The sequence below is a fragment of the Ips typographus genome, unplaced genomic scaffold (assembly GCF_016097725.1).
Source record: "Ips typographus isolate SLU unplaced genomic scaffold, UJ_Ityp_2.0 IpsContig44, whole genome shotgun sequence".
Lineage (NCBI taxonomy): Eukaryota > Metazoa > Arthropoda > Insecta > Coleoptera > Curculionidae > Ips > Ips typographus.
In genome coordinates, this window is record NW_028098575.1 from 786,165 (window position 1) to 858,253 (window position 72,089).

General features: G+C 33.7%; 1 protein-coding gene and 1 long non-coding RNA gene across 2 annotated transcripts; both read left to right on the forward strand.

Annotated features, from left to right (window-relative positions):
- Positions 1-8,570: 8,570 nt before the first annotated feature.
- LOC145739786 (uncharacterized) lies at positions 8,571-9,777 on the forward strand. The gene is made up of 2 exons (XR_014181213.1): positions 8,571-9,356; positions 9,417-9,777. It is a non-coding gene; the product is annotated as an uncharacterized LOC145739786 (long non-coding RNA).
- A 1,713-nt stretch (positions 9,778-11,490) lies between these two features.
- Positions 11,491-54,579, forward strand: LOC145739777 (segmentation protein cap'n'collar-like). Its single transcript, XM_081995152.1, has 10 exons — positions 11,491-12,428; positions 29,969-30,166; positions 30,528-30,603; positions 42,404-42,543; positions 42,609-42,783; positions 45,229-45,495; positions 45,548-45,675; positions 47,180-47,282; positions 50,426-51,354; positions 53,626-54,579. The coding sequence occupies exons 1-10, from the start codon at positions 12,000-12,002 to the stop codon at positions 53,779-53,781; spliced, it is 2,601 nt and encodes an 866-aa protein (XP_081851278.1). The 5' UTR covers positions 11,491-11,999; the 3' UTR covers positions 53,782-54,579.
- Positions 54,580-72,089: the final 17,510 nt, after the last annotated feature.

A 72,089-nucleotide genomic window follows, 5' to 3' on the forward strand; every position in this document is an offset into this window, starting at 1 on the left:
AGACTTTAGAAATCGCTTAAAACAGGTATGAATTTAAGAAAACTTTAAAACATTTTACTAAAAATACCTTTAGAAACTGAAAATGCAACAAAATGAAATGTGTTTGCCCACACTATGGATAGAAAATAAAAATTATTACAGTTTAAATTAAATTAACCGCAAACGGTTACCTGTTGCTCGATAAGTCTCTATCTCATAAACGCAACTAAACTGGGTACCAATCTGTATCAGCTCGTAACGCCAAAAATCGATCGTGACATCCTTTATAAAAGATACCAATATTTTTCATTGGCAATTCAATAATTATTTCATTTAATTATGAATCTTGAGCTGGACATCTTCGTATAGATGCACCAAAAATAGTTCAACTGCATGTAAGTCGAAACTTTAATACTCATAAGACTCATTACCATGGGTCGGTTAAAGAAACAAACTCTATGTGTCGCTTACATAAGAAGGTATTACGCTCAGCTAGCGTTTTTCACCTTAATTATTTAACGTAATAAAATTCAGCTGAAATAAATTAAAAGTAAAGTTACATTATCATGATGTGTGGGTCTTATCGTCTCATTCGAGTAGTATGTGTGTTGAATGTGTTAAATATCACTTCAGGAATACTTTATTACACATGTATCATTTACCATTCGTATTCAAAAAAAAAACTTGTGTCACTTTTTAAATCAGTTGTCATTTTTTCCATAGTAAAATCAAATTTAATTATGCTTAGCCAATACAATATTTCGACTTGTTATTCCATGTAGGTAAATTATCATGTGCATTTAAACAAAATAAATATTATAACATTAAAATGTATCAATCAGCAGTTTCTTTATCGACACTTCGAGTGCAACGAGACGAGTGCAATAAAGCAAGTCTGTCACACCGGCACGCGGCGTCAAGTATAACTAATTAGTCTGCTTTACTTTATTTTCCACTAATGTCGCGATTTTTGCAAGCAACCAAATAATAACCTTCGATTTTTTATGTACTGTTTGTTTTGAACGGTGGAAACATATCGAAATCCTCTTTTAATTTCTTCACTGTGCTTTTTTTTTTAAAGCGGATAAATACACATAATAAGTAAAAAATTATTTGTCGAGAATTAGAAGTTTCTTTTAGCGCATCGGCACATTTTTTGTCGTTATCGGGAATGCTTGACCTCGACATCGAAATAACATAATCCGCTGTTTTACAGTGTGGATTTAATTTTTTTAAGTTCCGATTTAGAAGACATGAGTTAAGTCACCCTAAAGTGCCGACTATATATTTCTAAGTGCTTAGTATACATTTATAAATGTTTAGCTTGTTGTTTTCTCCTAGATAGTTGCGCTTCCAGTTTGGTTAGAGTTAGTCAGTTGAAGTTAGTTGTAAGATACACTTATTTGTAATTTTTAGTAATTAAATAATTTTAAAAAAAAGCAATCTCGGCTTTTGACTAGTTAACTGGCGCAGTCAGTAGGATAATTTTCGGGCTCGTTATCGAATCGACGGTATCGAACTAACCGAGAAATAAAGAACTTACGTTTAAGTGTCTGTTGTGGAGTGTTACAAAACCTCTTCAATAAGGAGATTGGACCAACTTTGCCCATTTCTCGCGAGGACCAGCATTTTTGGAAGGACCACATTGCCAACCGAGGTGCCAGCCCTTATAGATGATGATTAAGTCCATAATCGTTTTTATGTAAGTGTAATTGACAATTTTTCATGTCTGAAGTTGACGACCTAAGAGTATTTTTTGATAATTTGCGTTTATCTGCACCTTCAACTGGCTCTGCTTCTAGTTTACATTCTCAAGAAGTACAAGAAATTCAAACTATTAGTAATAAAACATTAAAAACTAATCAAGTCAAAATGCCTGAATTCAAAGCTGAATACTTGAACTGCATTCCTACTTTTGATGGCAAACCTAATGATCTCCAAAGATATCTAGCAGTTTGTCAAAGTGTGATTGATGCATTCTATAAACCTAATCAACCCAATGATTTTCAAAATATTTACCTACTAAATTGTATTATTGGTAAATTAACAGGAAATGCAAAATTAGTATTAGGAACCCAAAATGTGACAACATGGGACGAACTTAAACATATTTTGAATAGGAATTTTGCGGACCAAAGGGATGAAGCCTGTTTAAATCGAGATTTAGTCATGCTTCGTCAACAAAATAATGAAAAACCAAGTCTGTTTTATGACAGAATTTTGCATATCCTTAATTTACTTTGCTGTTATATTAATGTACATGAGGATAGTGATGCTGCAAAACAATTAAAATTTAACCTTTATAACGAACTAGCTTTAAAAACATTTCTCTCGGGACTTAAAGAACCGTTAGGAACCACAATACGTTGTATGCATCCAAGAGATCTACCACAAGCTCTTCAATTCGTAACTGAAGAATATAACACCCACTATTTCCAAAACACTAATAAACTACCTACACAATCGGCAGTAAGACAACAATCACCAACACAAAATTTTAAACCATTTCAAAATCAATTTATGCCTCAAATGCCCCAATACAGACCAAACTTTAGTAATTCATATAATCCTCAAACACCTAATAATTTCTTTAGGCAAGGACCTCAGTTTCCTTCACAACCGATTCCAATTAGACCTGACTACTCTAAACTTAGACAACATTTTCCAACTAATTCGCAAGTTTTTAAACCTAGACAGGGTAACAACGTTTTCCGCCCTAATCAAAATAAGTCCCTTCCAAATCCAACTCCGATGAATGCTGACGCAAATTTTCAGGTACCAGGCCCCAGCAACCAAGAAACATAATACCTGAACCTGAAATAATACCCTTTAATAACGTTAACACAAGTGAACTCTCATATATTTATCTTCCCAGAGCATAACTTAAAATTCTTAATAGATTCGGGTTCCACAAAATCATTCATTGATCCCTATGTAGCCAAAAAGTATTTTTCAAGTTGCATATCATTTGACCCTTTTGTAGTTTCAACTGTATTCCAACAATCATCTCATCAGCATAGTCCAGTCATACCCGCTTCCAAAATTTTCAAATTACCTAATCCCCAATTTCTCAATTTATATCTCTTTAAATTTCACAATGTTTTTAACGGTTTGATAGGCATTGATAATTTGAAATCTTTACAAGCAATCATCGATTATAAAACGGGATTCTTAAATACACCTTATGCCAATATCAAATTACAGTTTCATGAAACAAAAATGCAAGTAAACAATATTACTGTTGCTCCTCGTGCACAACAAGTTGTTCGAATTAAAACAAGTGTTCAAGATGGTGAAATAATAATACCATATCAAAAACTGGATAATTGTGAAATTTCAAACTGTATTAAAGTAGCTAACAACGGTTATGCGATAACCACGATAACACATAACACTTGTAACCCTGTAACTCTAGATCTTTCAGAGCCTTTGATGTTGAAAAATATGACACCAAATATGACCAACTAATTGATAGTAATTTGCATAATTTTGAGAATGGCAGCGACATACAGAAACAATTCGACCCCTCACAGAACCGATCATCTTAATTCGGAAGAAAAACAAAAAATTTTAAACTTGTGCAAAGAATTTTCCGATATTTTCTACTATGAGGGAATGCCACTAACTTTTACAAGCAAAATTAAGCATGCAATTAATACGAGTGATGAACTACCTGTGTATGCAAAGTCATATAGGTATACATTTATACATAAAGCAGAAGTAGAAAGTCAAATAAACAAGATGTTAAAACAAAATATAATTCGCCCAAGTAATTCACCTTGGTCAGCACCTATCTGGGTTGTACCCAAAAAGGCTGATGCATCGGGAAAACAAAAATGGCGTGTTTGTGTTGACTTTCGGAAGCTAAATGAAAAAACAGTGGACGATAAATACCCCCTTCCGAATATTACTGATTTACTTGATAAACTTGGCAAGTGTCAATATTTCACTACTCTAGACCTAGACTTGCAAGTGGTTTCCACCAAATTGAGATGGAGGAAAGGGATATTCCAAAAACAGCATTTAGTACTGAACAAGGACATTTCGAGTACACGCGAATGCCGTTTGGACTAAAAAACGCTCCGGCGACATTTCAAAGAGTCATGGATAACATCCTCCGAGGAATCCAAAATGAAAAATGTTTAGTTTACTTAGACGATATCATTATATTTTCCACTTCTCTACAAGAACACCTAGAGCGACTTAGATCAGTATTTCAGAGACTTCGTGAATCTAATTTTAAAATCCAGTTAGATAAGAGCGAGTTCTTGCGTCGCGAAGTGGCATATCTAGGACATGTAGTAACACCCGATGGCGTTAAACCTAATCCCGATAAGATACAAGCGATTAGAAACTACCCCCTACCTACGACAACAAAACAAATCAAAGGATTTTTAGGCTTGCTTGGATATTATAGGAAATTTATCAATAATTTCGCCAAACTAACAAAACCACTTACTAAATGCCTAAAAAAGGGTGCAAAAATAGAACACAATCAAGAATTTGTTGACTGTTTTGAAACATGCAAAACTTTGCTTATGAACGAACCAATTCTCCAGTACCCAGACTTTACAAAATCTTTTAATTTGACATGTGACGCAAGCAATGTTTCTTTAGGAGCAGTACTTTCCCAAGGCACTATAGGACAAGATAGACCTGTAGCGTATGCTTCAAGAACACTGAATGAGTCAGAACAAAATTACTCAACGATTGAAAAAGAATGTCTTTGTCTCGTATGGGCTACCAAATATTTCAGACCGTACTTGTTTGGCAGAAAATTCAATATAATTACGGATCATAAACCCCTTCAGTGGTTGTTTAGTTTAAAAGATCCAAATTCAAAATTATTACGCTGGCGCATAAAACTTGATGAATTCGATTATAATATCATATACAAAAAAGGAAAATTGAACACCAATGCCGACGCCCTTAGTCGAATAGAACTACACATTAAAGAAACGGACAACTTTCAAAACTTAGTTGAATATATGAACGAATTCAACAAAAGTCTAGAAAAACCCGACAACAAGGATGCTGATGACCCGAATGACGACCCGGATGAAAACATAGATCAGATGTCAACAGTAGTGCAACCTGACCTAGACCAACACAATTTGCCTGAGGAAACAGCAGAGGACGATGACCAAACAGTACACACTAATAGAGATCAAGATCCGATAGTAGGTGTCCCAATTATAGAATCAGCTGTTAATTACGGCGCCAATCAAATAATAATCACACGAGTACGTCATTCACCAGCAAACACTAAAACAGTTATCATGTTTGAGAAAAAACGTCGATTTCACGTTCAATTATCCGAAGATAATTTCGAAGCTGACATAATGAAATTTATTAAGGAGCATATTGTACCGGGAAAATTGTACTCGATTTATTTTGATGATCCAAATGTGTATGAACCTTTCTGTGACGTAATTAGTAGAAACTTCAGATGGCCCTCCTTAAAGTTTAAGCGATGTACTATAAAACTCATAGACGTAATTAATAATGATGACGTAAAAGCAGTGATCAAAAATTATCATGAAGGCAAAACCAACCACAGAGGTATCGACGAAACAGAACAACGAATAAAAATGAGATACTACTGGCCCAACCTAAAAAATTCTATTCAGTCTTACATCAACGAATGTGAAGTATGTCAAAAAAGTAAGTACGAACGTCACCCAATTAAAATGGAAATAAATATCACTCCCACAGCATCCAAACCATTTGAAATCATTCATCTAGATACATACACACTAGACAAAACTAAATTTCTAACTATCATTTAGCTTTTTAGCTTTTCTAAATACGCTCAAGCGTATCCGTTGCATTCACTAGCAGCCACAGAAATAGCTGAAAACTTAATCACATTTTTCTCCCATCATGGAATTCCATCTAAAGTAATTGTAGACAGTGGTACTGAATTTAAAAACATAACTGTTACCGAACTTTTACAACTACACAAAATTCAGATACATTTTTGCTCACCAAACCACCCCCAATCAAACGGAGTCATCGAACGTTTTCATTCGACATTGACTGAACATATTCGACTCTTAAATAATCAAGGATTTGACAAAACACCTATCATACAAAAAATTAAATATGCTATACTGGCATATAATCACTCGATCCATTCATGTACCAACTTCAAACCTATTGACATTTTAAGTGGTCATATTAACAACGACGACCCTTTTAATATACAATTAGATCAAATGTTAATGAGTAATTATGTTTCAGAACATAAAGACAGAGTCAAAATATTATATTCAAATATTAATGAAAATTTAATTAATAAAAAGGAGAAAGTTATTGGTAAACTCAATGAAGATAGAGGCCCACCGACCTTGTTTACACCAGAAACTCAAACTTATATAAAAAAACATCAACGACAAAAATTAGGCAATACATTTCACCCGCCTACTAATATCGAATTAATCGACCCTATTCGAAAAACTGTGACTACAGTTGCTCAAGGAAAGACCCATATGGACAACCTTAAACGTCCTTTTAGACATAAATATAGTTTTAATAATTAAAATTTAACTATAAGTATTTAATATAAGAAATTAGTTTAAACTCTCGCACTACATGCTTTGTAATACTAAGCTATTATATTTCAGCGCTTTAGGTTACGTGTTCGGAACGCAAGAACAAATTGTGTTATGACAATTAGACGACAACATTGGACTTATACCCGTTAAATTAGGAACTGCAAAAATCACTGACGTAAACACCGTGCATATAAGTAATGATGTAGATGGAAAAACTAGTGAACAACCAATCTTATTTCCTGATTTTGCTGACACTGCTGCATCTCTGCCTGTTCTCAACCTTAGTGTACATCTTAGACAAGTGAAGCTGGATGAACTCCATCAATGGGAAAACGAAATTGTCAATAACCAACCCTCGATGATGTTCTCCGAAGTGTCGACAGTTCCTAGCCTTTGGACAATTCTCATCTACTTCGTTGTTGCCATACTCTATGTGTTCCTGATCCTGAAGAAAGTTCTACCCATCTTACTTTACAAAAAGACCCAGAACACTAACGTAAGGGCCAGGGAATCCATAGATGTTGAACTTCCTCGTCTAGCCTAAAAGTTCATTCTCAACGGGGGAGGAGTTAAGTCACCCTAAAGTGCCGACTATATATTTCTAAGTGCTTAGTATACATTTATAAATGCTTAGCTTGTTGTTTTCTCCTAGATAGTTGCGCTTCCAGTTTGGTTAGAGTTAGTCAGTTGAAGTTAGTTGTAAGATACACTTATTTGTAATTTTTAGTAATTAAATAATTTTTTAAAAAAGCAATCTCGGGTTTTGACTAGTTAACTCATGTAAAAATTAATTTAATAGCATGCTGCATTATGTAAAATTCAATTTTTTCTCCAAACTATTTGATTTCTAGTTTTACCATTATACAACCTTCTACTAAATAGAAATGTTAAAAGCACACATTTTGCTTTGAATATTGTAATCCACAAAATTGGGATACAGGGAATGTTACATTTTGTAATTCGACTTGGTCAGCTGTGTCTCTATTTTGGTGTGAACTTTTACGAGTTGATTTAAACATTGCAACTTTCCTTTGACAATCAATATTATCGATTTCATTTATGTTACTTGTCTGTAAATAAGGATGTAACATTTTCGATTGAATAGGAAAATCGGACTGAAACTTATTAGCAGTTTTTGATTTGCGTTTTTCGGAAACGCAAAACATTGAATCCTTTGTCGTATTTGTATTGATTAATTCATTAACGTCGAATTTACCTGTAACAGAATGCTTTAAAATAGGAACTGTTCTAAATCCCTTATTGACAATTTTAATGTATAAATTGTGCCCATTTTGCAAAAATGGTGTGCCTACACACAGATTTCTTGGACATAAATAACTGTCTCTTTTAATAAAAATGCATTTCGTTAAATCAGGCACATTATTCGCGGTTTTCAATCTTAACATTATTTGCGTATTTGGTTTTACAATATATTTTCGAGCAACTTTTAATTTTATTACAGGTTTTACTGTTTTTTCGACGTCAGAAATTTCTACACCCATTAGAAACTCTTTCTGAACTTGGTTTTTAGATGTAACATCTAAATCAGGTCGATAGAGCTTGACTGTAACTTCATCACCGTTGTTATTCGGGGAAATACTCAAAGTATTTTTATTGTAATCAATCATTGCGTTAAAATTCGATAAAAAATTATGTCCCAGAATTAAAGGTTTAGAAAGGTACTAATGCTTCAATGTCCAACTTTATGTTGTTAATTTTTAGAGTTACTTTTGAAGTACCAACTGGGTTAACAGTATAACCTCCTACTGAAGTTAATTCGATTTTCTCTGATGATAAAGAAATGTTAATTATAAGATTTAAATCAATTAAATTTGGTTCAAATTAAATCAATTAAATTTTTGGTTTTCCTGTGTCTAAAATTACATCAAACAAATTGTCTTCGTTATTTATTGAAGCTTTGATTGACAATAAATTGCTATCTTTACTGTTTGTCGAATTTAGAGCAACTTCATCGACACTTAAGATTGAGTTTTCACATTTACTAGGATTCTGATGTGTAGAAAAATTCTTATTTTGTCCAAAATTGTAAAAATTGTTGCTACCTCGATTAAAATTTTTACATTTTGATTAACAATTATTTCTGGTATTACTATTTCTTATACCTCGATTTTGATCAAACCTAGAATATTTTTGCTTTTCTCGTGACACATTTTGATAATAGAAATCATTTTTGTTTAACTTGGTCCCTTTGTATTTATTATTTCCACAATAATTGTTGGACTGAAATTCACAATTTTTACAATACTTATTTGGCCAAGTACGATTAGCACCGTATTTGTCAAATTTGTTTTTCAACCGATCATTACGAGACCGAAAATTTATTCCGTCCGAAATGTAAAATTTACTTTGCCGATTCATTTGACTAAATAATACACGCTCTTTAATATCACTTATTTTCAAGACTAGTGGGTTTAAATCACTCAAATTTTTATTATTAGAGCTTAGCAAATAATACATTTCAAAACACGACGGATTTAAACCGTTTTTAAAATAATCTCTAAAAGTTTCAAAAGACATGTCTGGGTTAATTTCATTTGCCAAAGTACGTAAGTCACAATAATAAGTTACTGGATGGTAAGTTAAAATGTAAATAAATATACTTATGTACAGATAATATTTTAAAAAGGTTTTCCAAGAACTCTTCCACAAGCAGAAGCTCTTTGGGAGGTACACAAGTTAGATGTTGTCTTGAATCTCATAGTACCATTTCCTGTTATAATTGACAGGGTCAAAGGCCGATGGGTTCACTTATCTAGTGGAAGAGTGTATAATGAAGGATTTAATTCTCCAAACGTACCCGTATGTACATATATAATTCAATTTTTGCTAACTTACTAAGCTAATGTTTTGTACATTCAGGGTAAAGATGACATAACTGGAGAGCCCCTCATTCAAAGGGAGGATGATAAGCCTGAAGTGGTTCTAAAAAGACTTCAACAGTATGAACAACTGACTAGACCTGTCATTGAATATTACAGAAAAAAAAAAATTTACATGAGTTTTCTGGAAATACTTCTAATGAAATTTGGCCTCAGGTTCTTGACTGCTTAGCTACTTACCTTTGCAAATAACAAAAAAGTGAAATTAACTATGAAGTATTTATAAATATTTTAACATAAAATAGTATAGAATTTAGTTATTTTGAAGAGACATATCATGTGGTATAATAAATACAACTTTATAAATATTCTATAAGTAATAAACAATGTTTCCTTATAAATTTAATACATTATTAAAAATTTAGCAATGCCTTTTGTAACCCATAGAGTGTAAATCATTCACAAAAAATGGTTAAATTAAACCTCTTCAAAAGCAATTAGAAAAAAACTGGCAAACAGTCAGCAGACATTTGGGTGACCCTTAATAAATTGTAGTGATTATTTTTATTAGGTGCACTTTACTTATGCTTATGTCTACATTCGAGTTTTATTGACGTAAATTTCAAAACGTCATAGTTATTTATATTAACAATTTATTTCGTCTGACCGTCTGTTAAGGCCAGTATCCATATGTCCAAAGCTGGTTTTTCTGTCAATTTTTTGCAGCCATTTACATTTTTAATAAATGTTTCTTGTCTTAAGGTGGTTTTACATTGAAGCAACTAGGTCAACCTAGGTGCTTGCTGCAAGCAACTATATTGTTGTTCCACATTGTTTCAGTAGCATGCTGCAAACGGGTTTTGTCACAGCATGCGACTAACCTAATTACATAGGTACAGGCAACCGATTGCTTAAATTTTTCAACCAGCTTTCTCCAGGATGGTTGGTGGATGTAATCGCATCTGTGTATTATCACATTCTGCGCAAAAATGCGAATTTTGGCATATAAAACACTCAGGAAGGAAAGGGACGAATTAAACGTCCATTCGGTTTTTGGAGAAGTCCCACTTTTCTGTTTTTTTTTTTAATATTTATGAAAAGTAGTTCTTAAACTTTTCACCTATTCATTTCCTTCACAGAAGTTTATAATTCCTGAGTCAACTTTTCCCACACCGCCAATTTTCTTAAACTAAGCGTTTTTTTCGCAGGCCGCATGCTACTTTGATACTGAACCCATTTGTGATGAAAACGCTTGCAATCTCTGTAAACGCCTTGCAAAAGTGGAAAAATCAGCCGCATGCTGTCAATCAGGTTGCCTCAATATAAAACAGCCTTTAGAATACTTCTCCCACCACAACCCAAGAACCACCTTACTTAAAAAAGGTATTAAGCTAAAATCTTGGTGAGATAGGACATGCATATCCATTATCATATAAAACTTATATAGTACATGGACGTGACTATTTTAGTATACAAGAAAAATCACAGTCGTTCGTTTTGTTTGTGTGGCATTAAAAAGTATAATTTTCAATAGGTATAGATCAAAGGGCACAGTAGTATCGTTTGAATTGAATGGACTTTTTCTGTTAACGTATTAAACTGTATAACGTTCACTTTGTTGATATTCTGAATTTCACTTTTATTGCCCATCTATAGAATCTTAATAATAGATCAACCAGCTAATTACTCCCATAAGTGATGGCATTAATCAAGTTAGAGCCGCAGGTAATTCACTCTAATAACTCATTTAAGTTAGGATATGATTGTTAGTGCTGTAATCGTTTTTGCCACAGTATTATCATTATTATATTGATGTACAATAGTTGTATAAAGGAGTAGAAACACGTTTTAAAAAATAGTTTTACATATATGACAAATGCTTTAGGTATTTGGTTGTCTATACATGGGTTCTTTATAGTCTTTATTATGATTGCGTAATATTGCATATTATTATTTATTATCAACGATGTTTTTATGTACGTAGGTACCAAAAAAGTTAACGTTAATCCGAACAAAAAATTAAAATAAAAACAAAAGTAGAAAGCACCGCGTGTGTCGTGTCGTATGTGTGTTGTTTTTACCCCTCTCCCACATTTACGTGAGAAAGAGAAGTCAAATTTCGTTGCGCACTTTGATATGATCATGATACGCGATACGCGAATAATTGTGAAATGTCTGTGGTGTTGCTCGTCCTTTTCGAATAATTTGAAGTTCACACTTGTGGTTTATAGTCAACGTGTAAGGTAAAAAACACTAAGTGAGTTCTGATTTGTTTTAAGTGACTCAGGTTAAGTGTTCGATAATTACAACGATAATACCTAAATCTTCTTTAAATTGTGTCTCGGTGTATATAACCTTACTTTTGCCGGTTTTTGACCTGTCATCCTATTTAAATATCAGCTGATGAGTTTTTGTTTACAGTGTGTTTACACTGTTAACAGTAACAGTGTACATTCCCTACAATACATAGGGCAAGCAGGAACTTATTCCTCCAAGTGTTCTTAAAATGATTATTAAAAAACGGAGGACCAGACTTTTTGTTCCTTAATTCTAGTAAGGATTATTAGGACTAAAGACATTTTTGTTTGAAACTTTATTTGTGATCATCTGTAAAAAAAAAACAATGTTGTGTATAAAAAAAGTGTACAGAGAGGAGCTTTTACAACTCGCCCTGATTCTTTCTCTCTCTGACAATGTCATACTTAATGGTGTAAATGATTTTGATTTGAACAATGGCACTACTTGGAGAACAGGACTTTCACCTTCTATATTGAGAAGTCATTATGTGCATCCTAAAAGCTTGGATTCAGTGCTTCTCAATTATGAAAGAGAGCTATTTGCAGGCTTGAACTCACTTGGAAGATATAATCGAGGAAACTTCAGGCATCGAGATGTGCATGCCTATCTACTAAACATAGAAAGAAATGCTGCAGGGAATGTTTTAACTAACAGTGAATCTAGATCAGCACCACTGCAAAATGCTACTTCAGATACCTTATCTGATGTTGTTCTCACTAATGAAGTTTCAGATGACCTCCAACTCTCTCAAGAAGTAAGTTACATTTTTCTAGACATTTACATTACACACATCACACTTACATTAATTATTAGTACTAACATTTTGTTGATTTTTATTTGTTTTCTATATTATCCACTCATAAAAAGTACATATAGAAAAAGAAAAATTCTAACAATATCTATAGGTTTGTACAATTATGTGTATGAAGTATATAAAACTGGTAACCAAAAAATAAGCTTGTAGGTAATTTTTTTACTTGTCTCTTAAACAAATATAATTTATATTTTTATAAAATTAGTTTCAACAAGTAATAGCTAATTATCTATCCTCTAGAACATCAAAAGCAAAAGTATTGTGACCATTTTTAAACAAATAGATATATTTTTGCAACTTGTTGTCCAATTAGTTGGCTGGGTGGATGGATGTTGGAAAATTAAACTTGATTTTTGTTATATTTGAATCATAAATCTCCCTGAATTTAATCACCAATGTATTTTTTTGAAAATATTCTTCTCTGCAAATTATGCTGGACACCCTGTATATGTTTTAATGTATAATGGTGCAATAGAGTTTTGCAAATTTTATACAAAATTTTAGTTTCAATTAATTGAGGGGGGCAAGGATTGGTATTAATATAGTATTTGCCAATCCATCATTTTCATAATGATCTTAGCACTAGTTTTATAGATTATTATTTCAGTTAGAATTAAAATTTAAATGTTTGTTCATCTGGTGCAATTACCAGTTTTGCTTTTACTTAAGTTTCATTTATTTGCCATGTTTTTAGCTTGCAGCCAAACACAAATAAACCTTACTGTTTAAGCTGCTCTTGAAATATATAAGAGACATTGCCAAAAATATAGATCATTGTCCTCCATTTGATTGGTTTACTCAAAATCGTTGTATGTTTTACGTGTTTGCAACTTGGAACATCACTCATTGAAGAGCCTAAACTACTTTATCACCTGGCTGACAGGCAGAAACTGAGATGTTACAATTAAAAACTAAATCAAAAGTCCTAGGAAATTTCTTTTTTTGTTGTGGTGAAGCAAATAAAAACTTGTGCCACTTACCCATACTTGATTGTCCTGAATGTACTCAAAAAGTGCAAAAACCACTGTGCTGGCATAGGACCAGATGTGAATAGCATAAATTTAGAATTTTTCTTTGAAGTGTGGATGTCAACATTGAAAATTGATTCACTAAATAAACGTCGGCTTAATTATGTTTTGCATGGACATAAGGTATTGGACTAGAGACCTTGATACAAGGAGAAACCTCTGACTCATATGATTTACAGCTATTGTAAAGTTTTCTTTGTTTGCAATAATGATGGGATGACGAAAATCTACTCCAAAATTTATGTTCTACTGGGCTCTTTTATATTTCTAGTAGGTAATATAGTGAATTGAATATAATTAGCGATTGCCCTTGTAGTCCTGGTACAGGTCTAAAATGGATGTCGTAGCATATGGCCACCTTATTTCGTGGTTGGCAATAAAAAAAGAACGCATTTATTTTTATATTCTGTAGAAGTGCAAGTCTGTTGCACTCAAATGACCAAGATTGTATTTTTAAACTAGTAAGAATACAATAACAGCCTCACACATCCAAAATAAAATAAAGTAAAATTTATATTTTCTCCTTGACCTCAACTTTCAAATTATTCTTGAAGGTGACTAAATAATGCTTTGTTTTGGTCTGTATATATTAATTTTCATCAAAGCAACATGTTTCATCAATTTTCCCATGTTGTAATAAAGAACTTTTAATGTACTACTAAAAATTTGTAAAAATTTGTTAATTACAGTGGAGTAGCTAAATAAAGTTTTCCTTAAATATTTTTATTTCAGTATGAAAAGCATAACACTAAATAGAATATTTTTTTTTACCTATTTGTCAATCTATGCAGTTTTCTAGTAAATTTAGTGTTTAGTTTAAAATAATAACCTGATTTATCAATGTGATCAAAAACTTGTGACAGTCTGGCAGTCTTGAGGGTCTTTTTTTTTTTTTTTTCTTTCTCCATGGGTCTGTCGGCTGTCAGCTCCAGATAGCACGTAAGCCTGATGGCTTATTGTACTGTCCCCATGTTTGTGGTACTTTAGTTACACCAGTCCATTATGCCCGTTTTCCGTACGAGGTGAAGAAGGTCCTTGCTTGGTGCTCTTTGTATCTCTTTCAGTACTAACTTAGTTTTCCCGAAGATTGTTTGTCGCCTTTGACCAAGTGCTTCACATTCACATATGATGTGTTCAAACGTTTCGATTTCCTCCCCGCATGGTCTGCAGTCCAGGTTATCATCGAATAGTTTCATGGTGGACAGGTGTTGTCTCACAGGTCCATGCCCTGTGAGAAGCGCTGTTAGGTCTTTCAGTTCTTTCCTGCTGTACTTTAGCAGTTCTTGAGCCTTATTTTTATTTGGTCCTGCAATAGCTTGCTTCCCATGCTTATTTCCTGGGTACGTCTTCCAGCGTTCCAGGTGTTTTGTGTTGATCCATTCTCCAGTGACCCGTCTTGTTGAGCATCTAGGTATGCCAACAGATGGTTCTGGTCCAATCATGTTTGCATTTGAGCCTTGCCTGGCAAGTTCATCTGCTTTTTCATTTCCAGGAATGCCTGAGTGACCTGGTACCCATACAAGTTTTACCCTGTTATGTTCTGCCAGTTCCGTAATTCTCTGTAGACACTCATCTACCAGTCTTGACGATGTTTTGCACGTAAGCAGTGCTTTCAAGGCCGCCTGGCTATCAGTTATTATTAGAATTTGCTTATTTTTGTAAGTCCTTCTAATGTTTTCTTCTATGCACCATAACAGAGCATATATTTCCGTTTGAAAAACTGTGGCGTGTTTTCCTAGTGGTATGCTGATGCTTACCTTAGGTCTCTCGCCATAAACTTCTGCACCACTTCCCCTTTCCTGTTTAGATCCATCTGTGAACCATATTAGACAGTCCTGGGTCAGTTTTTTCGCATTATTTACCCAGAATTTTTGATCCAGTATTACCTCAAATTTCCTCTGAATGTGATATTTAGGACACATGTAATCCGATCTCATTTCAAGAATTGGATCCCTTACTGTGTTCCAAATTGATGTTGTACCTGTCGTTGTTATGTTCCCCGGCAGGTCAATCAAGTCCCGGAGCCTTTGGTAAGCACATCTTGCCTCCCCTAAAATTATTAGGTCCAGTGGAGGCAGGTCTAATATAGCTTCCATGCTCGCAGTAGGAGTGGTTCTTATTGCACCAGTTATGCCTTAAGGGTCTTAAGGAAGAACATCTCCACAGGATGTCTATTTCTAGCAGGACTAACACACTTAAATAATTACAGAAATACTTAGCATTAACTAAAATTGCACTTGTCAATTCTAAAATCTGTTAATAATCGTACTTCCACATGCATTGCAGTTTCGGAGATCTCCCTGGTGTGTATTTGTTTTTTTTAATCTTGGACTCATGCTATGTTAGGTAAATTCAGTGATCAACCAATGCTTTCTTGTACTGCATTAAGGAATAAATAAAATAATGGTATTAAAAGGATTCTATTTGTATGCAAGATGCAATAAGTTTGACTGCGTCTTAAGGTCGATCAAAACTCAAACGAAACAAAACGGTTGATGAACCTCATTCACAAGCATCATCATAAAAAATATTTATTTTAAACTTAAATTTAGAAGCTGAGGTTGGTGCAATTAGTAACGCCCATGCACTCACTAGAAGCTGGAGGTAACCCAGTTTACTTAATTACGTTTTTAAGGTCAGTTGTTTTGATTTTACACAGTCTGACTCTATATGGTCAAGACGTATTGTATAATTGATTATTTTACAGGCTAGGTCATTTGAGCAAAAATCTTAATTTTTTTGGTTGTCAGAAATGAGTAAATAACGTACACTAAATTTTAACTACTTTAATACGGTTCTTATGAAGTGATAACAATAAATTAGACCTGAAATGTATCAGTATATTAGTATCTCTAATCTACACTCTTGTCAGTTTCTCATGGTTGTGCACTGCTTTGCAGTTTACAAATTGTTTAGCTATTTACCGGATGTTGTTAAAAATCATCGATTACTTGTGTCAGAGGCGTACTTAATTATTTTCAAAGTTAACAAAGCCCTAGAAAGTCAGTAAATATTAATCCAGGAAATAAAAATTCAGAAAACGTATGAGCATTTTTAGTCTCATCCTTGCCAAGATTATATCAATACAATGCAACATAGGTACTGTTTGGCTGCTTTGTGTTGTTGTTTTTTGTTATTACAAACATAACAAAGACTTTTCGACTACGTTTTAGGAAGGTTTTATATATAGATAAGGCTTATCGCTATAGTTCCATTTATATTGAATTTCTTTTAACGTGTACTTAAAAATAATCTAAATGCTGTATCCAACTACGTAATTAACCAATCCAAAGTACGTTAGTATATTTGAATACTTGAACTTCGTAACTGACATACCGCGACGTTTTGTATATTGTATGAAATCAATAATCTGATTGATTTGAGCCGTTGACACTGACCTATTGCGTATATACCTACTTTCTTTTGAGTTCAAGTCCGAGACAAAAGTTGTAAGTTTTGTTTGGATTACACCAGTGTGCAGTGCAATATATAGGCAGTTAAAAATAGGATTAGTAATAAATCCAATCTTTCTTGAATCTGAAATTTTATGTTATTAGGTATTATATATAGTGTGCTTTGGAATGAAAAGACTTTGAAGATGTTTGTCTTGAGTTGGATAGGGGATCGAAACATGATATAAACGTTCTGACCTACACAGTAAACACAATGCCTGCTCCTCTATTGACTATATGTGAAATTATACTCGAACCATTGTCGAACTTAAGGGTACCTGTTACAGCTTTAATGGGTAATGCTAATGTATCTAGTGAGTAAACTGCAAAGTCAATAATAGTGGTTGAAAATTTCACAACGAGATGGCGCCACCATCAAAACCAAATTCGTTTTAGTTTTAGCATTGTTTCAGATTTACGCTCTCGCCTGGTTGCTATGGTTAGCTATATGCATGCAAACTTTTATTTGTTTTTAACGTAAATGAGTTTCTAATTGTGTTTATTTATTCAGTTGTAACTAACAAATCCACGAGCCGTTTCTATCTGAACCTTGACGCTTTGAATAAATTTCGTTAATATAGATAATTCAATATATGGGAGTTGCTTCTTAAACTTATGTTGGCATTTCAGTAGTTTGAACTTTTATCTATATAATTGTTGAGTATTAAGTTCTTATTTAAAGAAAAAATTGACATAAAACTTCTGCTTGTACTCCTATGTTTAACTAACAGGGTATCAAAAGAACATTTTTCTGTTTACTTGTTATACTAAAAGAGCAGAAAATTCAACAAACTGTATTACGTTTTTCCACGTGTTGGCACTTGTTTCTTAAATAGGGATATAATCCAGAATGTATAAAGATAACTTTACACTGGGTTGTAGTACCACTTCTCCTGCATGAATTAGAAGCGCAAATCAAAGAGAATAGACTAACGCAACCTTTGCTGTAATTCGTATTCAAGCGAATTTATAATTTAAATGACGATTGACGTCATTTGAAACCGTCTTGAATCAAGATGGAGGCGACAATCTGCTATCTCGCGCTTCGTTTGAAAATATTTAACAGCGTTTCACCAGAAATTGAGGCAACCATACACATTTCGTAAAAGTATACCAGTCTCGAACATTACACACAAACGATAATTACTAGCAGACCACTCGCTTCTAAATGGAAATGGTACCTTAACCATTATTATTACAAAGTCAAGGATTTGTTATATTGTACTAATAACATACGACAGCGCTTCCTAGCGTGTTGTTTTCTAGTTTTATCAACCTGTTGACATTTAGTGATACTGACTGGTGCGTGTCAGTTCGTTTTTGGTTTTGTGATGATTTTGTGAACGGATTTACTCATCCCCATGGTAAGTGGAAAAATCTTCTCTGTATTAGTGTTCATTATGTATGACCTAAGAGGATTTACCCAATGTTGCTTTGATGTGGTTTTCCTAACATTATTGCGTAATTTAGGTAGTTCAACCGTTCAATAAGCCATATACACACTTATTTCTTTCATAAATATAATAGCCGCTCAAACATTTTAGTTCCTACAACTTACACTTGAACTATGATGATATCGTACATCACTGAGTAGAAATTCGTCACTATTTAATTGGTGTTAGGTATTGTCATCAATTGATAATACAATGAACGTCGCTGACCTCTTCAATATTCAACGCGTTCTAGAATTATTATCAATTAATATTCCTTCACTCAAACTATAAGTTGGTATTTTTATCGTTATTCAACTTGGCTGTTCAATAAAAGCTGTAAGTTTGGTTAAAATTGCGCCAGTGTGCGGAATGGCTATTGTTGACTTTTACTTTAGTTTCTGGTGTCACAAGGTTTTTTTACATTCATAACATAACCTTGTCGTATAATAAGTGCAGGCTGCAGTCTATTATTGTGGTTTTAGGCCATTTTTAGTCTCCTCATTTTCGTAACTTACAAGGTTCCATTCAAAACACTTTTCCTTAGATAAGAGAATTTGGAATTCAACGTGTTTTCACAAACTCCTCGAATAATTGCTTTCAGCACGTGTACACTTTATAATAATAATATGTTTATTTATGAATCCGGATGTGTGATTCTCGGTATGATTGCTGATGGCAATCTCCAAGGTTCACAAGACTGAAATTATTCTTTTTTTTCAGGAATAATTAAGCAATCGTAAATTTTGTTGTTGGGTTATTTTAAGGTTTTTTATAAATATATTACTAACCTTGTTTGTCAACTTTATTGTTTGCTTTACTTTAGATTCTTGACAAATCTGTAGAAAAACCAAGTTCGAATAATTCTCAATTTTCAGTTTCTATTTTATCTAAAAAAGTTGCGAAGACTCCCTAAAAAATGCCTTCTGTTTCAAGGTAAAAACTTAATGGTTTTTAAGTATGACGTCAAGAATAAGATAATTGATGTTCTGTGCTCCCTTTAGAGTCCTCAAAAAGTTTGATCAGTCAAATAAAACTCGCAAACCAGACCAGACCAAATTCGGTTTGCTCGGTATGTGCGTACTCCATCGTATTGGAATTGTAACAATCCTTACAAACTGTATCTATGAATGGTGTCATTGAGGTTTAAGACTGCAATCAACGAGTTTTGACATTTGAAAATGCGCATCTTCTTCTTATCACGCCCTCTACTGCCGAAGGTTGGCGATCCAAATGGCAATTATTATAGCCCTGGAAATTGTACCACGAAGGATTTCTGCAGACGAGCGGTCGAACCATCTCCTTAAATCTTTTAACCATGAGTTCAGGGCCCTAATTCTTGAAACCGGGGAACGGAATTTTCAAGAGGAGTGTTGATGGAATGTAGGAATCCGCAATTGTCAGTGTGTTCTGTCACATTCTACAGACCTTTGTCTCGATAACTCCCTTCCCTCGTTTAAAGAATACGCACCCTGGCGACTTTCTACTGATCTTTTTCCCGCAGTAGAAGTGCTCATGAACACTGCTTATTATTTCGATCACAGTAAAGAAAACGACAAAAATTTGACAGGGCGCGCGTTAGTAATAGAGATAATAAGCGTATTTTAAGTTTAAGCTGTAGTAACATAGGCCGTCTTAGTTGTTGTGCAACATCTGGTGACATCTGTACTCAACTCTATGAGTTAGAACGTACAAATAACACCCCCAAATCTAAAAACATCCCCATTGATGCTGCATCATTCGGTTCACACCGATATGATTGGTTAAAAATGATGTGGTTTTGTTTTTTGTTTATCAATCCCAATCCTTTGACTGGTTTCGCCGTATTACATTATTATTGCAGTGTTAATTGACTGATGCGGCAATGGGGGTGTTCCTAGAGTTGGGAGTATTTGTATGTTCTAACTCATAGAGTTAAGTACAGATGTCACCAGATGTTGCATAACAACTATCATGTCTGGCATCCAGTTCATATAATGGAATGAAGGTTTTGTTCTTTGGTTATCAAGCCCTATAGCCTCTCTGATGACTGATGAACCGTAATACGGCGAAAAGGATCGGGATTGGGATTGATTAAGAAAAATCAAAACCTCACCTATAAAATTGAATTGGTGAGGTCGACACTAGGCGCTTTCTTTCAATCCACGATTTTGTACCCAAAGTATTCCAAACGCGTTATAAACTAGTTATGAACAAAAAATCACATGACACCATTTTTATAAAATCACATGGAGATCACGTGACTTTTGGATCATAACGTGTTTGGATCCGAAATCACAAACCGAAAGAAAACGGCTACTGTAAACACTGACGCCAAAATATGTCTAAAATGTTTTACATAAATATTGCAGTCACGTGGTAACTGTCAACTTTGACCTATGCTTGGCAAAATGCGGAATAACTGAAATAACCACCCGAAAGTCAGATGAGATTAAACATGAATTGTCAATTAGCCGAAAAAAATCTAATTGACATTATACATCGTGTATACATTTAGATAAGGATACCAGCCATTGTAAATCGGTATCATTGACATATCGTGTATTTTTTAAATAATAACAGACATGACAGAAATATTAATAGTATCGAACGGTCGGTCTATGTTGTCCCGATGGTGGTCTACGACGATTACAAAAGGGCCGACAATGTCCGAAGTGTCTTTACATCATTTGTCATTTGGGATATTATGACCACCCCCTAACTTGAAAAAGTCATTTGTCAAATACCGATTGTTTTCTTATCCGTAATCGGTTGACCGCAGTTTATTACCTTTTTACAACCCTTTAGAAAATGTCAATCTTTTTACCTGTATATTTACTATTTAGAAACCTTCAATGTCCAGCGAATAACCAACGAGTTATATAGGGTGAAACATAAGTAATGGGACATAGAGCTACAGTACACTCCTGACATTAAAATAATACGATTTAGCTAAATACCAAAAGTTAAAATTAAGAAACATCCAGGGTGTAAAAGTTAAGAATTTTGTTATGGTTTTTGTGTCATATTTTCAAGCTCTTTTGATATAAATTACTGAAAATTTATATAAGGGGGTTTTGCCAGTCGGTAAATACGATGCTTTCATCTATTTTGCAGTAGCTAATAGGGGACGCTACCTACAACCATTTCAGCTGCTTAAAAAGACTTAGGCAACTTTTGTTTTACGCAACTAAAACGGACATAAGATTTTAAAATATGATTCTAATATGTTTTCTACGTAAAAAGGTATACTAATTCTAAGTCTTAAAAGTAATCGTATTTCCCGCCTAGCAAAACCCCCTTGTACACATTTTTAGTAATTTATATCAAAATACCTTGATAATATGATAAAAATTCAACTTTTACAATCTGTATCTTTCTTAATATTGACTTTTGGTATAGGACAGTAGCTAAATCGTATTATTTTGACGTCACGAATATGCTGTAGCTCTATGTCCCATTACTTATGGTTTACCCTGTATATTGTTTTAGTTTTCGCCTGAATAATGTAGTCATAATACTACAGAATTAATTTTATGCTAACTTGTGTATATTTTGGTGAGTGCGCCGTTGGTTGTGTGTATGTATGTTTTGAATATAAAGTAAACCTAAAATTTTGTTGTAATATATTTTATGGATTGTGCAATCAAGATATTAATTAGAAAGAATTATACTGATCATATTGTAATTTTTGTCCTGAAATGCGATAAAGTGGTTCTGGTTTACACATTTTCCGATAATAGCCTTCTAAATCTAGACATTTCCTACTTTCTATCTAGGATTTCTTACCAAACTCGTGAACGATTTAAATATTAAAAAATGTCCTTTATTGTATGTTGCGTGTTTTTTCATACTATTTTTTTTCTTTACCCAAAGTTTAGATAATGATGTTAATGAAATAAATTAAAAGAATATAACCGCATCAATGTCATGGGTCCTACATGTACTTTTCAAGTAGTTAGATGTGATTCTAAACCTCTAAAATCTTCTAAATCTTCTCTTATCAATTGTCAAGTAGTCACGTATCAGTTTTTTTGTCAGATTTAACGTACCTGATGGTGAACACTGTTATTCGTCTTAGATTTTGCATTAGGTAAATAATACTAATAAATACTATGATATTTGCATAGTGTTTTTAAGTAGTATGATACTGAGTGTCCCAGATAAAAATAACTAACATGGTGACTTCGGAAAGAATGCAATTTTAGTTAAATTGGAAAAAAGTGGCATTATTTTGAGCTAAAAAAAAACAGTGTGTAACCAGTTCTGATCATGTGAGGGGCCGTTCACATTTCAGCAATTTTAGTTTGCCAACTTTAAAAACTACTGCTAGAGTCAGTAGGTAATTGAAAATATGCTTCTTTTTAAGGAGAGCTTATGTACGTAGGCTCCTGTCCTAAATATTTTTGTCTTTGCAGGTCCGTATTACAACATTTCTCTCATGTAAATATAGATTCATATTATATAAAAAAGTTTGTTTAAAGTCTTGTTTTGTCACTAGAAAAAAAAATGTTTTGAAGTTGAGTTCATCTGATCTGTGTCTTTGTAGTGTTGGCGTCTGTGACGTGCATACAAAGTAAGGTTAGATTCGTTTTTTAAAGTTTGTCTTTTGTCTTGGAAAGAGGAGTACCTAAGTATGGTCCAGGGCACTAATGGGAGCGATGCACGTCATCAGTGAGTTTGACGTTTTGAAAATGCATTCGTATTGCTTAGCGATTAGTTGCGACCTGTAGCGCTCTCTTTCTAACACGCGCTTATTAACTGAACGCAATTCTGACACTTCTCGATCTCGACGTTTAACGAGTTGTGTACGTTGTTGCCAGATTGCTAGATGACCGTTTCCTGTTTTTGTTTGAGAGACAAAAAAAATTCAATATTGACTAATATTGTTATTCAAAATTCTCTGTTAAAAAACTGCGTCAACTTCTATATAAGAAGTAGATAAAAACAAAATGTATGTAAAGTTCGTGTTTTAATGAAAAAACTAAACATTTGGCAACGAGGCGCGTTAAACGTCAATGACGTGCATCGGCCGATATATTGCCTTCTACTATAGTAAGGAAAATGATTTAACAAAACTTGTAGGAGTATAAAGCGAAGTACGGACCTGTCTTTAATCCCGGATAAAGGCATGGGGCCGGAGCCTGGAGGTCAGCTAAGGCAGACGGCAACACATGAAGCGTGACTGTTGGAAAAAGAAACGCCGACATAATCAGCCCGGACCAATCAGCGAGCGGTTTTCAACAGCGCGATCTCTACGGGGAACGATGGGGTCCCACTTCAAACGACTGATCCGTGTACGCAGTGGTGGCGCAGTCTGAAATTGTCAAATTAATGACTCAAATTTTCAAACAAGTTTTTTCTTCAAATTCTGGCTCCCTCTTGTAAAGTTTTTATTATTCTAAACTTTTCTTCTAAGTTTAGAATAATCATTACAAATTCAGACATCTCAGAAGTGTGTGTGTGTGCTACAAATTACTTCAACGTAATTTACTTCATAACTTAAGAAGACTAGAAGAAAAGTCATTTAAAATGTAAAAATAAATATAAACTATCTTGTTCTTAAGGCGCAAACGTCAAGTGTCTGCGGAGTTGCCTGTTTTTGTCACATTTGATTGTCTATGGGCGACGTGCCCGTCGAGGTAGACATAGCCAATTAGGATATTAACTAATTAAAATTTAAAAAATGACTGTTTAAAAATGTTTAGACCGTTAAATCACCCGTTAGTCAAAACTGAATTTATCTAAATTTTGCTCATACCTCACACAGACATTGACAGTTTTCCAAATAATTATTATTTACTCGGGATAAAATGATGCATATTACACTCGGTATAACAGGGACATCTTTTGTAAGCATAAAGAATTCACTAGTTAGTATGGACGCAATCGGTTTTTTATTATTTTGTAGGTGTATTGATTATGCAAATTCATTGAAGGTATAACATTTTGCGTGCCAATTTAGATATCTAACAGCGCCAACACCGGTACACGGTTATATAAAATAAAAGATGGCGGTTGTGATAAATTACTTTATTATGCAGATTTTATACGTTTCTTGCCATAGGCCAGAAACAAAGGAATGTTTAAACCAATTTTGATCTGGCCATTTTAATGTAAATTGGTTTCTTGATTGACTTCAGTTCTAACCAGGCGACGCGTAAAGGTTCAGACTATTTACATGCAAAACCGAAAAATAATTAGTATTTTGATGTGTATGTCCAGCTGAAACAGAGAATTTTTCTTTTTTACTCGTTTTAGATTGATTTATTGAACGTATAGTCATTTGTGACTATACAGGGTGTCCGGATTTAGAGTGTTTTGACAGGAAAATCCCATTTCCCAGCTAGATAGGAAAAAACTAATATACATGTCTAGAGGTGGATTTTTGAGAAAGGCTTAATGACAAAAACCGTAGGTATATCGATATCTTGTCAGTTAGCGACGCTAGAGGGCGTTTTTCAAATTTTGCCCATTTTGAAAACTCCTTTACAAAACATAACTTTTTGTTTATTAAAATAACATTCTCAAGGCACTTTTTCGATGTGATTCCAGTGGCGTGCTTGGTTTTTTGTTAATGTCTACCGTTTTCTCAAAAATTTGCCTAACTTTATTATTTTAAATTGAAATGACACTTGGCTATAACTTTAAAAAATGTCCGTTTTATGCCGTTTACTACAATGAAAGTATGCCTATAGTTAATCTTAAAAATCACTGAGAATGCACTTTGACTCAGGTTTTGAAATCATCAGCTATTAAAAGTGACGTTTATTTATTTTTTGTTTCTATGACAACACTTGAATGTTTAAAATTATTGCGTTTTTTAGTTACTTTAATGTGTGTGAAAAAACTGAAAAAGTGATTTGTTATTATAGGTCTATATCTGGTAGCAAAAAACTAAGCGCGCCACTGGAATTACATCGAAACAGGGCCTTAAGAATGTTTTTGCTTCACTTCGATATTTTAATAAACAAAAAAGTTGTGAAGAGTTTTCAAAATGGGCGTAATTCGAAAAACGCCCTCTAGCGCCGCAAACTGACTGAAGTTATTGAAATAGGGTTTGTGCCATTAATCTTTTTTCAAAAATCGAGCTCTAGACATGTATACTAGTTTTTCTCTCTCTATCTAAAACACACTAAATCCGGATACCCTGTACATTCATTAACAGTAGGTATATTTATTATATTTATTAAAAGTAGGTAAATCATCATGTACAAGATGTTATTCAAAGATGTGGCTTGGAAGGTTAAATTAGGGCAAAGTTACGCAATTTGGAATTTGGAATATTTTCGGAGACAACTGAAACAAATTTTCCCAAATCACTGCATGTTATTTTGGCATTTGTTACAATAGGATTTTTTGTTTGGTTAGGTTTGGTTAAAAAACACTTTAACGACGTAAAAATCTAAGCGCTCTAGCGTAGGACTAATACACAACAAAACACTTAATGATGATTGGCCAAAAATTTAGTTAATTTCACTAAATTGCAAACCTGAACCATAACATCTGACACATCATCGTAATCAGAAAAAACTACCCAATTAAAAAAAATCCAAGTTGAGGATGGAATAGTGGCATTTATTTTTTATTAGTGTCGTTTATTTAGTTTTTTAATATTAAGTGTTAATTAGCAAAAAAATTGTTTTTTGGATTTCCGCATGTCGGAATATTTTTAATTTTTTTATTTTATTGAGCTGCAAATATGGAACTTTGCCTCAATTTAATCTACCTTGTAGCTCTTATTGAAATGACCGGGATTCCCATGACGAGGCTTGAAAAATCAGTACGCTGTGTAAGTGTGTATACTTATGTAATTAGTAACCAAAGCGAAAAAGTAGCCTAGTATAATAGAGTTGTAAAATTATTCAGCTGTTCTGGAAAAAGAATCCAACCCTGTGTTCTGTGTTCGAGCCCGTATGTATTATTATTTGTGTAGAGTATCGTGGAGACAGATGATAAATGATAGTTCTTAATAGGAATCCAGATCTCGTCTGAATTGCTTTATCGACCGTCTTCATTGGATAAAAGCCGAAGCGGTACCCTATTTTACTTTAATCAACTGAAAGATCCATTATTTTTAGTAACGGTGGTGATGGGAATTATTGCAACTTGGGAACCCCCACCCAACTTATAAATCCTTTCGTATTGTTCTCGTGGATTCATCCACTATGGTCGCATGCATTCTGATCAATTTATATGTATCGTCAATATTAATGAGCATATCAAAAATGACGAGGGTTATTTTTATTTGTAAAATGACAACAAAAGTATAGAACATATTGTTAAACAATCATAGTACGTTTAACACATTGGCTCTAGACGCACTACCATATAGGAGAATGATTTTGCAAGTTAGACAAATTTTAATGTCATCATGACAATTTTTGGGGTATACCGAAATGAGTCGGAACCTTCCATAAACTTTTAGTCGTCTTCGAAAATGTTAGTAGGCTACACGTGCATTCGAGTTTTTAAGAAAACCGAAATGCAATTATTATTGCAAACGCGTTTTCGTGCAATTATTGATCGTTATGCAAGATTAGTGCCTTTTATGGAACTTCAAATCACGCTCGGTATGTAGTTAATAAGTTTAATATTTTTGTTATAATAGTCGGGTTACCTATTGACAGGTTAATTTTTCGTTTACATGTTTCATGCTATTTATCTAAATTAACTCAATACACGCTTTGACTGTATTTGTCAACAAATAACTACATAAGTTGATTAAATGTACCTAAGTAATATATTTCTAAGACTGATGGGTATACCCCTTTTGAATCAGCACTGTTGTTTATAGGACAAACAATCCTGTACCTAGTGTAAAAAAAACTGTGGTTACTTCCTTTTAACATTCGTTAGACCATTACGTTAATCCATTCTAAACACTTTTTATGTTCTGGCTAAGGACGGAAATTATCTTCTTTCCTTTTTTATTACGGAGATGAGATGATGAGAAAAGTGTACAAATTTTTTCAATGTTAAGTTCAGGAGAAAGTCGTCGAAATAAGCGTTCCTTGTTTGATTCTGATCCTTTTTTAGTTTTAAAGCTTGACTGCCGCGAGAAAAAACATTTAAATGATATTTTTCCTATGAAATAATTTCTTGTAAGATCAGATTATTGTAAAATGATTTATGTACAATTTTCGTGTCATTGTTTCTTCTATTTTTTTTTCTTTTATATGGGCACTAGAAACAAAGGTATTAAATATACATAACCATCATTCCCATTGAGGCCCTAAAGCGAACCTATTTTCTTTTAATAAATATGCATTATCAAAGAGCTCACACAACACGAATAGTTACCGCTTAAAACAAATATTAATTAACAGTGGCGTTGCCTTTTTTAAATGATTAATGGATACATGCATGTGATTTTAACATTTTCTCGGCAGGTCTACGTAGTTGATAGATGAAAGAAGGCGTAGAAAACAACTCCTACTTTTCCATTATGGTTGGTATAGGTAGAAAATTAAAGCTCTGCGTGAATTATATCATGAGCTCATAATAAAAAAAAAAAACGAAAAACCTCTCACAGGTATTGCCGACATTAGCGTGCATGCCGATCTGACCAGTGACGTTCAGATTTAAATATGTTTCAAAATACTTAAATTTTTATTAGTATAGGTACGAGTACATCAAACCGAGCATGTTTATAAATAGTATCTAAATTTAATTTGAGTATTAGGGTTAAGGATGAGTCACTTTGAATTAATGAATTTTAAAAATTATTATTAATGCTTAATTTTTTAATGTCTACACAGATACCTTAATGGTACCTACATCCTACATGCTGGTGATTCTATGAGAGAATTTTAATTTTCACAATTGTCATAAAAGCTATATTATATATTTTTCTATTTCTACAGTGACAGATACATACAGCATTACAAATATAGATCTTGACGAGCTATTTATTTGCTGCCACATTTAAGGTATAAAGTATATGCATCGCCGCCTATGTGTGTATACTGCATAATATATAGGATGTATCGCAGCGGGTCGACAAGATGGCGTCTTTTCGTGACCGCACCGAAACGCGGGTTTCATTTGAACAACCACGCGGGATACGAAGGTGTGGTTCAGAGTAATTCTTACTACCCCACAGCTATCACACCCATTGTTTTCATACATGCTCCTCCCAAAATGGGATCACATTTTTCGATTATTGCAAGCGGCAAAAAGTATACTGACTTTTGAATAACCTCATTCTGAAAATAAGTTGACAAAACCAAAAACTTTCAATTACTCTCTAACTCTGTCAAAGATATTTGCTGTAAACGCAGTGCAATAGAAATGAGTCACATTTGAAACAAAAAAAGTAGCCTAACGACATGAGAAATTAGAAAGCTCCATGCATGTGCGAACGTATTTTTTTGTCTTTTTACAAGATTTTTCCTTTAGATTAATATTGCACTAAATCGCCTGATGATAAGTATGATGCAGTTGTATGTAGTTTCACTGTCGATACATGAAATTCATTATAATTATTATATTATGTTCTCTCAGGACGTATAGGTTTGAATTGGTCGTATTTCTTAACATCATATACATTTATTTTTTGCAAGAGACATATTGATACTGGTATAAGATTTTGGGTTTTAATATATTCATATAGCATCTTAACCTACTTTTTTAAGCTGCTAGTTCTCCATCCAGAAACTCGTCAACGTTCGCTTTTAAAAAAAATCCAAATATTCTTATCTCTCTAGAGAGAGAGAATATCCAATCTCTCTCTCTCTCTATAATCCAAGTATTCTTCTAAAAAGATTAAAATGATAGTACAAGTTCAAGTATTACGGAATTCGTTTTGGATAAAACAAATAATGTTATCTACAGGGGTTTTCAGTTTTTCTCGTAAATATGAAAAACTCTTGGCTGTAATAAGTTTTGTCTAATAGAGTACAACGACTAATATAATCACTTAAATTATTTATTCCTTAGAACTCTATCTGGCTACCGTTAAATATTAATATATTTTATTATTTTATATCTTTAATATGCAATTTTGAACTATTGTTGCTTTAGAATCTCCAATTTTATGCATCAAATATAATCAATATTAGAAAATTTTATTGAGTAAGTTGCAGTAGAATATAGTCGTAACATACGATATCATTATATACCAAACGTCAACAACTTTTCCATATTTAATATTATAGACTTGAAAAGGAAGTTTTTCTCTATTTTATGAAATAGGTAAACAACACAGCTCAAGGTTATTAATTGTATGCCGTAAAATTGAAAGTCTTATCCTTATCGCGTTCGATAATTAGCGTGTGATAGTGTTATCTTTACGCAGTTTTTAGCAACACTTGTATTATTTTGGATCTAAGTTAGTACGGGCATTTATAAAGTCTGACTGAATTTTACTCTGGTTTAATGTTCTTCATTTATTCTCTTTTTGGGGTTATGCGATTGGAACAATGGCTGTAAGTAAAAGGTTAAGTCCCTATAATTTATTGTTTTGTCATTGATGTGGCACAAATTCTCATCAAAATTGTGTTTATATACTTATATCCTCATCTATAATAACTCACTAATTTGATGTTAGTTAATATGTTGTAATTTTTTCTATTATTTCGCATTTACAGGATATGGATCTTATCGAAGTTTTGTGGAAACAGGACGTAGATCTTGGTTTCTCTTTGGAATTAGCCAGACAAGAAAAGCAGCTGAAGGACAAGGCGGCTGATGTAGTTGAGACTTTGAAAAATGATGCTGATGCTTCTACATCGCTGCTTATCGAAAAGGAAGCTGAGGAAGTTAAAGCTAAAAATGAAAAAGTTAAGGTTTGTGATTTTGTTTCATAAACTTCAAACTAGCACCACATTTATCTAATGTAACAAAACTATTCTTCTACCACAGTTTTTACATCAGTCAATTTTAAAGAAGAAAGGAATCCCAAATTTTTTAATACTGGATACTTTTTACGACACCAGTTATGTAGTCGAAAGTATAGAGTTAGTCGCTCTATTGCGTCAAACGCAATGCTTTCAATATAACTCATAGTAACATTACTAACGTCAGTTATGACAATTTTTTTGGAAAACATGCAAAACTGTGGGATTGAAAATAGTAGTAGTAATATTCTATTCACTGAGCTAATTTAGCATCTAGAAATTCTCCTACTGGATTTTTTTAATGTTACAGGAAGAAGAACCAGAAATCGAAACCGCCGAAGAGGATATTTGGGCTGGAGTTAACTACACAGTAGACACAGAAACTGGTGAGTATATAGTTGTTGTTTTTTTATGAACTGTCAGAGAGGTTGAGCCTGTTTAATAAACGACATTAAAAGGGGGTCGTTGTAAACTGAAAGGTTGTTCAAAAAAGTTATTAAACGAAGAACGGTACAACGCGTCGTGTGTGGTATTCATATCAATGTGCATATAATGATACTCATGCATTTGTGAAATGGTTTGTCACATTATGACAGACACCCATCAACGCGATAATTTATTTTAAAATCGATTCTTATCTCGGGAACAAAAGGACACACGAACGTCAGCCACTTAAATAAGCATAAAAAATTGTGGCAAATGTGTAAGTCGCTTTATTGGGTATAGTTAAGTTAATTGTTGTTAAAGTGATGGGAAAGAACACACAGCCTTCTCCACAAAAAATTTATTCAAGCCCCCCAAAATGTTAGAGGGGCCGCTCGACATATGTTTCGGGCACATAAGTACCCATCTTCAGGAGCTAAAAGTTAGAAAGTCTACAATGTATTACCCCTAAATGGTAGAATCAAACATACCCCATATGACAAGGTGAAACGCCGGCTGTCTTTCTTCAAAGGGGAGACAGCAAGACCCAAGTTTAAAAAATTAGTATGCCGTAAGGCCAAACATTACTGTTGTGCTTAAAAAATCTGTAATTAAGACTAGAATGTTATATAAAATAGAGAAAAATACCAAAATGTTTTACCTTATTATGGAGAAAAAAACTAAAACTAAAGTAAAACTAAATAATTCACATTATGTGTTTAGGTCGGGGCGACCCTTAGAATTTAGGATTAAAAGTTCAATTATCTTAAAATTTTAACAAATGTCCGGTTGCACGAAGCTAACAGAACAAAATGGGCGATAAACGTTCTAGAATTTACAAAAAAGTTTTTCGTATCAACATTCGCAAAGCGAAGCCGTTATTTTGATGGCGGGGGGATGGCGCAAAAAATAGTTGCAATGAACAACATAGGCGGCACAGCGACAGCACCCGGCAACACCGCCCGCACAAGTGACAGACGACAAAACGACAGTCGACGACTTAATGTCAAAAGCGTCAACAGCGCAAACTACCGTAGATCAAGGAGGGCACCAAGAGGTATAAACAAACATAAGTGAGGTTAAGGCTATAACCTGGTTGAACACATTGAAAAAATACATTGAAAAAAAAAAATACATTGAAAAAAAACTGTAAAAAAGGCAAATCTGGGAGAAAATTGAACACTAAATAGTGCGTGCAGACCTGGGAGATGAAGCAGGTGAACAAATGTCCAGAGCATGTCAACAAGATGCTCGAGTGTCAACACAATATCCAAAAAAAGAAGAAAAACTGAGTTTAAGGAAGGGGCTATTAGAAGTTCAAAGATTTGAAGAATGGAGCCGAGGTGTGGTTTAGCTGGTCATTGAGGCAGGTATGCCCGCCACTCTGAGAGGCCTTGTTAATCTCGAGGACCTCTAAGAGGTTCAAGAGATTATTCTTATCACAAAAATGTAAAGCCCTGAAACCTTGTTCAATATTAAATGTATGTTGATTGTAATAGAGATGTCTAGCACAATGAGACTTAATGGAGTTTGCATTAAGGTTGGGGTTGTTGGAAAATTTATCTGCCTCTCTAATATGTTCGTGGATACGAGTGCCGAACCTCCTACCAGTTTGGCCAATGTAGAGTGCATTGCAGTTGGGGGTGCAGCAGGAGAGTTCATAAACTCCAGATCTGTGAAGTGTGGGTGTTGTGTCTTTGGAGTTGCAAAGGAATTGGCGTGAAGTGTGTAGGACTTTGAAACAAATAGTGATGTTGAGAGGCTTAAATATGTTTCTTAATTGTAGGAAAACAGGGCCTAGGAAGGGGATAGAATAGTAATTTGATATTTTAGGTTCATCAGTTATGAGTAGATTCTTGTTAATGAACTTGTTAAAATGATTGTAATAAACCTTGTTGAACAGAAAAGCAGGAAAATCATTATTTGTGGCTACGGTCTTAATCCAGGAAAGTTAAGAAACATATTTAAGCCTCTCAACATCACTATTTGTTTCAAAGTCCTACACACTTCACGCCAATTCCTTTGCAACTCCAAAGACACAACACCCACACTTCACAGATCTGGAGTTTATGAACTCTCCTGCTGCACCCCCAACTGCAATGCACTCTACATTGGCCAAACTGGTAGGAGGTTCGCCACTCGTATCCACAAACATAGTAGAGAGGCAGATAAATTTTCCAACAACCCCAACCTTAATGCAAACTCCATTAAGTCTCATTTTGCTAGACATCTCTATTACAATCAACATACATTTAATATTGAACAAGGTTTCAGGGCTTTACATTTTTGTGATAAGAATAATCTCTTGAACCTCTTAGAGGTCCTCGAGATTAACAAGGCCTCTCAGAGTGGCGGGCATACCTGCCTCAATGACCAGCTAAACCACACCTCGGCTCCATTCTTCAGATCTTTGAACTTCTAATAGCCCCTTCCTTAAACTCAGTTTTTCTTCTTTTTTTGGACATTGTGTTGACACTCGAGCATCTTGTTGACATGCTCTGGACATTTGTTCACCTGCTTCATCTCCCAGGTTTGCACGCACTATTTAGTGTTCAATTTTCTCCCAGATTTGCCTTTTTTACAGTTTTTTTTCAATGTATTTTTTTTTTTTTTCAATGTATTTTTTCAATGTGTTCAACCAGCTTATAGCCTTAACCTCACTTATGTTTGTTTATACCTCTTGGTCCCCTCCTTCCTTCCTTCCTTCCTGAATCCCCTATCCAACTAGGGGAATATGGCTTCTGCTCCCTATAAGGGGCAATTTGCCAGGGGTTTTCTTTCTGTCCAGGATTTGTCTGACTCTAGGTCATCCCCAGACGGGCCTCTTGGTGCTGATTTTTCCGCTTTTCGGGTGAACTCGACACGCGGTTGACTATTCCACGCGCTAGCCCAGAACCGAATGTTGTTTATATTTTAACTTCTTTTAAAAGTTCTAAAAAATCGCTTAAAGGCACGATCCGAGCAAAAGATGTAGTCCTTCCTCGTGGAAACTATAACCGTCACTGTCACATCCACGTGGTCTTCTCCTAGGTTTTCACCCTTTCCGCCTTTTGGAAGTGCACCGCACAAGACAAATCCCCGTAGACTTTTAGGAATCGACGTTTCCACTTAGAGCTCCCACTATCTCCACTCGACCGGCTGCGGAGTTCGGTCGTCAACTTCAAATTTCTCTGAGCACCGTTTCAAGAAACGTGGTTTCTTAGCGACAAAAAAATGGCGCCCACGAAACAGACGTGCGATACGTTTCAAGTTGAAAATCGAACTCCTGGTCCCCTCCTTGATCTATGGTAGTTTGCGCTGTTGACGCTTTTGACATTAAGTCGTCGACTGTCATTTTGTCCTCTGTCACTTGTGCGGGCGGTGTTGCCGGGTGCTGTCGCTGTGCCGCCTATGTTGTTCATTGCAACTATTTTCTGCGCCATCCCCCCGCCATCAAAATAACGGCTTCGCTTTGCGAATGTTGATACGAAAAACTTTTTTGTAAATTCTAGAACGTTTATCGCCTATTTTGTTCTGTTAGCTTCGTGCAACCGGACATTTGTTAAAATTTTAAGATGATTGAACTTTTAATCCTAAATTCTAAGGGTCGCCCCGACCTAAACACATAATGTGAATTATTTAGTTTTACTTTAGTTTTAGTTTTTTTCTCCATAATAAGGTAAAACATTTTGGTATTTCTCTCTATTTTATATAACATTCTAGTCTTAATTACAGATTTTTTAAGCACAACAGTAATGTTTGGCCTTACGGCATACTAATTTTTTAAACTTGGGTCTTGCTGTCTCCCCTTTGAAGAAAGACAGCCGGCGTTTCACCTTGTCATATGGGGTATGTTTGATTCTACCATTTAGGGGTAATACATTGTAGACTTTCTAACTTTTAGCTCCTGAAGATGGGTACTTATGTGCCCGAAACATATGTCGAGCGGCCCCTCTAACATTTTTGGGGGGCTTGAATAAATTTTTTGTGGAGAAGGCTGTGTGTTCTTTCCCATCACTTTTACACTTACACCTCCACTTTGAGAAAAATGGACTACTACTTCACATTAATTGTTGTTGTTTTTGCGTTGGTTGAGAGGCAATTTGTCCATTTTGTACAGCATCATATAATAACGGTCTAGGTTAGGAGTTGTGACCATACAAAAAGTTCGGTTTCGTACCTGGGGACAGTTCATACAAGGATACGTCTCTATTCCCGAGGGATCTAAAAAATAGTCGTCAAAAATAAATACAATCATTAATACAGACGGGGAATAATAGAAAAATTTTGCTGATCTCATCGGATGTCAAGGAAGACCATTAGTCATAAACGCCATTGCTACTGTGAAATACCCTAACCCTACAGAAACGGGCCCAGCCACCCTTGCCTTTAATCTAATTGAATAACATAATACCAACAATTGTTATGCTGTTACTATAAATATTCTATTTTTACTGGGCAGAGTGGTCCATAAATAAAAATATTTAGATTTAAGTACAAGCTTCTGATTAGCTAAGGTCGAAAAAACATCATATCTTTATGTGTCAGAGCACTTGCAAAAGTTGTATTTTATACGGGGTGTTCATTTTTCTATCCCGGACTCTGGGTTTCTCGATTATTTCAAGAGATGCAAGAGGTAGGTTAAATTAAGGCACAGAGGCAAAATTTGGTGTACAATAAAATGTCGCATTAAAACATTGCTAATTGCGAGTACTAACTTCTCTTAAAATAATAAAGGTATTCCACGGTAGGGCTCGAAATATGTTTAAATCAAAATCCGCATTTTATTCATTAGGGTTGTGATACTTTTTTGATATATGGCATAGACTTATTTTAGTTGATAACATTTTAAGAAATTATTCTCCATTTGCTTCCAGTATTGATATAAATGGTGGTTCAAATTCAGGGGTGGAATGTACAAAAAAAAATCTAAAGTGTCATATAATTCCTAATCGAAAAAAAGTTACTCATTTTAAACTTTTACTCATGCCAAATAAAATTTGGCATGTGTGTTCACCATTTTAAAATGGTCATTTGAGATTTTTTTTAATTTATAAAAATAATCTGGACAGATGGCGTTTAAAAAGTTTGACAGCTTCAACTTTCTTTAAGCTGTAACTTTAGAGCATTCTGATGTAGCACATGTAATAGCCCATACTTTTTCCTAAGAAAAGTTTATCTGCTCATTTGTTTTCATTTTGCATAGTTTTTCAGATACAGCATCCTACAATCAATTTGGACCACCCTGTATTAGGCATTATTCGATCTATATGTTTATGTAAAACGAACGTTATTTCCAGCTTATTCAGCTCCTTTTTGTTTTTACAAAAATTTAATTTAATTTAATTATTTCATCATGGTAATTTTGAAGGTATAAAACCTTTTCAAAAATGAACGTTCTTTGCCGTGGAATCAAGCCTGACACGGGGTAGGTATTCTGAGAAACATTCGTATAAGTAAAACTGTTAAGTCATGGCGTATACTGGGCTGAATAAAAAGTTATATTGAAGGCCCAGTACCTTTTTTGGCTGTTTCATTTATACCGACACCTGCCTTTAAATTACTTAATTTAAAACTTTCAACGCACCTTACGGCTTCGCTTTTTAATGGAGACTATTTTTTTCCTTATTTTGTCCTTATTAAAATTGTGAAATATATAATGAAACGAGTTATTATCAATTTTCAGAGGGTGGAAATAAATAGTACATTTTAAAGTGTTTGCTATAGAATTTTTTTAACTCTGGTATATGTACAGAGTGGTTGAATATACACAGACTTAATTTAAGTTGCACCCTTTTATAATTCAATTACTTACAACAGCTTTTATTATTAGTACTTTCTTGGCAATAAAAGCTATTTTCAACGGGGCTTGGTATCTTGGTAACATAATATTTTTATAATAAACGATAAATTTTTGGATTTTAAGGTAGGTATTCTGGTAATCCTTAAAATTTAACGTGCTTTTTGTTTCGATGGCATCATTAGCCTCGGCAGTAGACCATATCTATAATATATTAATAATTTTGGTTTGCTGCACATTCAAAACGTCTAAAAACTCATATTGTATCCAAATTTATGATTAATGATCTAGGGTTAGGCATAATAGATATAAAGGTATGCCCAAGAGACCTTGCTGCATGACTCGGTCAAATTAGTTTTGATCTTGAAAAATGAAATAATTTCGGCCTTTTGGGATCCCTTAGGTTTATTCCTCACTATTATCCACATCTAGGTAGAATCTACTATAGTATTTCTAAGCAGTCAGATTCTAGTCCTGCACATTTTCAACAAACCTAATTAAGTGCCCCGACAATACTGTATAGCAGTTTTGGCTTCACACAATTATTATTGCCTTAACTATTTGATAAAAAAAAGATTTGAATCAAAGGCCTAACTATTTGATTATATTGGAGAGTCGATAGGAATTCCTCGAAAAAAAAAAGGACAAGTAGCACTTGTTCCGACGTGAATCGAAATACGAAAGGGCCCATCACTCTATTGTAGTGGGTAAAGTGTCAAAAATTACATTTTCTATGGTCGGTCAAGAAGGTAAATAAACAGTGGATGACGTTGATGACAGCAGTCCACATTTAAGAGAGCTCAAAAGGCACTTGAGACTGTCTAATAACATTTTAGATAATAATCTTTTTGAAACATAACAGAAGTAGCGCAAAAATTAAATTTCAATGGCTTAAAGGGATAGCGATGGGCTGGAAAGGATTTTACTTACACGTTTTAACTTGAGATCGTATAGATTAAAGCGAAGAATAAAAGGCTGAAAAGGAACAAATCTTGCAATCTCTTCAAAATCAATTTTGTTTATTACTCGTTTAAAGTCCTTCTTAATTTCCTGTGTTTTATTTCGTAACTTGAGGGATCCATAGCGAATTTTGTCGAAAAAATCTTTTCTCTCGTTTCGCATTAGCAATGGTTTTTCAAGGGCAAACAAGAACAGTGGTAAATTGTCTTTTTATGGTTTATAATGTTTTGTCATACCTTGTTTAGGAAAAAACATCGACACTCGTACATAGCGTAGAAACTAAAGAGAATTTTGTATCGATATTGATTGGATTTGCCGACATTGTTTTTAACATAGGTATTTCCAATTGTTCGTGGCATTGGGAATACCTTCAGAAGAGTCTAATTCAAGTATATGAACATTTATTACACAAAATAAGATGCTATACTAGTACTTCACATGGTTTTCCTTCTTTCAGTAGATTTATTAGGCGATATTTCGTAAAAAAAATACAAAAATAACAAACATTTTATAACATTTAGCAATTATTATATGTATTGTTTTGCTTTATCTTTCATTAATTAACTCAAGCAATAATAACATTGTATTTTATTGTCCTGACGACGATCTAAATGCAATTGAAAAAGTGAGTGATGAATTCAAATATAAAACGAGATCCTTTCCGGTTTTTTTGTTTGTTTCATAGAGCTATATTTAAAAGTACTAACAAAAATGTTATTTGCATTCAGACCTGTTTTTTTTTCTTTTTTTTACAAAATTAGGTAAGCGTAATTTACTGAAAATAAAAAAACTGATTTTGTTATAACAAAAAAAGAGGGCTTGCACGACACTGGAAGGCACAGAAAACCATTGGCAGATGTAATTTTTAAATCAAAATCATTAGCGGTTTGTTGGAGCGGCAGAACCGTATTGCGAGAGAGAGACAGGGAGAGGGAACAGAATGGTTCCCATTGGCGGTTTCTTTGATGGTGCATTCCTTCTACGCGTAAGTGACTTTCAGGCCGAACGAAATATATCTTTCCGAACCAAGAAATTCAGTTTAATCATCCCGCCTTAATTGCGCATAATTAACTTTTTCAATAATAATTCATATGTCTAAATAAAAACAGAGGTGGAGTTTAATAAAAAGTAACGGCGATTCGATAATGCTACTTGGATTAATTAAGATTACATTGTTTAGTTTTAAATATCAGCTCTTAGGACGTAAAAAATGTTAAGTTAAAGTAAAATGCTGAAACATAGTGATAGAGTAAATATTAGTAAAAATATATACCTGTATAGGAATGTATAAGTATGTAATTATATTATATACGTAGCGCTGGTAATTCTTTTGTATTCCCGACCATTGTAAGGAAAGGTAAATATAATATCTAATAATAGCCTAAAAAGTAATAACTTTTACTTTCGTTGATTTGTGATGCCTTCATTTTGGTAGTTCTGTTTTGAACTTAAATTGTTTACTTTTCAACGCCAGATGAAATTGTTACAGATGTGGTTATTATAACGATTTCGGCAATAAATTACTTTTTGACCTTCTCAGTTTTTTATCCACGAAACTATTTCGCAACAACTGGGTCTGACAGTTGGTTTTCAATTACACCTGCCATTTCTAAGCTGTTTGTGAAATCGAGATAACATTACGCAATTTCTCACTTGCATTTCCTAGTTTAAATTGATTTTAATCGTAAATGACGATTAGACAAGACGTCAGAAATATAATCTAACCCAACAATCGTAGGTCAGTTGGCAGTCAATTCCGTATAAAAACTTAATTGCTTGAAAAGGCAAGTAAAGGGAGTTTCTAATGAGAAATGATGTATATAAATTATTATAATCCTATTACGCTATAGGTTGGGTTTATCAGTATTTGGTGACTTCCATACTGATAATATGAAGAACACAATAATAATAGATTATTTACATTACACCTGTTAATCCAAACTGTTATATGCATACCTAGTGCCAAAATAAAATTGGAATTTCGTTAACTTGTCATCCTTGGTCAGCATAAAAATTGTCTAGTCATTTTTGAAAGAAGTAATTGTATTAACATTACCCGTCGCATACTCAGTCGCTATTCAAATAGCTTTTTATTTTGTTAACTAATCTATGTTTATCATTTATTGCTCTAGTTTTTCTATTATTTGGTTATGTTTACTACAATTGTACTAAGCAGGTTTTATACCGCAGTGTGAACTCAATAAATTAAATCTGAAAAACTAATAATAAATAATTAACATTAATTGTCAATTTGGACATATCTTTGACTTACCTACGATAAAAATTTTAAGTAATTCAAAAAACACTGCAAAATTGCATATGGTCTGATATCAAATATGTCTAATTTTTTTTTCTTTATTCTAAAAATGCAATAACCATAATGAATTCAATTATGTATACTGTAGTACTTTTGTTCCATGTTGAGTTGTTTTAGTTACAAGATGATAAATAAATCCCGAAACATTTTGTGTTTATCATTTTAGTCTATAGCCAATTTAATGCGAATAACTTTTTACAAAAATAGTTTTTACCAATAATGACTATCACATTAATGCGATTTGGGTTATTCACTAGTTAGTCACCTTTGGAGTCATTTGGTGGTCTATGCTATGCAGGACAACAAAGTTAATCTTTTTAAATGCATCCTAGACTTAATTTCACCAATTTAATGGATTATTTTGCTAAAGTCAGCCAAAATAAGTACCTACTTCAGAGTGATAAAAGAAATATAAAAGTCTCTCTCCTAAACTTATATTTTTGCTTAAACTATATACCAAAATAACCACACTGGGTTGGTTTTAATTACTGTGTTAATGCGAGATTCACTGACCATAGTTTTAACTACATTTAATTAGTTATTCACATTAAATTGGCTTATTTTCAAAAATTAAAAAAGTAATAGGAACTGTTCTTACAGGGAGTAGGATTACCTCTAACCTAGTAAACTCACTTGGGTGGTAAAATCGTTTTTATCGACAGCTTAAGATACAAATTTGGGGTGTGTAAAACGATTATCATATTTGACTTGAATCTATTTAACGCAAATACATTTATAAAATAAATGGGTTTAACTTTTTAAAGACCATGTTAGATTTTTTTTTATTTTTGTTTCCATGTTGATCATACCAAATTTATTATACAATAAAAGTTATAAACCGGCCAATTAAAAGTATGAAATCCTCAGAAGAACAAAATTATGCTACGTTCGACATTCAAGCCAATACTGATAATGTGTCAAATATGTCTGTCGATTGTCTTAATTAGAGTAAAAGCTTGACACATAAAATCTTTAGAAATGTCATTTAATTAATTTTATTAAAAAATGCCTAGTTATGGAGCACTGATGTGTTTTTAAAAACAATTTGTAGTTTCGAAAATAGCTGCAAAACGGAAAATCGGTCTATCATCCGCCAAATATAAATAAAAAACACTGTTAGATATCGTTTTAGTCTCTTTTAATTAGTTACTTATTTTAAATAAACAGGTTTTCTTGTAAATTTTATTAGAAGTTTATTAGAACCTCACAAAAAATAAGGAATATCCGATATTCCTCGGCCATTGTAATTACGTAAAATTAGACCATGAACTGGGGTGGAGAACTAAAGGCCCATAAATATGTTACATTTTATTGGGTCGGACCAATGAGATGGAAGTAAAGTTAATACCTTCGTAAGGGGAGGGGGAAAGATACCATGCTGGTAGGCTTTTTAGTCACGCTTATTCCTCCGTCGGGCGATCATTATATTAAGCTTTCGACCACTTGTTTTTTCTTGGCCTTTGTTTGGTCATCCCATCCAATGAAAATGTTCCAAATTGCTTGTGAGTGCCGGTTTTTTAGTTAGTTTTTGTGACAATTTTGGGAAAACGTTTATAATAATAAATTGGATAACATTATCAAGGTAATTTTCTTAAATATTTGATTTTGTGCGGTATTTGAGTGATACAATATGAAAGGGCCACCAAATACTGCATTTAAAACTATAAAATAAATTTGAGAACCAATCTAATGTTTTGATTGTGGTGGAACATCGGTTTGTTGCCATATTCATGGAAAATATCGATATTCGTAAAGTTGCAATTATGTTTTGATACGGAATAACCAATGTTGAGTGTTATTTTCTTTTAAAAGAAAGAAGAGTCAATAAACGTAGTATCATCTTTGTTTAAATAAAATCGTAATTATCCAAGAATAACCATTCGCAAATTCAAATCCGACTTAGAGCATGCATAGAAAGTCAATCAAGTATCAAATCACGCAATCAAGTTTCTGATTGTAAAAATAATTACCTTTATACCGAGACCGGGTACTAATTTGAATAGTTAATAGATCTTATAAGCTGTCAATAACTTTATCGGCTTTTATATCTGCGTATATCCTGGTCGTTCCGGAAAAAACATATAATTGCATTTCGCCTTTTGCAGTTGTTATTAATAAACAGCCATTTTGAATGAAAATTTAGAAAATTAATTTAAACGGCTGTTCAATAGAAAGTTGATGAAGTCGACTAATAACGAAGATCTTGTTTTTATTTAACCATCTAAAGAGTAAGACTGCTCCAATTCCTCGGGGCACCCATCCTTAATAAAGTGAAATGTTAAGGCTTCCTACTTTTTCTACTAGTTACAAATTGTTTTAAAATTATTCGTTATTAAAAAAATACGGACTGTTATTAATTATGATTAATTAATAGTAATACATCCACTGGCATTCGTAAACAAGCATGTAACTGAACATTTTTAAAGAAAAAGGAGTTTTCTTTCTGTAATATTGTAATATTGCGGTAAAAGGCATAGTTTAGACTATTGTTTTCTTTTCTGTGTTATTTTTTGCTTAATATCTATTTTGATAAATCTGAAAATAGTAAAAACCATTCAAAACCCACATATACAATGGAAATCGGTAACATTACCATTCTACTAATTCGGTCATGTTGAAAGTTTAAGTATTGTATAAATTAAAATCGATATATAATTACCGCCACTGAATTTGTAACACTAATTGTCGTTACTTTCTCAATTTACAGGAGAGTATGTGATAAAAGGAGAACTTGGGGCCGAGGCTAATTCTTCATGCGACTTAGGAGACCTTGCCTTACCCCTGTCCGAATTCTTTCTAGATGAAGCTCTAAGTTTAGTAGAACTTGACGATGATAATTCGCAACAGGTATTGTTTTACCATTCCTGGTTAAAACTGGCCGGTTTGAAAAACGCATACTTGCATGATTATAGAAAAATGCCTCTGGGCTGTTAGCAAGTCTTGAGGCTCTAGAAGAAAGCAACAAGAAACCAGGAGAAGCTTCAGAAGCAAATGCTACTGGCAGCGATTTAGGGGACGAGTTTGATTTGTTTGCAGACATGATTCAAACACCCCAGTTTCACCACCCTCATCATAGGGCTTTTTCAGGTAAGAAATAAAAAAAATTGCTGCTTTTTGAATCATCGCTCAGTCAAAAGCACCGACGCATGAAATAAGATAAACACTCAACCATGACTACTTACCAAATAAATTAAGTAAGGAAAACTACCATTATCTCCAGTTTTTTTGTAATTGGAATGTAATTTAAAAAATCTACCGAACCCTTAATAAATTCATTAATCGTTCAGGATCAATTCGAACATTCATTGTATATCTCAGATATTTCTATTATAAAATCTTCAATTATTTTAAAGACATGCCTTCGGAACTGTAATATTATGTGGAAAACAGAGAGTGAAAAATACGTTAATATTCGCATATTCACATATATCATATTTACATTTTAATGAAGTATTCTATGACTGAAAGTAAATGAAAGTTTAGATAAAAGAAGTATGTTTAAAAACCCATTTTGTACTACGTAGTTAACAAACACATATTCAACCAAATGATAAAAACAAATGTTGATTTAATTTGTTGAATTTTAGTTGCAAATATTTAATTATTTACTTTTAAAGAACTGGGGAATATAGAAGGGGGAACAGCCCTATTTAAACTTTAAAGAAACATTATACAAACTTATTTACTCTGGTTATAGATACAATTCATTTTCAGTTAAAATATTATTTTTATCCTTCGTCATGTTATTGAATAGATAAAACCACTATATAAGAACATCTTGGTATTTTTATAAGTTAAAAATCAACCTATTTTAAGTTTGTACATGAGATAAAACCTGCTGTAAGTTCGACGATCAGACCACCGTATCTAGAGATAATTTTAAAAGTTTTAAATAGGTACGTGGCTGTAATTATTCGTCTACACCAGTAAATCTGTAAGAAACTAACTCATTTAATAAATCATATCTTGAAAATAACCGCTACCACAAAGCGCTTTAGAAACGCATAGTAAAAATTTCAAAGTGTATTTTTATTATGACAAATGAACTGCGGAGTCTGAGGTAGTGTCTCCTTTTGTTACTTGTGGGTTCCTCTTGTCAAATTATCATTCGGCGAGGGTTTTAAAGCGCCATCATCAGTATATTCATCTTTTATGAAAGTCGCATTGTTAGGTACCTGTCCTAACTGTCAGTGCAGGTGTAAAATGGTAAAGGTTCACAAAAGAACTCCTAACCACATAGGGTTAATTTGTTAAAACAACAAGGGATTCAATGCTATGTTAATCCCGTTAATCGTCGTTCAAAAGTAGAAAGAAGACAATTTCCTTCTTGTTACTATTATAATAGGGTATAAATTAAACTTAAAAATTTTGAAATTTGAATCACACACATTTACATTTACAATATTTTCCTAATTTTGTTGACCAAGTTAATTGAAAGTTAACATTCTCACAAATCTAAACTTTAGTACATATCGTTAGAATATATTATGAATAATGAAAAAGTATAATCGAGGTCATACTTAGTCTTTAAACAGATCAGACGGATGTCGTATAAGATGGAACCCTCGTCACAAGAATTAAATTAGAAAATAATCGTATTTCTATGTTTGATGTTGAGTTTTGAGGTGCATTTTAACAAAACCATCGTGACATTTAATTTATTAGGTGTTAATAGTTCTCATACGAAATGTCAAATTTATCGATAAACTTTACTGTAATGGGTTTGTAATACCTACAGTGTAATAATTCTTCACTAGCTTCGTGTAGGGTACCTCTAACTAACGATTCACATTGTAGTATTGGTACTATAATATCACAATAATATTGATTTTAAGGGAAACAAAGCACTTTGTGGGAAGCTGGGTGAACCCTGCTGGCAGTCGCTCTTATCTTTTTAACTGTCCAAGTGGTAGAGTGCACTTGAGTTTGGGGTATTACTGAACAAAAATCAAGATGATTGACATCCGGTCGGTATTTTATATAACTTATATAGGTAAAAAAATCGATTTTAACAAAATTAATTACTATTTAAAAAATCTTTTGATCGGTGTGCGGATTTATCGGTATATCATGGCAATTTTTCAAATAAGTTTTACGCCACTTTGTATAATGCCAGTCTGACACTTTCAGTAGATATTACAGAAAAAAAGTGTTCTCAAACGCAACTCAAAATAAACTTGAGAGATTTGTTGGCTATGGCTAGTTTTGTTTATTTGTCAACCTTTAGTTTGATTAGACGTCAATTTTGTTGAATTAATATAAAAATGTTTCTCACAACTTGCAACATCTCGAATCTCGTGAATTTAAAGCTCCGACATAATATGTTTAAAGAATTTTTTCTGTTTATTTTTGCAATTTTCATTGCAGCGATCCGTTATCGTTATGGAAGAATCTAAGAAACAAAATACTAAAAAATTTCATTTTCAGACGTTTAAAAAAACTAATTTTCTATATCTTAGCCATTTAGCTATAAATCCCCTTAATCGAAAGTCAGTCTAAAATTGTGTTTAAGTCCTCGATCAAGTTTCGGAGCAAAAAGTAACGATTGCTATTTTCAGAGCCGCATGCCTCTCGTGCGCACTGTAAGCATGGAGCAGCGCTGGCAAGACCTGGCAAATTTATTGAGCCTCCCCAACCCCGGCGAGATCCACCCCTTCGGGGCTCACCACGCCCTCCCCAACTATCCCCACCCTCATGCTCACCCCTCTGCTTACGATACCAGGGGCGTCCTATTGCATAACGCTACGTTGCCTACACCTATGGGAGATTTAAATAGTACGATGCCTTATGGAAATTTAGGTTAGTTCTTATTTACTTTAATTTTATAAGGATTTATTGAAGTTGAATTTAGGTGGAACTATTGGAAATGCCGTAGCCACATCGATGAATCTTACGAACAGCAGTGAACCAATGGGCGAATCAAGCACGGCTCCGCATTACAAATTAGAGCCACCTTCCAATGACATGATGTATTATCAGGTAATTTATTTATTTTTAATTTAAGATTTGTATGTTTATGAATTGAAATCGACATTATCACTCCAAAGTTAGGATATGTATATACAGGGTGTCCCGCGAGGTAAGGGACAAGGTTTCACTACATGTTCTTTAGGTGAATTTGAGTCGAAAATGTCTTATAAAAAGGGTCCCCAAATGCTTCCTTGCCAAGATATGATTTTTTAAAATTTAATAGTGTTATTGTGCCGGAAACTACAATAATTCCGAAATAATATTTTATTTAACACTGTGAAAAAACCTTTTTACAATAATTGTTCAAAGTGTCCACCTTCATATTGTAAGCATAGTTTAGCCTTTTTAATGATGTGGCTGATACCTTCCCCATTTTTTCCCAACACGGTGGTTATTTTAGGTCGTCAGCGATATTATTAATTTCAGCGATATTACTAAACTCTTCATATGTATCGAAAAGTATTAGTCCATATGCCCACAGTGGAGTAGTGAGTGTGAGAAAAAACAAAACTCGGAGTCGATCTCCATAAAATATTTATTAATTAAGTTGTTATCTGCCTAACATGTTTCGGGTGTATTCAGACACCCATCTTCAGAGGCTTAACTAGATCACTAGTCTGCTGGCTGTCATTCTACAAGGGGGGACAGCTGAACCCAGATGTACTTAAGTGTACTTCTTCATATGTGCTTATTTACTATACATCACTAAAATCAGAATAAAACGTACTATTTTTTGGGCTAAAAATCCAAACGAAACGTCGTGTGGCAAATTTGAATCATTGGGAAAAAGTGGCAATAAAAAAATGCTTTTAGTTTTGGGATATTTCTTCAAATAAGGTTAGAAATAAATAAAAACAAAAAATATAAATTTTCAGTTTTTTTTCGGATATCTTCGAAAGTACTAGGATAATCGAAATTTTTAAAACTGCATTTGGTTTAATTTTGGCTTTAAATTGCGCAACTTTGCCCCAATTTAAACTTTCTCGTATCTCTCGTAATCCCAATGGTGAGGGTCGAATTTGAATTACCCTGTATATATTTCAGTAAAATTATTAAAGTCAAACAAATTTGTCACAAAGGCAGACAGCATATTATTGTAATTTCCATTTTATCGGATATGTTAAGGAAGTCAAAACTCTGCACTAGTTAAATTCCAATTAACCTTTACTTCTGATTTGTTACGTGTACAAATAACTGGATCACAAAATCGCAAATAAAAAAAAATAACAAAATAAAGTATAATTGAGAAACTGATAGATAAGGATTAATATACAAAAGTGCTTGTTTTAATTAATTCCATTATTTTACTCAAACCCCTAGACCCTCTTGTGAAGACGATGAAATATATAGCTTTCTTCGTGATTATTCACGCTGAACTCTATCAAACAAATATGTAGAAGTATTTTTGTGAAATGGACCTTTTTGCCGTAATCAAAAACACCTGAATTATATCTTTTACAATTTGTCTTTCACTTACCAATTATGTAAATAAGTTATTTTAATGTGGTTTAAGAATAACTCAGGATCGGAATTTGCTAACAACCAGACTGATGGTTTCTTATCTAATTTGCTTAATGACGAAGATTTGCAGCTGATGGACATGGCCATGAATGAAGGTAAGTCTAGCTATTTTTTCCAAATACTTAAAATAGTAGGTACATATATATTTTTTTAAATGTACTTATAAGTTTTATAACAAAGACAAACTGAGAGACGAGAAAGTGTGAAACACAATGACGTGAAGTTTAACTGTCACAACTGGAAACCAAAATTTGATCTGTAAAATGTCAAAACTGTTGTTTAGCGAGTCACAACACTTGCCATCTACGATACGTCTTTAGTTGAGATTATCGTCTATTCCTTTCGAACAGTATCAGTGAAAAGGGCTTGAAAAGTACAAATAAACCCCGATAATATGGTGAACGGTTTTTTCCCACTTTTATTTTTAGTCTAGCTTTTTTCAATTTTAATTAGTGCTTCAATTGTATTAAATCTTTGAGTTAGTTAACTTCTCAGAACCGCGTTACTTAAGTTTTTTAAACCAGAGAATACAGATATGACCCTGAATTTCTGGCACATAATATCGCTCGCTTGCCAAATATTCGGCAATTTGAAAAAATTTTATAAAAAAGTTTGGTCACTTTTATCCCTAGTTTAATCGGCCTTAACTGGAATTGATCGTAGGACGATGTATCCTGTAAAAACTCGAAATTAGGTCGCTATTTAACGTATGTTTTGTCAGCAGAGCCTAAATAATAGTCTTGAAATAGCCAAGTCATTGTTGAATGTAGATAAAAATAAAACGGCCGAGTCTATTTTGGTTTGATCCAGTCAAACAATTTAGTGCATTGTGTTCGTTTTTCTAACAGGTGGTGTCTATATGCGAAAATTTTGAATCGTCCTTAAATTATATTCGCCGTTTGCTCAATTGATTAGTATTTGTCTGCAAATATAATAGCAGTTAATAATTAGGGTGGACACAGCTTCCTGTGCATATAGTTAATGAAAACCTCGTCGCTAGCTGGTTATCTGCGTTGCTGGCATTGGGAAAAATGAGGGATACTAAAAAAGTGTCTGGCAATTTAAAAAAAATGTGTTACGTGAGCAGTGCTGGTGCTGGTTCCTGTTACTCTATGTTTAGTCTATTCGGTTGTAGATATGTTTTACCCATATGTTTTACTACTGTAAGTACGCCATAGTTTTATTCTGAAAACGACGACTTGTTCCCATATAATTTGGTATAATTCTGTTTATCTACAGCAATAAAACAGTTAACATCACTTAGAGTAACCGAGTTGTTACAATGTAACGGATCAATTCTCGAAAATTGATAACAGAGAGTATCAAGAAATAAGGACAACGGGTCAGATACGTTTTGATCAAAACGCAAAATATTCTGTGGCACTGATGTATCCCATTATAAGTTCTAGGAATGCAATGAGAATATTCAGTGTAGTAATATAAACTGCAGTTCATATCTGCTTAAAAAAGTTTTATAAATTTGTAGAATTTACGTTACGCATTTCATACCAAGTAACAATACTACTGATAAGCAAGATAAAGGCCCAAATGTTTTTTCTTTTTTATTCTATTTATACTCAAACTATTTAAAAATATTCTAACTAAATTTATTACTTCTTTTATTGCAAATTTGTTACCAATTTTTGTCATAAATCAATATGTAAAGTCAAAAACTGACAGTCATTTTTATCAATATTATTATTATAGTATCTCATACGATGAGTGTTATCAGTTATTAAGTCCAACGTTTTCTTAAGTACTTAAACATGGAAAATTTAGTCTGATTAGGTACCTATATTAAATGAAGCAATTGTAAGGTTTGGATCAATTGTAACTACTTATACAGACGGTTATTTTTTATTTCCGAAACGTCATGTTTACTAAAACGCACGAAACTTATCTGAGCTACTGAAAATAGCTTAGTCATTGAAATTAAGAAAAATATATATGTTCGTGTGAGATAAACCATTATCCAGTACTGGTGCCTATCAGTGTTAACATTCAAATTACTTGTTAGTTCGTGTTGCTGACGATCAGTAACGAATTTTTTCTCAGTTATTGCGGTTTTCAGAAAGTCACCTCGGCAACGTCGCTCGCTTGTGACACTTATCTTATTTTTGATAACAGATATTTTAATTTAACTTTATCATAGCACCGGTTTTTTATCTACGTAAATCTTCTTGGCAACTTTTGAAAATGAACGGAAATTCTACTTTGATAAGTTAAACGAGCATATAGTCGCGACCACTTCTCTGTTTCTACTACGTCAAGTTTTCTGTTAAATTTTTGGTACTGGTAGAAAATCGAACGTTGTATCGTCAATTTTAGAAAATAGTGTATTTGCTTATACTTCTTCGGTTTTCTGTGAAAGTTATGCATCCACAAGGGTATAGAAGCAACGAATTGGAATTGTTCTCCCTCTGTTCTTTGTTCCTTTACTTCTTAAAAATCATGTGTTATTGTCGTTGTTGTTGTTGTGGTATTTGTTGTTGTGGATGTAAAATTTGAACTACATAATTTTTCTATACCGAAATACCTTCTGTGGAAACGGATCCTTACGTAGGTTTGTAGTTTTTGTCCCAATATTAAAGAAATACTTATATAATCTATTCAGTTTCCAGTATTGACGTATTCAGTTATGCGATAAGACTATAAAGAACCAAAATTACGTCGGCGAATTTGATACTCGTTTGTGTTACACTACTAGAACATTTTTCAGTAATTGACTAAAAAATGTTTAAATATAGTACGATTTTTAGGACAAATTTACAATTCTGGTCGATAGTTTTTTAAGGATTTTTTTACTAACCTATTTAGAATACAACGGTATTGTCTCTTATTTGACGAATGGTTTCATTCATAATATTGTCAGAGTATTAATAATCAATTATTCTAAAAGTAACGTAGTGAGTACAAGCAAGTACAGTTGGTTGGCTCCATGTCTATTCTTTTAATAATAGTAAAATGAAAATCAATTTGAATTTTTAGAAAAACCAGGGGCAGGCTGATTTTGCAGTGACATATAGCACATGGTATGGTACGGTACCTGTTTTAATTAAACTATAGGGTTTTACAAAACGAGGACTTAAATATAGAAAATTATGATATATTGTTGTGTATTCTACAACATAACTTATCCTACATTAAACAACTGATGTGTAATTGTGTCGTACGTCTTTATTGATCGTTTTCTTGAAATATTCAACGGAAATTTAATGTTTTGAATTATGTATTTCAGGGATGTACACAATGCGCATGTTGGAAAGCAACAACACTGTGAGCAACTTGAGTATGAACGCAACACCAGTAGGTACCACTACCAGCATTTCCCGCCATGACATGGAACGCTTGGATACATCTAGTGACAGCGCTGTAAGTTCCATGGGTTCTGAAAGAGTACCTTCGCTTTCTGATGGAGAATGGTGCGACGCCGGTTCAGATTCTGGTCACACCACTACTGGGGAGCACTACCCCCAAGATTATCAAAACAAATACCGCCCGTTTGATTATAGTTACTCAAACTTATCTGAAACATCCCGTATGCCTCCTGTTGCCCAGAAAAAACACTTGATGTATGGAAAAAGATTTCACGCTTCGGGTTTTACAGAGTACAGAGACCCCGTTAGCAATTTTCATCAGGAAAATACTACATCGAGAGCTAAAGTACCCGAGGTAAAATATTCCTGTTCTTCTGAGTTTGGACATGTTCCTAGAGTGGACCATATTCAACACAATCACACGTACCATTTGCCCGCTGAAAATTCGGGTGCCATGCAACGACCGGTGTCTAGAGATAAGGGAAAATCGCGAAAGTCCGAAGAAGAACATTTGACTAGAGATGAAAAGAGGGCCAGGGCCTTAAACATTCCCATTTCCGTAGACAACATTATTAATTTACCCATGGACGAGTTCAATGAACGTTTGTCTAAGTACGACCTTAGCGAGGCTCAGCTCAGTTTGATTAGAGACATTAGAAGAAGGGGCAAGAACAAGGTCGCGGCACAGAACTGCCGAAAGCGAAAACTTGATCAGATTTTGAGTTTGGCCGACGAAGTGAAAGAAATGAGGGACAGGAAAATGTCGGTCATAAACGAACACAAATACTCTATGGTAGAACTGAAACGCATGAAAGACAAGTACCAGCAGCTCTACAGACACGTTTTTCAGGTAAGCGCATTTGCTAATGTTTGTTTAGGCTTATTGGGTATTATTAATTACTATCATTATGTTAAGAATTGTTGTGCGTTTTACTTATCAGTAATTTATTTTTGTCTTGAATTATGTATTTCAGGGATGTACACAATGCGCATGTTGGAAAGCAACAACACTGTTAGCAACTTGAGTATGAACGCAACACCAGTAGGTACCACTACCAGCATTTCCCGCCATGACATGGAACGCTTGGATACATCTAGTGACAGCGCTGTAAGTTCCATGGGTTCAGCGCTGTCACTAGATGTATCCAAGCCTTCCATGTCATGGCGGGAAATGCTGGTAGTGGTACCTACTGGTGTTGCGTTCATACTCAAGTTTCTCACAGTGTTGTTGCTTTCCAACATGCGCATTGTGTACATCCCTGAAATACATAATTCAAAACATTAAATTTCCGTTGAATATTTCAAGAAAACGATCAATAAAGACGTACGATACAATTACACATCAGTTGTTTAATGTAGGATAAGTTATGTTGTAGAATACACAACAATATATCATAATTTTCTATATTTAAGTCCTCGTTTTGTAAAACCCTATAGTTTAATTAAAACAGGTACCGTACCATACCATGTGCTATATGTCACTGCAAAATCAGCCTGCCCCTGGTTTTTCTAAAAATTAAAATTGATTTTCATTTTACTATTATTAAAAGAATAGACATGGAGCCAACCAACTGTACTTGCTTGTACTCACTACGTTACTTTTAGAATAATTGATTATTAATACTCTGACAATATTATGAATGAAACCATTCGTCAAATAAGAGACAATACCGTTGTATTCTAAATAGGTTAGTAAAAAAATCCTTAAAAAACTATCGACCAGAATTGTAAATTTGTCCTAAAAATCGTACTATATTTAAACATTTTTTAGTCAATTACTGAAAAATGTTCTAATAGTGTAACACAAACGAGTATCAAATTTGCCGACGTAATTTTGGTTCCTTATAGTCTTATCGCATAACTGAATACGTCAATACTGGAAACTGAATAGATTATATAAGTATGTCTTTAATATTGGGACAAAAACTACAAACCTACGTAAGGATCCGTTTCCACAGAAGGTATTTCGGTATAGAAAATTTGTGGTTTGGGAGGTCACGTACGCATAGATTCATTGGCATTTTATGTAGTTCAAATTTTACATCCACAACAACAAATACCACAACAACAACAACGACAATAACACATGATTTTTAAGAAGTAAAGGAACAAAGAACAGAGGTTCTGAAAGAGTACCTTCGCTTTCTGATGGAGAATGGTGCGACGCCGGTTCAGATTCTGGTCACACCACTACTGGGCAGCACTACCCCCAAGATTATCAAAACAAATACCGCCCGTTTGATTATAGTTACTCAAACTTATCTGAATGTATGGAAAAAGATTTCACGCTTCGGGTTTTACAGAGTACAGAGACCCCGTTAGCAATTTTCATCAGGAAAATACTACATCGAGAGCTAAAGTACCCGAGGTAAAATATTCCTGTTCTTCTGAGTTTGGACATGTTCCTAGAGTGGACCATATTCAACACAATCACACGTACCATTTGCCAGCTGAAAATTCGGGTGCCATGCAACTACCGGTGTCTAGAGATAAGGGAAAATCGCGAAAGTCCGAAGAAGAACATTTGACTAGAGATGAAAAGAGGGCCAGGGCCTTAAACATTCCCATTTCCGTAGACGACATTATTAATTTACCCATGGACGAGTTCAATGAACGTTTGTCTAAGTACGACCTTAGCGAGGCTCAGCTCAGTTTGATTAGAGACATTAGAAGAAGGGGCAAGAACAAGGTCGCGGCACAGAACTGCCGAAAGCGAAAACTTGATCAGATTTTGAGTTTGGCCGACGAAGTGAAAGAAATGAGGGACAGGAAAATGTCGGTCATGAACGAACACAAATACTCTATGGTAGAACTGAAACGCATGAAAGACAAGTACCAGCAGCTCTACAGACACGTTTTTCAGGTAAGCGCATTTGCTAATGTTTGTTTAGGCTTATTGGGTATTATTAATTACTATCATTATGTTAAGAATTGTTGTGCGTTTTACTTATCAGTAATTTATTTTTGTTATGCTGTTGTTCAGGTTCATTCAGGTGGGAAGGTTTCTATCAAAATTCAGTTCAAACACGGATAACATGCCCAGACATTTTACAAACTCTTATTCATATCATATCACGTACATTTCAATTGGTTAAAAACAATATTTCTTTATTTTTTTCAGAATTTGCGTGATCCCGACGGCAACCAGTACTCGCCATACCAATACAGTCTCCAAACGGCAGCTGACGGTTCGATTTTAATGGTACCACGATCAAACGCCGCCATGAACACAACAGCAGAACGTAAAGAACCACCGTCGCAGAATCAAAAAGACTAAATTATTTGTTTTTGTTTATAAATCTCGGTCGTTCCAAAACTGAAGATGTTTTGTTTTAAGGTTCTCTCAAACTGACTCTCATTGAATGATTTTGCTCTTCAGGGGGCATCCAGTTTGAGAGAACCTGGATGCTGATGGAAAATTGGCATTTATTTTTTTTTTGTAGCAGTTTTATGTTAAAAATGCAGAATAATATATTTTTATAAAAATAATTCAGGTGATGAAAAATGCCTTTTTCATAAGCATTGTAAATATTAGTTAAGAATATTTTGTGAATGGAGCGATGTGGCTGGCTCTAGTTCTAGGTGCAATAAAGCATGCTAGATTTTACTATTTTTCCACACAAAGTAGAACTATCTGTAACAAAATTCGACATTATGATGCCAGATTTATTTGTTTAGATAATGCTATAACAATTAAAGCTTAACGAGTTTCTACTCGTGGTTTGTACTATGTTGATATGCCCGATTAGAGCCCAGCCGGAAGACTCGGCTCGTACCACAAAATGTAGTCGTCCCGAATTCTGCAACCCGCACCGGGTTCATAAATTAATTAAATAGTAAACCAATCTCTTAAACTATAATAAATTGCGAAGGCCAAACCCTCCAGAAAGCTGCCCTCATCATTGTGTAACAAATGTAAGTATATATTTATTATTGTGCATGTAAAAGGTATTGTTTAAAGTGCTACTTTTGGGAATTATGTTTGAAGGTTTTATTCCGATTCACTAAGTTGATAAACCAACCATCTTGTCAATTAGTTTTAACTGTTATTTAGTTATTAAATTATATTTTTCTACCAAGTGGTTTGATTCTACCTCTGAAACAAGATCTCGGTAAAAGCTTTTATTAAAGTAATAAACGCACGTCTCGTTTAACTTGTTGGGCCAAAGGGGCTATACAATTTAAACGTGACAATATAACTATTACAATGACAAACAGGCTTAAGAATGCAGTGGTACGCCGGTAGGGCAAGGAGGCACCGTGCGCAATGCAAAAGTGGGACTAGCGGAAAGATATTGTTGTGGTGCTGGTTTCATAGAGGAGACCAATAAGCTGGGAAGGGTATGCGTGACACAGAGCTGAGACGGCTGCGACAGGAAGAATCACGGAAATGGGAGAGGTACTACTACTCAAATACAGCCATGGGAATTGCAAAGAGACAACAAAGTGAGAAATTACAGTAAACGCAACCGAGAATTTTATCAAGATAGTGATGGATACAGGAAAGGGATGCATGGATGCATAGAGCTTTTCAAGGCAGAAATACTTTTAGTAAACCACTTTACGGTAGGAGACAAAATTCTTATAATAATTCGGTGTATAATGATAATTTGGTAGCAAATATCAATCATAATGAAAATTGAAAACAGATTAAATGTATGTTTTCTTGGTGCGGTTACAGCTCATAGAGAGGAAAAAATGGTTGGTAAATAATTTAAACCTAATCCAATAGCAATATGTTAATTATTGTTAATAGGAATAGGGTTTTTTACTTGATGGAATTATGTAGCTTTGGCTAAATAAATAAATATTACAAATTTTTGGATGTGTGAAAATGACACTTCTTGCTTGCCTTGTTTTACATGGACAAATCTCTATAATTAGTCACTAAAGAAATTAGCGCAAATTAACTGCGACCAAATACAAATATTCACCAGGGTTTGATAGGATTTTAAAAAACATTTTACAAATTAACTACTTCTTGTTTAAACCCTTATTGTATAAAATATGTTGTCATTTAATTGTTTTCCCGCTCTTTGAGAAGTTCTTTTGTATTCAAATAGTTGGGCTATTAGTTATCATATTTTATTATAACTACGCTTTATATGTTAGTATTTGATTCCAAAGAATCTTGTGAGCCCTGATAATGCAATAAATTCATTTCAAAATATCGGCAATACAAGAAAGGTAGTTTTCTATTTTTTCTTTTTTAATTTTCCTCTCTTAGTTTTTTTTTTCCACTTTTCTAAATGTTATACATATAAATTATATCTTATGTTAATAAAACGAATAAAAAACTTCTACAGACAGCACATACTGTTCATGCTAAATAGTTGGGGTGGGTACCCGTACGGAACTGTATTTAGGTGTATGTGTGGCACCCAGGCATCATGTGGCGTGGTTCCTAATTCGCTCACCTGAAACTAATCGATAGAGGTACAATACCGGAAGTACCAACTATTTTGGTTCATAGTTTTCATTTATTTGACGTTTATGATTTATTCATACTGTCACGAATGGAAAATCCATTAATTCAAAAGATGGACTTACTGACTTAAAAACATAAGAATATTTGAGGATTGCGAAATATTAAGTGCACGAGGCAAGGTCGCACCGAGTGCATCATATCGGTGATGAGTCACCACCACCTGCTTTGCAGGAATATGAAAAACAGGCGACGAACAATAACAAACTACGTCAGCCGATCAATCGGGTATAAAACACGCCGATTGCAGCAGTATAGGATGAGTGTGAACCAATCGACATTAATGCGACCAGCTGAACCAAGAAGTCGGGATGTCGACTCTCTTCGGGAAAAGAAGATCAAGTTAAGTAGTCCATTCTCCAGAACTGTTCCAACACGAAAGTGACTAAGCCAGCCGCCAGAAAATGCTAAGTCCTTAGCTTATGTATTCATGTAAGTACAATTGTTGAGTTATTAACTTTTAGTGTGACTGTATTGTACCGATCCACTTATAAATGTCTAATGGTTAATAGATTTAAGTGTTTAATAGAAAACTCAGTGTTTGATTCCATCCTTAAAACTGAGATCCCGGCGCGACGTTTAACGTCGTGAGTCAGTTTATTTGATGAACCCAGAAGGGCTCATAAATTAAACGTGACATTTGGTGGAGGCGCCGGGTATATAAAAGTGCCATTGTTATTATAAAAGATAAGAAGTGTACACTTTAGTTTTGTATCGTGATTTTTCATTGTATGAGTAAATGGATTAATTGAAGACTTTACTAAATAAAACTGGGCTAAATACTTATTGAACATTGACAAGTAAAGACTGTATTGCACGGTCAAGATGTCAAGATACTAGTAGCAAATTTTGAAACTTGAACACTTGTCATATTAGGTTATCAGAGAAATTTTTCCAAAAGGTTAATGAGTGCACCATGCTTAAAACCATGGAATTCGCTGGTTTAGCCAATTCGGAATAATATCTCAATGAGACCAGACATTGTTCAGTACAGACCAAGTAATGCATAAAACACGAAATGCAATTGAAGCATAATATTGAAACAAGGTAACAACTATAATGTATAATAAAGCTCCACATATTGAGCTGTGTACTTATTTTTACAGGGCCCAAGGATTTTATTCTGTTATCTGGGTCTGAATTTTGATTGCGCAAATTCTTAAAATTTAAGAACAGATATCAGTTTAATTTTCCCTATAAGATAAAAAATGGTTACATGCAATGAAAATAAAAATATTGAATGTTGTCAGTGTAATGTAGGTACCTACCAACGTTTTTTTATTAAGATCTAAATTTGTTGATTTGCGAAACAAAATGCTTCAGGAGGCATTTGCAGATTTTGTATCAGCGAGGAGAACAGGTGTAATAAAACTCCCCCAGTTAATTTATTTCAAAATTACACTTTTGAAAGCCTGAAGAATTCTTCAAGGGTCAAAGCATGTATTTGTCGTTCTGGCGTTCGTTTACAACTCTGGAAAGCAACTCAGTTTACTTTATGACCACTCAGGATGGTGACTACACTTCTGCTAACAGTCGCGATGGGGGGAAGAACAACATATAATCTATTAAGGACTCAATTCAGGCAAATTTCAGTAAGACGAATCGGATGTGATGAACCGTCCATTCAACCCAATCCATACTAGAAAATCTTCCGAAGATCTGGCTGCCGAAAGGAAAAACTGGCTGGATGTATGCGAAATTAAACACAGACAAGATCGAGAAAGATTAAAAAGTTTATTTAGGCTGCGGACTCTGCAAATCCAATGTAAAGAAGTAAAGTTTATCATATTATGCTGTTTCGACAAAAGGAGATTAAAACTTGGTGGCAACTTGGTTATTTTCTGAAGCGTGAAAACTGGGACTGTGTTTTAATGTTTAAATGCTGCAAGTTTGCTAATCAAAATGGAGATGACCCTCACTATCCATCCAAGTTCTTCTCGAACTTTTGTACTTTTTCCCTCCAAACCAGAACCAAAAAGATCTCTCGCACACAGAGCTATAAAATGTGGTTACGAAGGACCGACCTTTCACATCAAGGGTTAATTCAAACAAATATGTTGATACCAATTTTAAAGAAACTCAACATGTAGAATATAAACGATTAGAACATATTTTCGCTCCTGGTACATGTACGTCCACAATTATTAACGCCCTTCATAGTGAATTTGCTGTCTTAACATTTAATAATAGCACAGTATAGCCAGTATACAGTAAAGACACTCTCGGATTTTCCTTTGAAGTCGGGCCCTCAATAGCTTGCCGCCGTTTGCTCCGCCTACCAATTATCTCTTGGTTTACGAGGGTCAAAATTTGTCGCGCGCTGCGAGTCGCTGAAGCGCACACTTGAACTGTGTATACAAGGCCGGTTCAAAAACTATTTTGCTTAATGCACATTTTACGGTTTTTGTTCGGCTGTTGTTGTTGAATTAATATGTGTGTTAAAAAAATGTTCAGTTGAATGATTAAAATAGTAAGTACAAGCCAATAAATAAATAATAGGTATATTAAATGTATAATATAATAACCACTGTGTTATAAATAAACAGAAACTAAATCAGTTATAACATAACAGAAGTTTAATTTAAAAATATAACTAATTATTAGGTTAAATATTTACAAATGTTGCAAAATCATAAGTTTTGCATTTTTTTTTTGTTCATCTTGCAAATATTAATATTCCGATTAGCAAACTTCAATGTGAAGTAAATTCGTACTCTTGTATACAATGCAATAAAATATTCCAAAGGAAATTGATCACATGGATGTTTAAACGGTACTTGAAGAAATTGTGATTTTAATTTATATCCAACAAATGGCTGAGCAGCAAGTTTTTCAAAATTTTGTACAAATATACTTTCTAAGGCCGCAACAAATTCTACAATGCTTTTTGGTGGGACAACTAGTCCTCCAAATTTGTGCTTTTCAGAGTTAAATGCCTTTAATTGTAAAAATAAAGTCTCCGGCTCTCCCAAACTATCAGTGTCACTCAAATTCATACAAAAATCGCATTGGTGTTTAATATAAGTCTTTTTTAACAGATAACCCGTTACATATATTAGGGCATTTCCTTCAAGTGAAGTTAGATTCTTATAATCATTGACAAATACTGGAAGTGGTACTTTATTTGACTCAGATTTGCTAAATTCCTGCTTGAAAACAATGTTTCATTAATATCTTTCATGCAATTAAACCCATCGCTTTGGTGGAAATATTTTAATGAAAACAGTTTTTTGAAAGCTCTACAAAATTGAATTGACGTCGGATTTTTTTAATTTCCACAAAGCCGTCCAAAAAGGAATTTCATTTGTTTTGTAATGTTTTTGCCTTGGACATTTTCAACTCTCAACGTTTTAAAGTGTTCTGCCATTTGATTTAAAAATAAAACTTGTTCTTCAGTACCTTTGAAAACAGCAATATTTAGAAGCGACGCCGAATTTAAAATGTCAAACAAACTATTCATATTTTTAATAAAATTCCCAGTGGCGGTAGCAGATTCTGGCAAAATATTAAAATCTATATAAGCTGACATAGCTGTAGTAACTGACCAACTAAATACCTGAGCGGCTAATTTCACTTTCATTTTCTGAAACGCGCTTGGGAAAATATGTGCGTTAGTCAGTTTAGGCATTAACCGAATATTTTTTGTTTCATCAATGTCATATATTTTTTGAAGATATTGTTTACTAGTTACTCCAGCGCTTGAAAGAAATTTATGTTGAAAAAAATTGTTTCTTGTTGATTTTAATAAGTGAGGTACATCAAAAATATAAACTATTTCTTTGTTGTCAACTGAAAAGCATGGGTTATCTGGAGTTAAATTTAATACTGTTTTAACAAGATTATAGAAATTTGATCGTTGATCAGAAACGACTCCTAAAACATTAAGACCTGTAGAGTTTAATTTTCGTATGGTTTCAAATAATATATTTTTAACTTCTTGTGATTTAGGAGATGTTTTATATAGAAAGTAGGCTACTGGTTGTTTCCATTGACTTGATATACCTCTCACCATTAAAACCAAAGCAGATCCAACAAGATTTGCCTGTCTATAATCCACGCCTTCTTCAAAACCAATAATTGTATCTTTTGAAATGTCATAAAATAGGTTACATTTTAACGATATTTCATCTAAGCATACAATACAATTTTTAGCATTACTGTCAAAGTGTTCAACTCGTAATTGCATTATTTTGAAAACAAAGTCGTTAAATCCAGGGTTAATTTGCCACGGTCGTGTAAAACGATTTAGAGTTCTTACAGTTGGTAAACGGTATACTTTCGAAAATTGTTTATAAGCTGTAGGCCCCAGGAAATACACGCTCAAAGAAAATTGCTTGAAGTTGTCTGTGTATCTAGAACCTTTAGAAGTCTTATTTAAAAGACAAAATTGACTTTTTAGAAACTTTGATGATTCCTCAGAATAATTTTCATCTATAAATGTTTCTACATCACTCATAGTAATTTTCTCGTCTAATCGCCTAATATTCTCATCTGCAAGTTTTTGTAATTCCTGGATGGACTTTCTTCGCTTCATTTTTCTGGGAGTTGAAGCCGATATAAAATCAGCCGTTTGACTAGCCATATCTAAAAAAAAATGTTTGAATGCCAAAAAATATTTCCTTTCATTTTATACAAGGTGTCTCTAAAAGGTCTGTACAAAATTCTATGACATATTCCTGACATCAAAATAAGCCGATTTAAAGCAACTTACCTTAGTCCGAAATTGCTCATTTTTCGAGATACAGGGTGGTCAAATAAAAATTGATTTTTTAAAAATGTAATGTATTTTTTGTAACCTATTACTTTCAAATCTACTACCCAAGGGTTTTTAAGATGCGAAAGAGACACCCTGTATAGCTACGGCGATAAACTACTCTATTTGAAAAAAATTAAAAGCTAAATAAATTTCATATAAAAAGTTGTTCATTACCTAATTTTATCGTGATTTGTGTTTGGGTAGATTGATCTTCATAGAGCACTATGTTGGTATGAATTCCCAAGTCGCACATATTGTTATGTGCCCTTTGTTCACTACTTATGTTGGGAAGTAAATTAGCATCTATTGCTGCAGATTGTCCGGAAACTAATAAAGTTGGAATCGCTCTATTAAGTAAGCGATTATGTAGTGAATTCGTGAAACTTTTTGTCGAAAAATGTAAAGAACACACAATTAACCTTGTGTGACATTGTTCTGGTGTAAGTTTTGAAAACGGGTGATTTCCGGTAAACCCCAGTTTTATTTTCCACTGTTCGCATCTATAGAAATACATAATGTGTTACACCATTTTCAAAATATGACATTATTATATATTACCTCAATTCATCTTTGGGAAACAGGAAAAACGGAATGTTTTCTTTTCCACGATGGGAATGACAAATTGGTACTGAACAATAGTCACCAGGCATTATTATTTATAATTAAAATCTTAGAATTAGTTAAAAGTTATGACAAACACAAAACAAAGCCACCCGATATCAATAGGTTAAATATACGCTACGAAACGCAGCGGCACGTCGCCGATTCACCGTGTACTGGGCTCCGCCTGAAACTGGCCTGACATGGGCGCGGGGCAAGGAATGGTCACGTTTCGATGCCGACGCAAGTGTCCCTACTGTATACTGGCTATACTATGATAATAGTAACCATAATAATAATAATAATAATGATAATAAAAGGCCATTATTCATAAATAATTACATGTGAATTTTTTTTAAAGAAATTGGGTATAACTCTTGCGCAATCTAGCCTAAAGGCTACTCTAAATAAATTTCTGCAACCCAATCGAATACCCGCAACTCGTCATGAGAACAGTATACCGCTTTCCATTCCGCATTCTAGTCTTGTAAGGGATTCTCTCATATACAAGGGTATAAAAATATACAATCACCTAGATCATAATTTTAAACGCATGGTTAATCTAAGAGAGTTCTGAATTGCGCTTACGAAGTCGTCTGGCTGCAAAAGCTCTTTACAAAGTTGATGATTTTTTTTAAGCTTGCCTACTATATTTTTAAATATTTAGACAACATTTTTTTTTATTGTGATTTTCACATGATTATGTAGTAGGTTGAAACATTTTAAATACGTGCTTATGCTTGACTCGTTTCTGTATTTTATTTATTTTTTGTTTGTTTAATTGAATCATATTTCTTAATTATTTACAATTCGATAGTTCTAATTTGTACTTGTATCTTTCATTACTGTCTTTATATTATTTCATTGTTTTTAACCCTTGGGCAATCAGACTGAACATTGGTAACATCTTGGACAATAAAGCTTTTTACCTACCTACCTACTACAGTAGTAGAGTAGAGTAGATCACGGTCAAGATGAAGTCGACGGTTATTTAACCTATTGAAAATTCATATTTATTTGTTATTATTGTTTGAAAGGCCTTCAATAAGACGCCAACGCTGCGGTTCTAGACGTCGATCCTCAAGAAGGTCCAAAAAGCGTAGAAGTAGATGCAGACCTGGAGTTATGACGAAAAACTCTTTTTTAAACCATTTTAAATTCGGGTTTTTTGGAGCAAATACTGCGGATGGCCTCAAACAAAAATTGTCATCGAAGGAGCTATATAATTGTAAGACCTTTTTTAAAAACGTTTTTTGACGCGGTCTTAACAAAGTTGCAGTTTAAGCCTAAAATAACAGACCAACAACAGCATGCGAAAAAAGACAAAATGAAGCGCTGCCGCAGAAAAAAGCGTAGCGGGAAAGGCAGCTTTAAACGCAGAAAATCCAAAAAAAAAACCGTCTTATCATAATATTTTATTATTGGGAGAGAGCACAATGAGTCCACGCATTGTAAACTGCGTATGACCGATTTATTAAACAACTTTTTGGCTATACATGTTTTTGTGACTGTAGTGTGTAGTAGATATGACAAAATTCGAAGTAAGACTTAACAATGTAATAGAAAAGTAAATGTTTTGAGTGTGACAAAGAATCCAACTTGTACCTGGTAGCATGGTAAATTATGGAAAACTAGCGCTCTGTTTAATGGTAGATGGCGTGTCATCTGAGGCCAAAAAGGCAAAGGAACCACATCAGTCCCTGAGGCTGGGCCCATGGTGCAGTATGTGGCAGACACCCTGTATATTGTGGTTATTAGTTATTAGTGTTACATAGCAATAATTGTAACTCGCTGAGGCAGCAGTAAGCGCGGGCCAGGTGAATGTATTGTAAAACATGACTAGGACAGAATAAACTAGGTTATCGAAGTAAAGTGTTGTCTTTCTATTCGGGAGTCCTGACTAGAGGAAGCGGACTAAATATAAAAGTATTACATGGCGACCCTGCCAGCCCTCTAGCGTTCCTACATGACGTCGGCACCGCTATGAACAATGGGAAAAGCTAATTCCAAGGAGGAAATTGTAATAAACCAGGCATCAAATGGGGATGCGAGAGGCCAAATTTCAACAAATGGACTTACGCTATCCGAAGCCCTATTAATTGGATTGGTGGTAGCCGTAGTAGCAGGCGCAACTTATTTGGTAGTCAGGCGTTGTCGTAAGGGATTAAGGACGACTATAAGACGACAAGTAAACAGGGAAATGCTGCGTCGATCCGCTGACGCCTTGAATCAAAACCAGGAAAAAGTTTAAGTTTTAGGGTTTTTTTTTTAGGATAAATGGAAAGAAAGACATGTAATTAATGGAGACTCCAATGGAATAATGAATTGATGAACTAGGAAAAGAAATATTATAATAATTAATTACCAAGGGACTATAGTGATGAACAAAAAAGGGATTAGATGTTAATAAGTTTGCATGTAAGTTAAGAATATTATAATTAATTTGGGGATTATTTTATTAATGTAAAGCATAGTTATAACACTATTTCGGGGATCAGAAAGTAAGGACTCGTTATAAGCCACGATTTTATTCTACAATTTTACTCTTTATTAATAAATTACGTAAGGGTTCTTATGGGAGATAAACTTAATGAAATACTAGGCTCTTTAAATAATATAAAAACTAACTTATTTAAATCAAGTTACGAAAGACGACAATCGGCATACGTACAAAAAAAGGTTGACGAAGCAAAAGTTATTTTTGGCGAGCTCAAAGGGGAGGTTGCTGTTATAAATAGGAAAATAAACGCCTCAGAAGTAGAGCAAGCTGACATTTAATTAGTTAAAGATATTGTGGAAAAAATTAAAAGAGTGTATGAAGAAATTTTGGCTTTTGGGCAAAGTCAACAAAATACTAACAAGTCGGAGGCAATCATGGCGTCTTTTGATATAAAAGTAGCTTCTAACTTGTTACCTGTACTAAATGATTCCGAGGAAAATACTAAAAGATTAATCGATGCTGCTGAATTTTATAATTCTACACTTAAAAACGAGGATAAAGAAAAATTAATCAATTTTATTTTAAAAACTAGGCTTTCAAGCAACGCCAAGCTAAGATTGAAAACTACCTATAATTCGCTCGAGACCCTTGTAACGGATATAAAAACTTATCTTTTGACTCGAAAATCACCAACCGCTCTTCAAGCACAGTTATTTTCTATAAAGCAAAGCAGTCGATCTATTGAGGAATTTGGAAAAGAACTAGAGGACCTTTTTGTTGGTCTAACGATTTCGCCAGCAAACGACGACCCTGATATTTATGAAATTTTGAGACCAATTAATGAAAAATCAGCCATTAAAAGGTTCGCGAATGGTCTTAGGAGCCAAAGGCTTAGTACCATTATTTCAGCAAGAAATTTCGAATATTTAAAAGATGCAATAAAAGAAGCACAAGACGAAGAGAATTCTTTTCTAAATGATAGTAACCAAGTTTTTAACATGAGTCATAGGGGTAGAGGAAACAGTAATCGGAATTCTTATAGTGTTGGGATCCTCTTGGAAATGAAACTTGCACAAACACTAAATGACTTTTATTAAAAATACGAATTACAAATGTCGGGGGACCGACCGTACGTAACTTGTCAAAGGACTAGAATGCGTAGAGCTAGCGATAAGGTCGATTTTTATACTACTTGTTATCTGGGAAAATGGGTTATGTGCTCTTGCCGAAAGGGAATCTTATTTGGATTTATTAGTGGCTTTTAAGTGATAAAAGTAATTAAATGGGCAACCAAACCTAATCGACCGAAAAATAGCTTAATTAATATGACAGATTTATGCGACAACTAGTAATAAACAATATTAAAATATTTGGGAAAAGGTTACATTTTAGTAGGGTTTATCGCATTATTCTAAAACTATTAGGAACAGTGTTGAAATTAATTTAATGATAAAAGAAGGCCTACGTGACGGTCCTAACATCTCCCCCTCTAAGTGTTTTGCTAATCATCTTTTATTAGCTAAACACGCAAAATTCTATTAATCTAGATACCTATATGGTAAGAAAGAATATAAAGTAAAAATTATAAAGATATAAAATATAAAATATACCTAATATGTATATAAAATTATTTGTGTATAAAGTTCCATAGAATAAAAATAAAATAAAAGTAAAAGGAAGAGGTAAATAAAAGGTAAAAGAGTATACAATGATAATATAAAAGGTAAGGTATATAAATGTGTATAGCAAATAATATAAGAAATAGTAAAGGTTTCCTTTTTTTTTTTTTGTTGAGGATCTACCTTATGATTATAAGATGATTATAGTATAGCCTTTTGCGATAATTACAGTTTAAACGCTTTTCCTCTGAGATTCCTTCGCGCACTTTTTACACTTGAGTCTAGACTTTCACTTAGTTTATCTAGTTCGATGGGCACTTCGTATTCATGATCTTCGGGAGACGTCATCATCAACGATTCCCTCGGGGTTGGAATCGGCGGTCGTTTTTGGATACTCTTCTGTTTCGGATTGATGTATGAATCAGATCCTAAACTGCTATGACTGATGTTGTTATGGCTGTTAATGCACACTAAGAGGTTACAGTTGGAACCACGACACATCCGCGTTAACCAAGAGATTAATGGCCATCGACATTTTCGGCAGCAACACCAGCAAAATGAAAAGATTATTGCAACTGCAGCTATTATTCCAAAGAGAACGTTGTACCATTTGGATTTAACGACATACAGGGGTTGGTTAATCCTTTGAGTTAGCTCATCGTCAAATTGTTGAATTTTACTCTGAGCATGACGTAACTCGTTCAAGTTCAAGTTTGAGAGTCTAATCGGCTCCATTTCTTCTGTTGCTAAGTAGTCTTGTTCCATTATGCAGCAATTGTCTTTGGCGATGTCGATAGTCGGTATATAATTGGAGTAATTTCCGGTCTGATTGGAAGTGGATGTTAATAATGTCGATGTAGTATAGCATTTGCATCTAGGTTGTAACATAAACATTCCAACGCCTTGTAAGCTGATATCATAGACTTGTGGATTAGAGTCGCAATTTATGGTTCCTATGGTATTCTGGCTCACGATGTATAACCACTGGTTGGGTGCCAACGGGTGCCAAATCTCGATTTCCGATTTTATGGTTTTCGTCTCGCATCTGCTGGGTACGTTACGATCCCTTGCCATTTTTAAATCTATTTCGCATGTGGGTCGTTCGTTGACTAGATGTATGACGGCTCTCGTGCAAATAAATTCCATTGATGAACTTTTCTCGCACGTTGACAGATCGTTGAATTCACTGTAGTACGTCCTCGTAGTGCTCAGTAGTAGGTAAGGTATAGAAGGGTTGATATAGGAGTAGACGTTTGGTTGTTTCGTAGGTGCAGGTAGAGGAATTAAATTATATATTTGATAAGTTTCTTTGGTTACAAGTGGAATTTTTATCGCAAAAATTAAAATTTTGTTAACGTATGCTACTGATAGTTTACATAAGTCAAAATACTTATATGAATTATCAAAATCGTGTAAATCATAAGGTAATTCCAAATTTGATATTAATTTTAATTTCGTCAACTCATACCTTAAGTGCCTTGGGGTAATTATGTTTGGGTGCAATATATTTTGCCTTGAAAATAAGATTGATGCTATCATTACGTCAAATTCTTCGTTTAGTTCATTGCATAATTGACTAATTAAGTTGAGATGATCAGTAACCGTTTGACTGTAAGTTAAGGAGTTGATTCTTTTTACAGTATTTTTAGAAAAATTATTGAATTTTAACATATTTTCATTAAGTCTTTGTTCGTTAAATTGGAGAGTAGATGCAGTTTTATTATAATCACTAATTGCGTCAGACATTACATGAACTTGTTGTTTCATCAATAACTGCATGTCGTGATTTTGTTGAGCGACGGCTTCAATGGCTTCTGTGTAAAATTTTGCATCATCGGCATCAGGAGTTCCAAAAAGCCATTTGATAGCATATGAAACACCGTCGAATAATCCGCGTCTAAACCTTTTGACGTCATTGTGACCAGTAAGGTGGCAAATCGAATCGAATTTATCATTTAGTTTATCAATATGATGCTCTATAAGTTCTAATGATTCTTTACAAGCGAATTTTAGGTTACTGCTTTGGTCTTTAGTTTTATTATTTCTTTTACTATCAATTTTGAATTTTTGGCACAATGGTAGAGATGCAGTGTACATGTAACCAATTAGATTGAATTTTTGTTCATAAAGACTTATATTAGTATAGGACAACAGAGTATATGAGTCAAGTGATATTCTTGCGTTACCAATGTGATGGAAAAATATACCTGCCGAAGCATTTAAGGGTTGGATGGAATATGGTTTTGGATCGTCACAAAGGACAACACGTAGGAGACTAAGCGCGATCAATAGTATCATTTTGATCATCTGAAAAGAAAGGTTTCAGAAGATTATGATGATAAGTTGCTGTTTTATTATTATTTAAAAGTATTTTTACAGTTTGATTATCGTAAACTTCTATTACTTTAAATGGTCCTTTGAAATTTGGAAGTAATTTCTTATTCATTCCTTGTTTTACTGAATGATTCTGAACATACACATAATCACCTTTATTAAATTTATGAATTTTGATCTTTTTGTCATAATGTGTCTTCGATTGTTGTTTTGATTTTAAGATGTTTTCTCTTGCAATTTCGAAACTTTTATTCATTTTTAATTTAAGGTTATTGTAGTAATCATCATAGGTATACTTAAATTCTGGTTTGGAATTTAATGAATTTGGAATACGAGCTTTATGACCAAAAAGTAGTTCAAAAGGTGTGTAATTAGTGGTTTTGTGGAAATGTGTGTTGTAAGTCAACATTGCTAATGGTACATATTCGTCCCAATCGTTTTGTTGCGAATTTATGTAATGTTTGAGATACTCTTTAAGAGTTTGATGTGAGCGTTCTAAAGCTCCATTGGTTTGAGGGTGATATGGGCTTGATAAAATATGCTTGACTTTAAATAGTTTGTTGACGTCTTTGATTAAAGCAGAGGTAAAATCTGAACCATTGTCTGTGAGAATAGTTTCGGGAATACCAAATTGACAAATAAACTTAAGAAATTGATCTGCGATAGTTCTGGATTCGTGGTTTGGGATAGGTATAGCGTAAGAATACTTTGTTAAGTCATCTTGCATAGTAAGTATAAATCTATTTCCATATTCGGTTATCGGTAAGGGTCCTACTATATCAAGGGCTAAACGTTGAAAAGGTCTTTCACTTGTCGTAGTAATTTCCATTGGTGCTTTAGGATTTTGTCCTTGAATTTTATTTTTTGGCAAGAAGTGCAATTTTTTAGAAAATTACGAATATCAGATTTCATATTAGTCCATTTATAATTTTCTTTTATTCTTGTATAAGTCCTTCTAAAGCCTGAATGTCCAGCGATTGCTGATTCGTGATTTTCTTTGAGAATTTGATTGATTTCACTTTTATTTTGGGGTTTTATTTTCGCCTGTTGATAAGGATTACATCGATTTCATGTTTTGTAATAAAAATTCAAGAAGCTCGCAAAATAGATCTTGCTTTAAATTAGTAGATCTTTCTGTAGGATTTTTAATATAAATTTTGAATGTTTTTGATTCCAATAATTTAGTACGTAAATTTTGAAGAGAATAAAATAAATCATTGTATGTCAACTTATCAAAATGGTTTAAACTGCTAAAAATTAAATAAGTTTTTTGATTCGATTTATTTGTTAAGCTTTTGACATCGTATAAATTTATTTCGTCGGGATTTAATTTATTTATGTCTTGATGAGCGATTAAATTAGAGAAACAAGTATTGTTTCGTCTAAATCTTTGGAGAAAAAGAGAGCATTAGGGTAGCATTTGAAAATGTCTTCTCGTATTATTTCTATGTTAGGTAGATCTTGATTTTCATAATGAAATTTTGTAAAATCGCTATATGATTCCGTAGAAATTGGATAACAAGATTTAATCAAGTTGATAGCAATTGGATTACGAGATAAAGCATCAACATTTGAGTTAACTCCACCTGGTTTATATTGGATTTCGTAACTATATTCCTCAAGTTTGAGTCGCCATCGAAGAAGTCTACTGCTTGGATTTTTGCAATTGAAAAGCCATGTAAGTGGACGATGGTCGGTGAGATTAAGAATTTTCTACCATACAAATAAGGACGGAAATGTTGGACAGCCCAGACAATAGCTGTAAGTTCTTTTTCAATTGTCGAATAATTACATTCAGCTTTATTCAAAGTTCTTGAAGCATATATATATGCTATTGGAAGATCCTTGCCAATTTCGCCTTGAGAAAAAATTGCGCCAATTGCATAATTGGAGGCATCGGTTGTCAAGATGAAATCTCTATTGAAGTCGGGATATTGAAGTATCGGAGTAGTTGAGAGAATATTTTTAAGTACTCGAATGAACTTTCTTGTTCAGAAGACCAAACAAAAGGGGTATCTTTCTTTAACAGATTAGTTAAGGGTTTCGCATGTTTGGAGAAGTCTTTAATAAATCGTCGGTAATATCCGATAAGACCTAGAAATTGTTTGATTTGTTTAGGGTTTCCTGGACGTGGATATTGTTGAATAGAAGAAATTTTATTAGGGTTTGGAGAAACGCCATGTTCACTTATAATGTGACCCAAATAAGCTACTTCTCGTCGCATGAATTCACATTTATCGGGTTGAAGGAGAAGTCGATTCGTACGAAAACGTTCGAAAACTTTTTCTAATTTCTTGGAATGTTCTTCGAGTGAACTAGCAAAAATGACAACATCGTCAAGATAAACAAAACATTGCAAACCTTGGAGACCTGTAAGACAAGCGTTCATTAACCTTTGAAAGGTACTAGGGGCATTTTTTAGACCAAAAGGCATACGGAGGTATTCGTAATGACCACTAGGAGTCGAAAAAGCAGTTTTTGGAATATCCTTTTCACTCATTTGAATTTGATGAAATCCGGAAGCTAAATCGAGGGTTGTGAAATACTTTGAATGACCAATTGATCGAGAATATCTTCGATATTCGGTAGAGGATGAGCGTCACCAATAGTTACTTCGTTTAATTTTCTATAATCGACTACAATTCGCCATTTTTGTTCACCTGAGGCATCTAATTTTTTAGGAACAATCCATAATGGACTATTATAAGGTGAAACTGATTCTCGAATGATTCCTTGTTTTAGCATTTTGGAAATTTGTTTGTCTAATTCTTTTTTATGTACTTCAGGAAATCTGTAAATTTTCGAGGTTATTGGAGTAGGATTTGTAACGTTATTTCATGTTTTAGAACATCTGTACACGTTAATTTATCACTAGGTAAGAAAAATATCTCGTTATATTTGAACATATTTCTAAAACTGTATATTTTTCTTCTGGATTTAAGTGATCTAATCTGAGATTTTGTTCTAAAATTTTAAGTCTTTCTGAGATTGGAAGTACTAAGTCGTTAGATACTGAATAGCTGAATATAAATGAAGAATTTTCTTGAAAGGGTTCGAGAGTGAGACTAATTTCGTTAATGCGAATTTTCTTATCAGTCATATTTAGGATAGTAGTAATTGCTTTTCCATTTTTCACTGAGAGTAAAGCTTTTGCTATAATAAACTCCTTTAGTTATTTCAATTTCAGGACAAATACCCATTTCTACTTTATTTTGGACAGATATGGAAATCACGGTTTCACTTCTAGGTTGTAAATAAGTATAATTTAAATCTGCATCACCATAGTTCGTTGAATCGGAAATTTTTATTGGTTTACTTAGACATTTTAGATTAAGTTCAAGATTATTTAAATCAATTAAAGCTCCATTTGGAGATAGGAAATCATTTCCTATGATCCCGTCGAAGGGAATATTAGAATTTGGATCGCTAACAACATGGAATTTTATTTTTAAGACTTCATTATTTATTAATGAAAGGTTTAATAGACAGCTTCCAGCTGTATTGATGGGCATGTTGGCTCCTAGGCCTTTTAGGACAATTTTATCATTATGATCGATTTTATAATCGATGTTGTATTTAGCAATTTTTATAAGAGACACGGACGCACCGGTGTCTATTAGAAATCTGAATGGAAATCCATTAATTAAACAAGAGAGATAATAGTGATTATCTCGAATGGTACCCTCTTCAGAATAATTATTAAGAATCGCATAGGTAAAAATTGAGTTCCGCGAATATCTCATACCGGAGGCTTGGATATCATTGTCGCTAGAATCATTTCACTATGGATTATAGAATAATTCGACTGACCTCTTTTTGAGTATAGTGAATTATTATTGATGCCCTTTTTAAAATTTAGATTTGCACGACCTCCTGTGGAGTATGGCAAATATTGATGGTCGTCGATTAGTAAATTTGTATTTGAATTAGTAGAATCGACGCCGATTTGATTTACGCCCAATCCCAAGAACGACGTTGTTCTGAGGGGCTTCCCCGTTTAAAGGACTGGTTGAGACAGCAGAGACATTTGCTGTATGGTTGTTGCGATTTTCATTGAATTGATTCTGATTGCGTTTCTGTCTTTTATAACATTCCGATATTAAATGACCATTCTTTTTACAATACTTGCAAAATTTTTGAGCACGATTTTCACTTTGAGCTGTTGAGTTCGGAGGAGAGACCTTTTGATTTACTTGGATATTTTTTGGTTTATTCCTGTTTTTGAAACAATCGCGAGTATTGTGGGATTTAGTTTTACAAACAGAGCAATATTTATTTATCGCTCTTTCTTCCTCTAGAGCTGAGTTAAGAGCTTCGGAAAGAGTTGTTGGTTCTTTGCTTCTAAGAAAAA

Coding starts and splice junctions, on each gene's coding strand:
- LOC145739777 (XM_081995152.1), top strand. CDS start 12,000: ATGTTGTGTATAAAAAAAGTGTACAGAGAGGAGCTTTTACAACTCGCC. Junction 30,604..42,403: donor CACAGTAGACACAGAAACTG/GTGAGTATATAG, acceptor CTCAATTTACAG/GAGAGTATGTGATAAAAGGA. Junction 45,676..47,179: donor ATGACATGATGTATTATCAG/GTAATTTATTTA, acceptor ATGTGGTTTAAG/AATAACTCAGGATCGGAATT.